The sequence below is a fragment of the Capra hircus genome, unplaced genomic scaffold, assembly GCF_001704415.2.
Source record: "Capra hircus breed San Clemente unplaced genomic scaffold, ASM170441v1, whole genome shotgun sequence".
NCBI lineage: Eukaryota > Metazoa > Chordata > Mammalia > Artiodactyla > Bovidae > Capra > Capra hircus.
This window is the reverse complement of record NW_017189785.1, coordinates 78,977-139,924: the sequence shown is the minus strand read 5'-3', so window position 1 is coordinate 139,924 and position 60,948 is coordinate 78,977. Positions and strand designations below refer to the sequence as shown.

Sequence of the window (60,948 nt, the reverse complement as noted above, 5' to 3'; positions counted from 1 at the left end):
GGCGCTTTTACTGCCATGGCCTGTGTTCAGTCCCTGGTTAGGGATCTAAGCTCCCAGAAGCCATGTGGCACAGCCGAAAGAAAAACAACCCAGCCACAGTAGGATGAAGAAATTTATGTAAAACGAATCTGCCAAATAAAGACTAATGTCATTCTACTTAGAAGCAGAAATGAACTTACTAAGGATGTTGTTCCCAGGTGAATCTAACCAGTTTGTGTTCAGTGTAGGATGGGCTCCCTCATGTTGAAGCTCCTTTAAATACACCAGAAGGACTTAAATTTCATTTATCACCACCCCTCCCACCAAGTTAAGTGAATTTCCAGAGTCATTGTCCTTGTCTCTATAAAATGAACTAGGTTGCTCCTTGGAAGAAAGTTTTGTTTAAACAAGGTTAACACTGAGGATACCTGTATTCCCAAACTTTACTCAAGACTTAAAATACCATTTTATAGTAGTTTGTTTTTTAAGCTAAGGCTTTTTTTTAAGAGGTAGAATGTCAGGATCAATGTTAGACCTTGGTCTCTAAGGATGATGGTAAATCTCCAGGTTAATTCTCCCCACTTAGCAGTTTCATTCCCTTAACTGACTACAATATATGCTGAAATAACTTTGTTTGAATAGTTTCACATTCTGTTAGAATGTTTTAAGAAGCATAAAATACTTAAGACTGAAAAGAATAAAGGTCCTCTCCAGCAATATCTTCTCTTTTCCCTCTCCCAGGATCTATATTCATACTCAGCTAAAACATAATTATACTTTGACTACAAAATTTTAAGGTTATTTTTATTTACAAGTTTTGAAAAATGTACATTTTTTACATGGGTTACTTATGCAAAGTTAGATTTAAAAGAGTGATAAATGCACAAAAGGTGTCAATGGATCATCAGACCAAACATTTACAAGCCTTGTCCCACACTGCTACTTAAAGGTACTGTCTGTCTAAAACTATAAATATTCAAAGAAAAGACTGCAAACATTGATTTTAATGTTCTTATAATACTGAAAGGGGAAGGAGAAACTAAAGCATGCAGCATTAACTGAGGATTTGAGTGGAAAATAGTTTGCCATAGATATGTTCCCTTCCTTGGGTTAATTAAAAGAAAAACAATGTGGGATTATAAATTTGTTTACATAGGGCAGAACAGCTCCTTTAAAAAGATTAAAGTTTCTCCAGCCTTCCTAGTTTAATTAAAAACTAATGATTGTTTCCATTCCTCTGCTCCCACACCTCTTTAGAAAGTGAAAATCCAGAAGACTGCAGTATTCCGAAACTTAGCTTGGGTGTGTCCAGTGAATATCTTGCAAGGAGAGAATGTGTGAGTTACATGACTGTGGCACTCCTTTGGCCAAATCTTTAACATTCTCCTTCCTACAGTAAAAAATAGTTCAGATTGATTAAATCTTAGTATCATAGCCTTTTAAGCTTCCACTGCTCTTTCAAAGTGGGTGTTTACAAGGATTTGTTTCCGTTTTCTACATGCGATATTCCCAAACTTCATTTCTAAATCTAACACAAGTGAAGGACCAGCCAGGGTGAAGCCTTCAGCAATCATTTTGTTAAAAACGACATTCTGGTCATCAAGCTATGCATAAGCACCACTTGTAAAACAATTTTAAAAGCTTAGTGTAAAGTAGAGTAACACAAAACCGCCCTAAAACTGGAAATAAGATACAAGAGAAGGGAAAGTAAGCATTAGTAATTTTTGCACGTAACCCAGGTACAGTACATTTGATCTCATAGAGGGTGTTCTCTGATGTTTAAGGAGAGGGTAGAAGGGATAGGAAAAGCTTGGCAAGAGACGATGGAAACGGCACAACAGCTATTTTGCTTTTAATAAAGTAAATGTAATGACACTGAAGAACAAGAAGATGACAAACACATCAATACATATTTTCCTTATGACTGCTGCTGCTTTTCTTCCACCCAGGTCAACAGTCACGCCAGCTCTGTTCTACTATCGCAGAAACACGTTTTTCATACTCCCGCTTGTTCTCCTGGTACAGCTGAGCAGCCTGGCTATTTGCTGGACTATTGGGATTGGGTTCATCCAGTAGAGACTATAGAGACAATTTGTAACAAGTCAGTTCCTCAGTGCCTAGATATAATCACTTGAATTATCCTAGGTAGCAGCTAAATTTGCTCTCAGCATAATAATCTTCAGTTACATTAGTCTGCTATAGCTAGGCAAATATGTTTTCTGGTGGCTTAGGTCTTAATGACCTACTTTTTACTTAACTATGACTTTCAAAAAACAATTGCTAATATAAATGTATCAAAGGATAGTCACATTAAGGAAAATTCACCTGTATGGATGTTAAAATGGAAGACACATCATAGGTTGGACTCCAACGGTTCTGAAGTATGTCCAGACATATGCTACCATCTGCATAGACTAAGAGCATAGAAGTAGGTTATGTTAAACATAACAAAACCATTAAGGTTTTAACATCATAGTCAAGACAAATAGAGTCAAGAATACTTTGCTTTTGAGGTTTAAAAAGATTCCTAAGCTGCTTCTCAGTTATATTTCTAAAAGAAGTGTCATAATCACTACTAGTGAAACAACTGGGATGATCAGAGAATGTCAAATATAATTTGTGTAAAACTGGAAGATACTTAATGCTTGTTATTCTGAAAAGACTGTCCTGTTATCCAGGAAACCACACATATTTTTTAAACAGGGTTCCTAGTCATCCACAGACTTATGGGAAATTCATTCCATCAAATTTCTAAACACTACCTCTTCTCTGAAATAAAAAAAAGATAACTCAGAGTTCACAAAGTTTTGTTTTGGCATGAAGATAAAAATATCTGATGCCCTGGAATATTAACCTGAATAAAAGGCAAGTTGTTCTAGGCTTGCTACTAGGAAGGGAAAAAAAGTGAAGTACTAAGTTAGAATCACCTGTGGTACTTTTCTGCTGCTGCTGCTGCTAAGTCGCTTCAGTCGTGTCCGACTCTGTGCGACCCCATAGACGGCAGCCCACCAGGCTGCCCCGTCCCTGGGATTCTCCAGGCAAGCACACCGGAGTGGGTTGCCATTTCCTTCTCCAATGTGTGAAAGTGAAAAGTGAAAGTGAAGTCGCTCAGTCGTGTCCAACTCTTAGCGACCCCATAGACTGCAGCCCACCAGGCTCCTCTGTTCATGGGATTTTCCAGGCAAGAGTACTGGAGTGGGGTGCCATTGCCTTCTCCAGGTACTTTTCTAATATACTGTATACCTGAACCTCAACCACAGAATCTGATATTCAGCAGGTCTTGAGTGAGGCCAGGACATCCATAGCTTTTAAATGTTCCATGCTAATTCTGATATGCATCCAAAGCTGAAAACGGTTGTTTTAAATGCTAGTGAATATAATTACAACACAAAACTACCCAAATCTGGCCTTACATTAAAAGGAAACCTCAAGGACACCTTTATTTTTGTTTATTAAGTAAATTATAAAATCATCAAAACCAGAAGGTTCTCAGATTCCAGACAAAGGCAGTGTCCCTTCTAGGACCTAAACCAAGACAGCAATAGGCCACCATGAACAAGACCAGCTTTCAGAAAACAGCAAGATGCCTACACAAATACTCAGGTACTACAGACAAATAAATAGGAAATGGGGAATACTTCCCCAAATAAACAGTACAGCAGTTGAGAATACTCTATTCAAAAGTGATACTTGCCATTTGGATGGAACATCTTAGAGACAAATCTAACCGTCGGTGGCTTATTTGGATATTCCTCAGTGAATTCTATTGTAAGCTTAAAGGTTCCTGTAATTAGAAAAGCAAGGGTTAAGCAAACATTTATCATTTTGATCAGTAGTACTTTGTTTTTAATGCTACATGACTTGTTTTTCAAGTATTATATGAAATAATGCAAAGATATAGAGTAGGAAAGAGACCAGGTAAGAGGTACAGCTCTAGGAACTGCCCTAAAAATGAACAGTGTGAGAACCACCGCTCAAAGGTGATTCATTTTTTGTTTTTCCATTATTCTCCCCCAAACTTAAATACAGCTATCTTAAACTCAAAATTACTGCCTGCGGGATAACTTTAGCCCCTGTATATTTTGAAGACATCCTTAAAATGACAAGCAACTACAGCCAAAATTTGGCCTTTCTCCTTTAGAAGACTGAAAGACCTTAATAAAGTCCAATTTTCATCAGCTGTCATCTTAAAACTCTCCAGTGATTTTTTTTTCTCCAGTGATTTTTAAATGGACTAGAAAGAATGAGCACAAAGGTTCAAAAACCAATGCTAGAAATACAAATCAACAATCAAATTATTTTTAAAACAGCAGGGAATAAGTATAAAAGTGTTCCCTGGCTCCTTTTCATGTAACAGCAACTCTATAATGAAAACATAATTGAATGTAAGCCAGAAAAAACTTCACAGTCTCTCTTAAAAACCCTTAAGTATGACTCACAAGGTACTTAACTATAAAACCAACTCAATAATTCACACTAATGGAGGGAATTAATGGCAGAAATAATTTTAAAATCACATTAGATTGCATTCATGTCTCCAGTAAATTTCTTTCTAATGATGTTTGTTTACGCTACCATTGAAACAAATTATTTTTCTTGAATATGTGTCAACTAAGGTCATGGGAGGCCCTAAAACATACTAGGTTAGAAACTTATAAGAAATGGACAAGCTGGATCTAATTCAAGAATTGTTGGGGGACTTCCCTGGCGGTCCAGTGGTTAAGACTCCATGCTTCCACTGCAGGGGAGCAGGGGATGTGGGTTCATTCCCTGGCTGGGGAACTAAGATCCTACATGCCATGAGGCACAGCTAAAAAAAAAAAAGAATTGTTGGAAGTTGTGATTTGGGGAGATTATTTCCTTCAAGATGTTATTTTTAATTGGTTTTAATAAATTCAAGAAAACAACTGGGCAACTGTTTTTTCCTGACTGAAATTTCTTCAAGTAATCTTAAGGAATCAGTTACTATCTGGTATAAGTTGATGCATGTTCCACTATATTACTCTGGTCCATTTAATACATTACTTATTCTAATACAATAGACCACATTTCAGATAAGATTATAATGTGTTACTGGTTCCTTCAGAGTTAGCAATTTATTTCTTCCTTGCTTCCATTCCACCTTTCCACTTAAGAAAAAAGATCAAGTCATTTTACTCCTAGATGTTACATATAACAATACCAAAATGTGTGTTTTCTACCAGCAAACTGACAGTAAACAATTTGCTAACAAAGATGCCCTTGGTATGAACATGCGTCCCAAAGTTTCAGCATAATGTAAAATGCAACATACAGAGACGTACTCCTCAAACTATTTTTACTCCCTAAAATTTAAAGTCAGATCTAAAGCTACTATGAATTATAACTAAGGACAAACAGTATGCTGCTGCTAAGTCGCTTCAGTCGTGTCCGACTCTGTGCGACCCCATAGACGGCAGCCCACCAGGCTCCCCCGTCCCTGGGATTCTCCAGGCAAGAACACTGGAGTGGGTTGCCATTTCCTTCTCCAATGCATGAAAGTGAAAAGTGAAAGTGAAGTTGCTCTGTTGTGTCCGACCCTCAGCGACCCCACGGACTACAGCCTTCCAGGCTCCTCCGTTCATGGGATTTTCCAGGCAGGAGTACTGGAGTAGGGTGCCATTGCCTTCTCCGAAGGACAAACAGTATAGTATTTGGAAATGGATAAACATGCTATAGTCCATCAGAACACACCTCACCTTTATCACCACCTGGTCATAACCCTTCCTATTTTTGAGGGAGAAAGCATAGTTCTTTCTTTTTCAGTTCTACTAATATTACAATATGCAAGAAAAAGCAGGAATGAGTGTTAGTTTGAAACTTTGAGCTTCCTTATGTATCTCAAGTATAAACACATTTGGCTCAGTGTTGATATACATTTAAATTATAGCTTGGAGATTTATCATCAAGAAATTACTCTAAAATTGGGCAGATTTAATAGTATGCAGAGCTCCCAGGTACTTTAAATTAAAATGATCATTAAATATGGTACTTAAAGGTGGTAAAGCCACACAGAAGGCGAGCATAAGTATAGTGGGGCAAAGCAGAAGCTTTGCACTCAGATCTGGGTTCAAAGCCTTGCTTTGCGACTTGCTCGTTATGAAACCTTGGGGGAAGCTGCTTAACTTGACTATACCTCAAGTTCCTCATCTGTATTATTAACCCAATGGGTTAATAATAATACCCACTACATAACATTGTTGTGAGGTTTAAAAGAGAGAAAGATGAACAGTGATATAAAACAAGTGCTTCATAAATACTTTAGTTACAATAATTCTACAGTTTCACATCTCTAGACCCAGTTGAAGTAGGCAAAACCCCAAAATCCAAACTATTATCAGGAAGAAAAATACAATTAATGAATTCAAATACTAGACAGTACTTTCTTTCTGGCCTACATCAAACACTCACAGTGAAACGCAAGTTGAGAACGTACGCTGGTGGTTTGCAAAACCCTTGACTTGAGCTTTCTGCCTACTGCTTGCTGAGAAGTTCAACAAGGTGGTTACCTAGCTACCCAAGAAGTTAATCAAGTCTTTTAGAACAGCTTACTTGATATCTTGAGAAGTGAAACCATCTGCTTATGTCAATATGAATATAAATTAGTAGGACTTACCCACATCTTACTCAAAGTACACATTTAAAGGGATGTTTCATACTTTTAGGGCTTCCCTGGTGGCTCAGAGATTAAAGTGTCTGCCTGCAACGTGGGAGACCCAGGTTCGATCTCTGGGTCAGGAAGATCCCCTGGAGAAGGAAATGGCAACCCACTCCAGTATTCCTGCCTGGAGAATCCCATGGACGGAGGAGCCTGGTGGGCTACAGTCCACGGGGTTGCAAAGAGTCAGACACGACTGAGCTACTTTTTCTTTCTTTCTTTCTTCATATTTTTAGCTGCATTAAACAATAAGAACCTCTTCAGTACAACTTTCAATGCAATTTCTGAGATCCAAAATGAACATTAAGGATATTTAAAATCCTAGAATTAATGTTATGCAATTGAGCCTAAGCTTATCCTCTGAATATTTGGGAGGCTAGGCTTTAAAATAATTGAAAACTTAAGCCTCACCATTGTTGTACACAATCTGTACTGATTTTTTATCTTCCTGAGGAGGCCACACAACATTGTAAGGAAAGTAGGAATTAATCCATCTATACCTAAGGACCTGGACAATTATATAAATGTGTTAAACCGCTGGTGTAGAGCAATAGGGAGTGATTTGGCTAGTGTATGTTCTGCCTAAAAATAGTCACAAATTCAACTTTTGAAAATATTGTACTGGCCAAAGAAAGCACCTCTGTAGGTGTTTTTTGCCATTTAACCACCAGTTTGTGACCCTTGAGGAAGCAAAGCACATATACTTAAATTTTTTTGATGATTGAAAAAGTCTGACTTATAAGATAATAACCAACCTTCATTACAGGATTTATGTACCTTAAGAACACCCCTTGTGGACTTTTAAGTGATTCATTAAAAAAAAAGACACCAAATTCTTAAGAATACATCCACTGTAAAAATTAAATACTAGTATCTTACTGTTTCTATTAACAATTTTCAGATGACGTGGTGGAAAATATATTGTTTCTTAACCTTCATATTCAGCATACATGCCAAGATATTTTATAAGGATGAATTTACACCCAATGTTTCGTTTGGTAGTGTAAGCCCTTGGGAACATAGCCCTCTTACTTCAAGTGTGTGAAGTTAAATCAAAATACCTTGAAGAGTTCCTATTTTTAAAAGTTCAGCTCTTTTACTAGGACCTAGCTGTTCTGGACGGAGAAGGCAATGGCACCCCACTCCAGTACTCTTACCTGGAAAATCCCATGGACGGAGGAGCCTGGAAGGCTGCAGTCCATGGGGTCGCTGAGGGTAGGACACAACTGAGCAACTTCACTTTCACTTTTCACTTCCATGCATTGGAGAAGGAAATGGCAACCCACTCCAGTGTTCTTGCCTGGAGAATCCCAGGGATGGGGGAGCCTGGTGGGCTGCCATCTATGGGGTTACACAGAGTCGGATACGACTGAAGTGATAGCAGCAGCAACTGTTCTGAAAACGTCTGCTCCAGATAGTTACAAGGAATTAGCAAAAGTAGTTCTGAAGCTGTTGATTTATATCATGCATTGACAACAGCAAAATCAACTATGCCACTTGTTCCTAATCGGGCCTTTCCAGTAAATTTCCTAGCTATAAATAACAGGTATTTTTAAATGGTCAAAAAAATTCTTGTAACCTTGGTTAGTGTTTGAGACACCTGAGGAAGCATTCATGGATAGCAGACTGCTCAAAAGAATGAATCAGAAAAGGGTACTGTCATTCAGCCTGAGTAATTCCTTTCAGTAATGTCAGGGTGGAGAGACATATCATCAAAAATAGAACCAGTAATGTCAAGGGGGAAGGTCCAGGTAGATAATGGATTCCATAAGTACTTCTCCAATTCATACCACTTAAAGCGAGAGAAGCACCCTTGAAATATTTAAGTTGCCAACCCCTAGCAAAGCGATGTACTATTAATAAAGTTGTGCCCAGCATAAAGCAGTCCGAATAAAATCAGGAGGAAAAAAGAAGCCAATGAAAATAATTTGCTTTGCTGGAGCTAAAGCAAATACACAGCTAATCTGCACATAAAGCTTAAGTATGAAGAACCAGCAACCGATCTAATGGAGGAAAACTAAGCCTAGCTAGCTTCTGCTATGGATCAGGATCAGTTAAAATGATTTACCTCACACACCAAAGTAGTATGCCTTCAGGATCACACTCCCTTGCTGTCATTTCTTTTTATCAAAGCACTGAAGAACAGTGATATTTACCCAGGAGGTGAAGGCAGAGAAGAAACAAACCACCTAGATTATTGTTTATAATCTGCTAGGGAAATCTGAGTGTTTGAGACGAATCCTAGAATTGGTTTGTATTCATTTACCTCACAACATGCTGTGGTTGGTAACATCCAAAGGCAATCTGACTTGGCAACTTTGCTTGTACTGAGTAGTTTGTAGAAATGCTTTTGTTGCCACCTTCAAATGGAGGTGTATGCATATGTGTGTGCATATGTGTACAGATTTCTCTCAAAGGCTATATGACCAAAGGAATATAAGGCATTGAGAAGAAAATAAATAACAGAAAGACCCTTTTCTGTTTAAAAATACCTCAAATATTAAAGATGTCAATCAGTAGTTCAAATACTTTTAATCATCTTTTTAAATGCATTAAGCTTTCAAAAGCAATTAACTATACACACACATACACACACACTTGAGTGCACATAAAACTATATCTATGTCAATTTCCTGGTTGTGCATAGTCATTCAAGATGTTACCAAGGGAGAGGGGGGAACAGGTGAAGGGTACACAAGGTCTCTCTGTATTATTATTTATTACAATTCCACACAAATCTATAACTATATCAAAACAAACTTTAAAAAGTCCTTAAAAAGCAACTTAGTGTGTTTTTAAAAGTCAAACCTAAACCTAAAAATCATGTACCTATAAGTACATGTAGTATCTTGCAGTAGGTTGGACACTGGTAAGAGAGTACTTTAAGGCTCCCCTCAATTGTGAAACTGCCTTGAGATCACTGATCATAAAGTCTTGATAAAAGCACACGCTGAAAACTCATTTAAAAATAAGAAACAAGGAACTGGCTATTGAAGGTGCCATTAAAGACCACTTTAAAGCAGCGAGGCTGAAAAGCACTCAGTGTCAGATTACAGAAACCAGACAGTTGTGTGCAAGGGATTCCGGCATCTATTCAACATCCAACACCACACATGAGGCACCTGCTGAACACAGTTCCCACCCTTGTGACAGAATTCTGAACCAGACAGTCCCTGGGGTCTCCGAGTTGATCAGCAAGTGGTTGGGTTGATCCTAACGCAGTATCCTGATGGAGGGGGTGGTGGTCCTGAATTTAGCAAGATCACAACCCAAACCTCACAAACCCTTAACATCAGTGGTATTATGCTCCTTTTAAAAAGTGACTGCCTTACTCAGATTCTTTTAAGCAGTAGTTCTAGTCAAGCGGACAATAGCCAGAACAACCTGCCACAGACTGGACTCCTCTCAAGTCTTTAGCAGGCAGAGGCTAGGGAGAAGCGGGTTATTAAGTAGGAGGCACTTCCAGGCTGACTGGGAAACCCTTTCCCCAGAAGATCAGGGTCCCAAAAGGTGGGTAAAGAAACTCTCTTACCATCCTCAAACGGGGTCCCTTCAGGCCTACAACACAGAGAGAAACAAGTCAGTTCCCACATCAGGGGCTCCTCTCTCCCCGGTTCATCTGTTCGCCCCACCTCTGGTAAACCACCGCTTCCCGGGTTGCAAAGCCACGACCAATAGAGCTTTGGGGCTCAGAAACCCCAGGCAGGCCGAAGCGCCACCGCTCCCCGCCCCGCCCCCCTCCGAACCCCAAACGGTTCCCCTGGCAGCGCGAACCGAGCTAATCGAGGCACAGGCTCCGGGGAGGCGCCTAGGCCCAACGAGCCCCAAACCTTCTCTCTCAGTCCCCGCCTCCGCACCGGGTGGGTCCCAGCGGGCACACGGGTTCCCCGGCCCTCACCACCATCCGGAACGCAGACTCACCCAAAAATGACCGCGTTCCAAACCATGATGTTGTTCTCGGACGGAGCCCCGCTGACTCCGGCAGGAGGATCCTCCTGTAACCTACAGGGAAACACCACAGGAACCTCCCGCTATCCTGAACCCGCCGCCCGCCCGGCCCGCTGCCGGCCCCGCCCTGTACCCCGGCGGCAGCCCCCGGCCCCTAGAGTCCCGGGCGGGTTACCTCTTGAAGTCCCTCATGAGACGCCGCCGAGCCGGGGTGGACATGTCTCTAGCGGGGTCAGGGGTGGGGCATACACCGAGCTCTCGGGTGCCCGCGGGTGGTGAGGAGGCTGAGGAAGCCGGAGGAACCAACGGAGAAGCGCCTAGAGGAACCGCACTGCCTCTCCTAAGTCGAGGGTCGATCTGGCGCCGGCTTAGCACCACCCCAGAGTAGACCGGGGCTGAACCAACCTGGAAGGAAACGACGGGGGTGGAACGCCAAACGCCGGACAGACCGTACCAAGACGGGACAGGGGTGGGGGGGGGGAGGAAAGTTGCTTAGGTCATTAAACCCCTGAGGGACGGGGGGAGCGAGGGTGAGAAGCAAGCTGCGGGCCTCATGTAAGTGCCGGGAACTCAATAGGATCGGATGGTGGAATCGGTCCACCTTCACTTGCCAATTCTAAGACGAACCATGGGAAGCTTTTTTCTACTTTTCCTTTTTCTTCTTCTTCTTCTTCTTTTTTTTTTTTTTTTTTTTTTGAGATCAGATCACTTATTAAAGTGTGCACAGTGGCTGAGGGGGAGAAGGATGAAGTCTCAATCTCAATGAGGACAGAGTGGATGAAGGCGAAACCAGTTCTCCTAAAGCCGGAAATCTAGGGGGTACACCTCCTACGGACACGGGAAACTGGGGAGGAAGCTGTGTGACTGGTCAAAATCACTGAACATCCAAAGAGTAAATCGACCTCGATGGTGAGGTCGAGGGTCCCTTCTCTATGGGATGAATGTGCGGGCCCCAACATTTAGGCCGATGATCACCCCCAAAGCAGAATGAAATGGTGATGTGTGTCCTGGGGGAGGGAATGAGAGCTGGAGGCAAGCAGAATGAGGCTTTAGCTTTGGGCACTCACAATTTGGCTCTGGAACCACATTTCCCCTTGACAGTTCAACAAGCCAAGTGGCTACTATATGTTCAGAAGAGTCCAAGGGTATGAGAATATCCGATTGCAGAGAATTGGAAGAGCAGTGAGTCTGAAGTAAAAGGAACGGTAAGATGCACGTGAAAAAGCTGTAGGTTGCAGGGAAGAGTCACAGTTAGTATGTGGACCTGCAAAAGCAATAACAGTTTTAAAGAATGTTTTTTAAAAAGGTCAACTCCAAATAACATAGAAGGTAGGCAAAATACTCATTTAAGAATTTTTTGGAAATATGAGAAAAGTAGGTTTAGGTTCACTCAGGGAGAGTTTTGAATGCCAAGCTGATGGCTTCCTTGGAAGTTGGTTGAGCAGAAAGGCAACATGATCAGAGCTGTACTCACTGGAGACGGGTCCCAGGACAGCAATTAGAAGACTCTTGAAGTATTCCAGGTGAGAGGTAGTGAACCAGGCAATGACAATAAAAACGGACAGGACTTGCCAACAGAACATGGGGACAAGAGAGAGGAAGGAGTCTATGGAGGCTCAAGTTCTGGGGACTTCCCTGGTGGTTCATGGGCTAGGGCTCTGTGCTTCCAATGCAGGGGACACCAGTCAACCCCTGGTCCCAGAATTAAGACCCCCACAAGCCTCCAAGTGCAGTGTAGCTAAACAATGGCTCAAGTTCTAACCCCCAAGATAATTGGGAGTTTGAAGTACCATTACCTGAATTAGGGAAAAGAGGGGAAGGGCAGTTTGGGGAGAGAAAATTGGGGGACTTGCTGAGTTCATGGGACTAGTGAGACATCTACCTGAAGATGTCCAGAAGATATCAGATGTGCAGGAATTTGTTTCTAAAATGGGAGACAGAAGGCACTTGACAATGGTAATGATTCTAGCTGCTGCTTTATAACAGGTACTCTCATGGCCAAGGATTTATATCTCCCATTAATTCTAATATATCAGTTAAAGCAAATCTCCCTAATATACCATCACATTATGGCTGTGGTGGGAAGGGGATACAAAAATAAATTTAAAAACTTCCTTTTCCTCTCATCTAGGAGCTTGCTGTCTACTAATACACACATATGGAATCAACAAAAGCAAGATTTATGAAAGCAAGTGCATTAGTTTTCTATTGATGTTTAACAAATTGCCACAAGCTGTTAGCCAACTTCAGTTCCTGTGGTTGCAGGACTGAAGGCCCCATTTCCTTATTGGCTGCCAGCCAGGAACCAGTCTCAGTTCCTAGACGTTACCTACACTCCTTGCCATGTGGCCTACTCCATCTTCAGATCCAGCAGCAGAGAATTTCTCTCCCATCAAATCCCTGTCACACTTTTAAAAAATGTATTTCTTTTCCTCTCACAATTTGAATCTCTTTCTTTAGGAAGAGCCCAGCTCACTTTAAGGCCTTATCTGATTAGGTTAAGCCCACCCCAGATAGTCTCCTGATCTTAAAATCATCTCATTTGGCACCTTAATTACATCTGCAAAATTGCCTGATAGCAGAACTCAGATTACTATTTGACTGAATAGCTCGAAGAAGTGACCAGAAATCTTGAGGAAGGGGATGGCATCTTAGAATTCTGCCTCCAGAGCAGCAGCAAATTGCACAGCAGAAACAAGTGACTCCACAGATGCTGAAGAATCTGTACAGCAGGGGAATCATCAATCTGGTGGGGTTAGAGCAAGCTTCCTGAAATGGGTTTATTTCAGTGTTGCTTCAGAAAAGATGAAAGCAGGGCTAGGGAGGGAAGAACACAGGTAGTTCCTAAACAGCACAAAAGTGGACATGGAGCTTAACCAGGATCTGGGGATAGTGGGCAGATTAGAGAGGCTAATGCAGACTGACAAGACCTTGACTTGGAAAAGTGAGGATGACAGAAGTTGATTAAATGCCCTCAAATATGAGGATGAGGAATTCAGGCTTGCGAGGCAGCTTTTATAGGTGTTTGAGCCTGAGAGAGATGTACTGAAAACATCCCACTGAAAAATGGTATATAGTATACTGGAGAGGAGGTGAGGTCTGGGAGGTTTCTGGATATAAGGGACTGGGTATAAATGTCTGAAACTCATTGAAAGCTACAGATGCATGTGAGTGTGTTGTGGGCTTGTCTGTTTTCTGAAACTCCTTTGCTGTATAGCTAAGGAGCAGCTCTCTGGGAGCCCCAGGGCACCAGGGTATGGGGAGAGCATTGCCTGACTGCACAGTGGAATTGCATTGCAGGAATACTGTGCCCCCACATTCCTCATCAGAAGCAGGGTTGTCATAGCAAGCAGCACACAGAAGATCGTTCTCTAGCATAGGCGGTTATAGGACTGGAATGTACTAACTACAGCAGAGCCAGCCAAGCCTTCCTTCCACCCTCCTTACCACCTTGATATCTTGAAGAAATACCTTCTTCACAGGCAAGCATCCCCTCTTCCCTCCCAAGAACAGGAGTCAAGAAACTAGAAGTCCTTTTCAATTTAAAGACAAGTTTGTCAGTGATGTGGGCTTCCCTGATGGCTCAGGGGTAAAGAATCTGCCTGCAATGCAGGAGACGCAGGTTCGATCCCTGAGTTGGGAAGATCCTCTACAGGAGGAAATGGCAGCCCACTCCAGTATTCTTGCCTGAAAAATCCCATGGACACAGGAGCCTGGCGGGCTAAAGTCCATGGGGTCACAAAAAGTCAGACATGACTGAGCGACTGAGCATGCATGCATGTGTTAGCAATGCCTGAAAAATCCCATGGACAGAGGATAGTATTTAATCATATTTCATGACACATAAAGATGATATGAAGTTCAAATGTCAATGTCCATAAATAAAGTTTCACTATGGTTGCTTTTGTGCTACAATGAAAGAGTTGAGGAGCTGTGACAGAAAGTGTGTGTGGTGCCCTCACCACTTCCCACTGTTGGTCAGTCCACTACAAATCACAGTGACATGGCTGTAATCCAACAGTGTTTTGGGAACCACTTCTTTCACCATGTTTCGGCATTAAAAAAAAATTACAACTGCATGCCTAGCATGTCAAAACAAGAAAATAAGAAAGTGGATTTCAAATGTTGTGCTTTCAAGGCATGGTGGAGTGTAGATGACTTGGTCATCAATGTAGATGTCAAAACACTGTGTTTATCACACAGTGATGCTATAGCATGGCTAAAAGAATACAATATACCTCGACATTACCAAACTAAGTACTCATCACCATGTTCCCGGTTCACAGGAAAGCAATGGTTAGGCAAATTAGAAAGTTTAAAATAGAATATCTTATCATAGCAGAATTCTTCACAAAAGTGAAAAATGAAAACGAGGTTGCTGCCAAAGTAGGTTTCTGAGTGGTTCGATTGTTAGCCAAGCAAAGAAAACCATCTACTTACTGGTGGTGAGTTAATTAAATTGTGTTTGATTGCAAAAGCCAAAGAAATGTGTCCAGGGAAAATAAACTTTTTAAAGTTTATTTTAGGCTTTCAGCAAGAACAGTGGCTCAGAGGTTGAGGACATTGGAAGCAACACCAATAGTAAGTTTTAAAAAACAGGGCAAATGGTTTCAAGTGTTTTCCCTTGGTTCTTGATAAGTTGACAGAACTTAATACTCCTCAATTGTTGTTATTTACTCAGAGGGTCAATGCTGAGTTTAAAATGATGGAAGAATTGGCCTGTACGGATAGCCTGTGAAAGTCGCTCGTTGTGTCCGACTCTTTGCAACCTCATGGACTATATAGTCCATGGAATTCTCTAGGCCAGAATACTGGAGTGGGTAGCCTTTCCCTTCTCCAAGGGATCTTCCCAACCTGGGGATTGAACCCAGGACTCCAGTATTGCAGGCAGATTGTTTACCAGCTGAGCCACAAGGTAAGCCCAAGAATACAGATAGCCTTGTAGATGACTGCAGATGGGAATATTTTCAAAAAAGTCAGGAAAGCACTAGTTCAATACAACCTGAAGTAGAATCTGCTAAGATGTATTTCGAATATGTACGAAGGAGAAAAAGGCTTAGTTGGGCAAATGTACAAAACTTGCAAAAATGGAAGTTGTTTAAATCCTATAGTCATTTGTTATCTTACTGAACAATAGGTACTTCACAGGAAAATATTTTAGTCTATCTTGTGTTACTCAACCATTCGTGTCAACAGTGAACTTCATTCACTCTTTTGGACTAAATATTGTCAATTTCATGAATTTTTGTCAGATATAGAGGCTGAATATTCTAACTTGACTCACCAACAGCAGTTCAACAGCTTAGCGATTGTAAGGATTTTTTTGTCGTTGTTTCATCTGTTTGTTTTTGTATTTTTATAGCTCATGGCTGGAATTGAGAAATTTTTCTGAGCCAGAAGAACCACCCTCAACTACTATTATTGAATACTGAATGGAATTAGCTTTTGCTGGACACTTAATAATGTTACTTAATAAATTTAACCTAAAATTACAAAGCAAAAATGCTTCTTACATGTGACATTTATGCTGCAGTGAAATCATTTCAATGACTACTGACACTTTTTGAACCACAAGTAATGTCTAGTTACTTAATCACTTCCTGTGCTGTTAAAAGTTAAAACAGACTAGATTTGCATTCCCACACGAATTTTCTGTGGATATATTTTCTGAGCATAAAATCCATGGTGTTTTATGGACCCTGATGTGAGTGCAAAGGAAATTTCTGTATTTCAAAAGCAGTTTAACTGTGTGATTGAGGAACTCCCACTTAAACATCAATCGGAAGTGATCATTCTGCAATGTAAGAATATGCTAAAACACAAATGTCAAGAGAAGAATCTGATAGAATTCTGTAAGTGCTATCTAAGAGATCAATTGTTGTTTAGTTGCTAAGTTGCATTCGACTCTTTTGCAACCCCAAGGACTGTAGCCCAGCAAGCTCCTCTGTCCGTGGGATTTCCCAGGCAAGAATACTGGAGTGGGCTATTTCCTTCTCCAGGGGATCTTCTCAATCCAGAGATCTCTGCATCTCTTGCATTTCAGGCGTATTTTTTACCGCTGAGCTACCAGAGAAGCCCCAAGAGATGAATATGCTCAATTAAAACTCAGATGCTTGTGGATTGATATTAGTATGTGGCAGTACTTATCTGTGTTAAGATTTTTCTCAAAGATGAAATACATAAAATCTCATTACTACAGATAAGCATTAACAGATAAATATCTGTAGCTGATTTTTATGAAGACCTTTATTAACAGTTGCTTGCAATTTGTCGATTCTTTTGAAAAAATCAAGTTGTTTTTATTACAGATTAAAAATGAGATTCTTAGCAATCTTGACAAATTGAAACAATTTATAAACCTTTAAAAACGTATTAAAAAAATAAAAGGGAATTCCCCAGTGCTCCAGCAGTTAGGACTCTGCACTTGTATTGCAGGGGGCATAAGTTCCATCCCTGGTTGGAAGCTGAGATCCCACATGCTGTGAGATGCGGCCAAAAAAAAAAAGTGTAACTGATTTTGATAATAGGAAACACTCACTTTGAATGATAATTAAGTGAAATATTATCCTCTTCATAAAAGAATGTCATTCCTCTCACTAGTAGATCTGTATTATGACAAATTATACTCAATTATTATATTTTGAATTCCATTGATAAAACATTTGTGAAAATTTGTTTTCTCTAGTGATATAAATACCTACATAATGTTCTTGATTTTGCCTGTTGGCTTTCAAAGCCTAAATTATTTACTCTCTAGCCCTTTGCCCATCCCTGAACTAGACTAAGCCACATGAGGGAGGGAGACTATTTATAACTGATCACTATGCAACCAGTATGTATTATTAAGCACATTGCCTGCACACAGTAGAAGATAAAGAAATACTAAATAACATAGACTTATAGGGATGACATTGCACTAAGACCTAAGGAGAAAATGCTGTGAGTCTTAAAGACTTGATACTTCTTTTATGCTTTAACTCAGGTTCATTTGAAGGCTAGCAGATGGCTTTAAATTCCCATTGGTTTACATCTTGTATATCTAGAACACTACCCTTCTTCCAGCTACTCTGTCAATTTTCTGGTCACCAGCTCCTGCTTTCTTCAATAAGTTCTCTGTTTAAAATCCACTATTTTGGTGTCGTCATTTGAAACGATCCAATGTAAGCTGTCTAAATGTCCTTATTATGGGTGGCCCCAGGTTCTGGTCCTCCACAAAGAGCATTCTGGGAGAGTTTCTGGGTTGAGGAAGGAAGGGTGGGAAGATGTTCCCTAAACCTGTGGCAAACAGGATCATTCAGATGTCTCTATTTGCAAATCACCTGATTAGCATAGAGTATCCAAAAATATATAATGAAGTCTCATGATTCAACAATACAGTAATAAATAGCCCAATTAAAAATGGGCAAGGATTGGAGTAGGCATTTCTCCCAATACGATATTTAAATGTAAAGAAAAAAGTATATGCAAAGGTGCTCAGTATCATTAGCCATCAGAGAAAGGCAAATCAAAATGGCAATAAGATACCACCACACACTCACTAGGATGGCTATAATAAAAAAAAAATTACTGGTGAGGACATGAAGAAATCATAACCCCACATACACTGCTGGTGGTAAATGTAAAATAATAAACCTGCTTTGGGTAACATTCTTAGGAGTTCCTCAAAAAGTTAAACATAAGGTTATCATATAACCCAGCAATTCCACTCCTTAGTAAACATCTGAGAGAACATATGCCCTCACAAATCATAAAAGTATAACATATTACTTTACATTACTTTACAAAAACCTGTTCACCACTGTTCATAGTAGCACTGCTGTACTCATTAGATTACAAAAGTGGAAATAACCCAATTGTCCACCAACTAATGAATGAAGATACACAATGTGGTATATCCATACAACAGAATATTATCCAGTCATAAAAAGGAATGAGGTTCTTTTTTAGTGATTATTTTAACTAATTGATTCATGGTACAACATGGATTACCTTTGGAAACAAAACTGAAAGAAACCTGATACCAACAGCCACATATTGTATGATTTCATTCATTAGAAATTTCCAGAAGAGGCAAATCCAGAAAGACAGAAAGCTAGATTAGTGGTTGCCAGGGGCTGGGAAAGAGGTGGAAAGAGTGCCAGCTAAGGAATTTCTTTTGGGGAATGATGAAAATATTAGGTAGTGGTGATAGTTGCAAAACTTTGTGAATATACTAAAACCCACTGAATTATGCACTTTGAAAGGGTGAAGTATATGTTATGTGAACCAGATTTCAAGTTCTAAGATTCCTCGACTTCGTTAGGTACTCATCCTGAATCAGTCAGTTGAGTTCAGTTGCTCAGTCGTGTCCAACTCTTTGTGACCCCATGAACCGCAGCACGCCAGGCCTCCCTGTCCAGCACCAACTCCTGGAGTCCACCCAAACCCATGTCCATTGAATCGGTGATGCCATCCAGCCATCTCATCCTCTGTCGTCCCCTTCTCCTCCTGCCCTCAATCTTTCCGAGCATCAGGGTCTTTTCAAATGAGTCAGCTCTCCGCATCAGGTGGCCAAAGTATTGGAGTCTCAGCTTCAACATCAGTCCCTCCAATGAACACCCAGAACTGATCTCCTTTAGATGGCCAATCAAATCACATTTAGAGGCACATTTAAAATCTGTATTATGCATACAAAGTGTAAATAGCCCTTTTTTATTTCTAGTTACATATATGTATATACATATGTAATGTGTATAGTAATATAAATGAATAATTTAAATGATTAAGAGTGTCCCAAGTAAAGCACTCCCCCAGAACTTAGGCCAAGGCAAAGGAGGTTCTGGCAGACACCAGGGATCCCCCCGTGCATCTTGGACTAATGGGACGGCCCGGAAGTTCACGTGACTACTGTTGACACGTGACCAACTTTCCGTTGGAGAGAGCCGCGCCGCATGTGTGACGTCACTTTTGCGCGACCCTTAATTTTGGCTTAGCGTTTTCTGGTTGCCGCTCTGAAGTATGCCTAAAGTAGTGTCGCGGTCCGTCGTCTGCTCTGACACCCGGGACCGGGAGGAATATGACGACGGCGAGAAGCCACTTCACGTCTACTACTGTTTGTGCGGCCAGATGGTCCTGGTGCTGGGTGAGTATTCTGCAAGGAGTGCAACTTCGGGTTCTCGAGGGCGGATTTCCCCTGGCTGTGATCTGAGAGCCGCGTCTCTTTGAAGATTTTCCCCTCCATTAAAATCCTCCGTTCCCATCGCCGCCTCACTCCAGGGAGCTTTTCTGTATTGTGCTTCATCTTGTAATTCTGTATGCAGACCGCCTTCAAAAGGAAATTCCTCCTTTAGAAAAAATATACTCCCTGTTCTCCCTCTCTGCCTCTAGAAACTTTGTGACCTTTCTGCCGCGTACAAGGATTTTGTAATAGCTTTTATCAAGTGAAAAGAACCCTTCCCCATTGAGCCTACATTTTCCTCGAGCTATAACCTCATTTCTTTGTTTTTTTTTTTTACAGCAAAATTTTTAAAAAGAATTGCGTCTGTGGGCTGTCTCTGCATTCTCATTTCCCATTCCTTCTTGCCCTCACTTTTTCACCTAATCATATAAACGTTATTTGTCAAAAGTTACTAACGAACGTGTTACCTGTTTCAATGCTCAATTATCAATGCCCATTTAAATCCCCCTGTCAGTAGCATTTTACAGAGATGATCAGTCCGTCTTTCTTGAAACCCTAACCCTAGCCCAGTATCTCAGAATCTTTCTTGACTTCTGCGTTCAGCCCATCAGTACATTCTTCAGGTGCTTCCTTGAAAAGCTGTCCAGAATCTGACTACTACTTACCACCTCCATTTTTACCACTCTAGTTCAAGCCCCTCCTTTCCTAAGCATATGTATCAGGAACAGAAAGACTCATAGAAAACTTGAAAGGCAGTGCTGGGAAGGACTTTTGAGGTAATATAATCAAATAAGGGGAAAGATTCCCAAAGAGGAAGTGGTTTGCCGAAGATCACCAGTAACACAGCTGGAGCTAAATCCAGGTCTCCTAACACCAAGTCATTTTTTGTTGGAAAATTTAATAATAGCCTTCAATAAATGTGATAATTTTAGTAAAAATTGCAGTGCAAAGGCCCCCCCCCCCCGAAAAGTTTTGATTGCCTCAGGGTATTTTTCAGTGACTCTTGTGACCAAATCTTTCTTCATTCCTTTAGACTGTCAGTTAGAGAAGTTGCCCATGAGGCCCCGGGACCGGTCCCGTGTGATTGATGGTGCCAAACACGCTCACAAGTTTTGTAACACCGAAGACGAAGAGACTATATATCTTCGGAGGTAAGACATTGATGTTCTGTCTAGGATTTTCTGCTTGTGTTGGGGTCTAGTTCTGAGAAGTATAAATACCCCATCTAGTATCAAACAGGTCATGTATATGGGGCCCAATACTTTGACATTTGTGGTGGTTCTCAACTTCTGTTAATACAGCCATGTTTTTATTGTGCACATGTTTTTACTGTGCTTTGCTGAAATGGTGAAATGTGATTCTGTTGTCATTTGATAGCTGTAATTTGGGAGTTTTGCAAGTAAAATGAGTTTATTCAACTTGTAATCTCTTGGAGCACACCAGGGCACACTGCGTTAATGACTGGATCTGCAAAGATGAGTAAGGCACCGTCCTTACCATTAAAGAGCTCATGGCTCAACAAGGGAATGGACTACCTATTGTGATATGATAAAATACTGGTGTGAACAGAAGGCTCTGGGAAAACAGACAGGAGCAGGTCATCTTGCCTGACTGGTGGTCAGGAAAGACACCAAAAGGTGGTGGCATTTGTGTTTGGCCTTGAACTAGGATTTCATCAAGTAGATGAGGAACATTCCAGGCGGAAGGACTATAGAAGCATTAAAAGCATCGAATACAGTGTGCTTGGGAAATTTAAGTAGTCCCTTGTGGCTAGAGCCCAGGTTACCTTACCAGAAAGGGTTCATGGAGCCTGGAGTAGGGACAGAATAAAATGCTAAAGTAGACAAGTTTGGATTTTATCTATAGGCAATACACTACATTGAGTAAACAAGCAAAGAACCCTGCCCTTACAGAGCTTATATTTTATTGTTGAACCAGAAAAAACTACCAGCTGACATCTAGCTATGTGTATTTAAGAAACCGAACTGTTATCAGCCCACACTGATGAAAAGAGTTAGAAACTATTGCTAGGCAACATTCAGTGCCAAATCAGGGTAGAATTATGCAGTTGAAGAGGAAAATGGTTATATACAAAATACAAATGGAGGGTGCAGATTAATAAAACATATGAAATTAACAAAAGAAGGCCCCCCAGGTAACACTGGGGAAGATTTATACATAACATGCTCTATCTAAAGCAAATTCGTTCTCTTGTGCTTTTCCTTTCTGTTAACCTTTATTTGGGTTTCTGATTTTGAAAATTATTAACTGACTATCTTTAGGATTATCAAAATATTTATTACATGTATTATATTAGTTAATACAGACAGTAATCTAACAACACAACTAAGCCACAGGCTCCTGTGGCACTATAAGGCAGATGCCCTCACCTCTAGGCCAGAAAACTGGGTGGCCCCAGACTGCAGTGGCAACCCTGGAATCCAATCAGCCTGATCCTGGGAGTGAGCCAGCCTTTAGTGCCCGATATTGCCCAGGCCAGTGGTCTCTGGCCAAGTGCCTCTGTTGGGCCAGAGTTCTCAGAGTTTACCAACAAGGCATGGTAGACTTCCCCCTTGGTTGACGTAGTTCTTGCTCTAATCATGAACAGTCTTTTCAAGGGCCCACTTGAGCATGCTCCCTTCCTAACCAGGGTGAAATTTCAGTCTGATCGTACCCTTCCTTTTTAGCCAGCTGAATGTGGGAGCCCTGGTTACTGAAAATATGGCAGTCTGCCTAATCACGTGCCCTGCAACCTGTCACTTTCACATCCACTACCACCCTGTCTTGATTACGGTGTCTTTGTATTAAGTTTTGAAATTAAGTGTGAGTCTACCAACTTTGTTCTTCTTCAAGATTGTTTTTTGGCTATTCTGGATTCTTTATAATTCCATGTGAATTTTAGGATCAGCTTGTCAATTTCTGCCAAAAAAAAAGCCAACTGGGATTTTGCTAGGGATTATGTTGAAGTTGTAGGTTCATTGGAAAGTATTGCCATTTTGACAACATTAAGTGTTCAGTCCATGAACATGGAACGTCATTCCATTTACTTAGCTCTTTAATTTCTTTCAGTGATGTTTTGTAGTTTTCAGTGCACAGGTTGTGCACTTCTTTTGTTCAGTTTACTCCTAAGTATTGTATTATTTTTGATGCTGTTGTAATTGTAATTGTCAACTGATCTTAGAGGAAAAGTTTGTTGTTTACCAGTGAATATGATGTTCATGTATGTGGCTTAGTAGATGGGAATTTTTCATAGATGCCTTTTATAAGGTAGAGGAGGTTGCCTTCTATTTCTAACATATTGAAGGGGCTTTGAATTTTGTCAAATGCTTTTTTTGCATCTAAGATGACCTATGTGTTTTTTCTCTTTTATTCTGTTATTATAGTGTATCACATTGATTGGTTTTTTGGTATGTTGCACCAATCTTGCATTCCTGGGATAAATTCTGCTTGGCCATGTGGTGTAATCGTTTATATGCTGCTTGATTCAGTTTTTGCCTTTTTTTTTTTTTTTAGGATTTTTGTCTGTATAATTTTAAGCAATGTTGATCTCTAGTTTGTTGTTTTTGTTGTTCTTGTGATAGTTTTGCCTGATGTTCAGGTAATACTGGCCTCACAGGATGAACTGGGAAGTGTTTCTTCCTCTTCCAAAACGTTTGTGAAGCATTGGTATTAATTCTTTGAACTTTTGGAGGAATACCCCAGTGAAGCCACTGGTCCTGGGCTTTTCTTTGTGCAAAGTTTTTTGATCACTAAATCAATCTCCTTATACTTGTCATAGTCTAGTCAGATTTTATTTTTCCAGTGAGTTTTGGTAGTTTGTGTCATTGTATCATTCCTGGAATATGTCCTTTTCATCTAGATTATCTGGTTTGTTGGTGTATAGTTATTCATAGTATAATCTTAAAATCTGTTTTTTTTAATGTCTTATCAGTAGTACCCCCTTGATTTTTTTAGGTCCCAAGAACATTAGACTATTTGTAATTCTCTGAATATGCTCTGCTGTTTTGCCTTTTGCTCAGAGTTGGCCCTCTGTTTAAAATCCCATTTTTCTATCAGGACTGCTGACTGCTCACGAAGCCTTTCATAACTGCCTCAGACAGATTTGGTGCTGCCACCTCTGTGTTCCCGTCACCCTGTTCACTTTCCTCCATCTAAGAACTTACCTCTGTGGTTATAATTTTCCTCGCTAAACTTAAATTCTTCTAAGAATTCATTTAGTCAGTATTTATTGCAGTACTGTGCTCAGCTCTGGGAATAGAGTGTGAGACAGACAGGCATGGTCTCTGCTGATCTCTGATCTCATAGACCTTACAGTCTAGTGGGACGACAAAAAAATAAAGTAATTATGATTATGGAAAGTCATACGAATGAAACAAAGGGCTCTTCCAGGATCACATGAGAACCTCTTCGAAAAGGTGTTCAGGGAAGGCTGTTACAACTAGGTGATATTTGAACTGACACCAAAAAAGATAAGAATGTAACAGGTGAGAAGTGCATTCCAGGCAGAGAGAAGAGTGTGTGTGAAAGATCAGAGATGGGAAAGCACTTGTTTATTCCAAGAACAGAGGAAGGCTGGTGTGGAGAGGTCACAGTGAGCGGGGAGGAAAGTAGGAGATGAGGCTGAGCCAGATTCTCTGCCTAGCCAGTGCCTAGAAGGCCATGGTGAGGAGTTTGTGTTTTCTTCTAGCTGTCCTGGGAAGCCACTCTTGACTCTCTTTGGAGAACGATTAAGAATGAGATAGTAATGGAAGCAGGTTCTAGAATAAGTGCTCAGAATTTTTATTTTAGATATGAACTCAGAGTGGTGAAGTCCTAACTAAGTATCATATATACGATTGATTTGATCACACAAAAATCTAAAATTTCCACGTGGGGGAAAAAGTCAAAGACGAATGTCCAGCTGGAGAAGAAATATTTGCAAGAACCCTTAACATTTACAAGTTTCCTTAATATAAAATAAAGAGATGGACTTCCCTGGTGGTCCAGCGGTTAAGACTCCATGGTTCCATTGTAGGGGTGCAGGTTTGATCCCTGGTGGGGAAATAAAATCCCACATGCTGCACAGCTTGATCAAAACACAACACAAAACAATAAGAATAGAATAAAATGACAACTCAGTAGGCCAAAAATAGACTGACTGTTCATCAAGAAAAGAAAATACAAATGTCTATTAAATATATGAAAAGATGCCTAACTTCACTCTTTAAAAAAAAAAGAAATGCAAGTTTTGAGATCTCATTTTTCCCATGCCAGATTGGCCATCATATATTTTAATAACACACTGTGTTGGTAAGACTGTAGGGAAACGGAAAGTCTCACGTTGGTGGTGGGGTATATACAGTGGTTCAGCTTCTGTGCAGAGTAATTTGGCTGTTATCTATCAGAATCTGAAGTGAATACACTCGGAGGATTTACCCAGCAGGTAAGACATTTTGGTTCATTCATACAAATAGATAGAATGGAACCCTTATAAACAATGAGACAATTCTTTATCAACTGATTGGGAAGGATCACATATTTTTTTTAACCAAGATGTAATTTTAAGTGAACAGAGAGGCTGTTTCACTGTAAGTGAACAGGTGGGCTACATTTGTCTAAAAAGGAAGAGAAAACTTTGCTGTGTCATCAACTCTGGGAGGAAGGGAGGAAACCAGTAACAGTATTTGCCTCTGGGGCTGGGGGAGGGAACTGGGTGCGTGGAAGATGAGAGGATATTTACCTTTCACTTTATACTCTTTTCTATACCATCTGCACATACTGCTTATTTAAAAAGTTGAAACAGGGAGGGGATGGGAGGAGACTGGGGGGTAGCTGGGACAATAATCTGGGGAAGAGATACTAGTGGACTGGGCTGAGATGGTGGCAGGAGGGTGGAGAAGAGTAGGTTCAAGACCTTTTATGGAGCTAAAATCCGCAGGATTTGTGGATGAAGTAGATTGTGGGAGATGAGGGAAAGAGAAGACAAAGATGAGTCCCAGGTTTCTATGAAGCAACAGGATGAGTGGAAGAGTCTTTACTCTTTAGTTGATTATCTAAGGCAATGTTGTGTGGGCTGGTGAGCTTGACCACCTTAGTTCAACCTAGGGCTTGAGTTCAACCTATTCTACTTCCTAGCTCTGTGACCATGGCAGACTGTGTAACTGCTTTGTGCTTCTTCACCCTTGTCTGTAGAATGGGAATGATATCATGACCTACCTCATGGGGTGGTTGTAAGGATTAAAGAGTTTAATACATGTACACTTTAGAACAGCTCCTGGTACATAATAAAAGCTATACAAGTGATTACCACTGTTGTTATTGTTGGTGTTATTGTTACTGTGAACCTGACTGCTTCTGTGACTATAACTACTACCACACTGCCTCCTCTGTCAGGAGGGTGCCTGTGGATGGAAGAAGTGCTTTAAAATAAATACATGTGTAAATCAACAGCTGATCTAGGAAAGGAAAGCTTTTGAAAAGCCATTTTAACATTTGAAGAAATGAGCAAGTGAGGTTGGTAGGTTATGAGATTTGTTCGTATCTTTTTTAACTTCCATTTTCTGTGCAGACCGGAAGGCATTGAACGACAGTACAGGAAGAAATGTGCAAAGTAAGTATTAACAGTGTGGGTTTCCCTGAGCATAAGAAAGTCGAGGTAGTGATGTGTTAGGAAAAGCATCATTTGGAGACAGTTCTCTGTTATATCTTTATCCTTATAATCTTAACCTGCCTTCAGACTTCAGTTATGCAGATAGGCTTCTTGAAGAGCTGCAGTTGGCCAAATTACATCTCTGACCAACTGGCCACAAAAAATGGGTTTTGAAACAGAATTATTTTTTAATTGAGATGTAACTTATATATAATAAAATTTGCCTTCTTAAATGGACAGTTTGATGAGTATTGACAAAAGCATACAGCCATGTAACATCACCCCTCCTGTGACATAGTACATTTCCAGGGCTCCTTTGCGGTCAGTCCCCCTTCCCCTGGCCAGCACTGGCCTACCTTCTGCTGCTGTGGTTTTACCTATTCTAAACTGTGACATAAACTCTGCAGTGTGTGTTCTACTACATACAATGTGTATCTCTTTGATCTGGTTTCTTTCACATAGCATGATGCTTTGGGGGTTCATCCACGTTATGTGTAATGGTAATTTGTTCCTCTTTATCACTGAGTAGCACACACAGTTCATTTAACCATTGACCCATTGAAGGTCATTTGAGTTGTTAATGGCTTTGGCTATTACAAATAAAGCTGCTGTGAACATTCTAGTATAAATCTTGTGGGAACATGTATTTTCTCTTGGAATGGAGTTGCTCAGTCTAACATAGTGTAATTTAATCCAAACGTATTTATAAAGTCTATTACAGGACCACAGCCCCAAGAACTGTAGAGAGTATTATTTAAAGATACATGTGATTTCCAGCTTTAGGTTGTTAGTAGTGAGAATATTAAACTTTAACAAGTTTAATCTTGTTGATGTAATTACAATTCACTCTTGGATCACCGACTCAATGGACATGGGTTTGGGTGAACTCTGGGAGTTGGTGATGGACAGGGAGGCCTGGTATGCTGCGGTTCATGGGGTTGCAGAGTCAGACACGACTGAGCGACTGAACTGAACTGAACTTGGCTCTCAGAAGACTCAGACTAGGAGAATTAAAGCAGGGAACTGGCTAAGAAGATGTTTTAGTTTACAGCCACATTAGATTTGTTAGATGAATTTAATCATATCTTATGGGTGTGAGTCTACTTCATTTAGCTGAAAATGTAGAGTAGAAATGACCAACCACAGAAAATAATGCTGTGAACTTAGTTCTGATTGCTCAGAACTTAATTGGCGGACCAGCCACAGTGGAGCCTTCTGGCTGCTTCTTGACTCTGCTATAATAGAAGAAGACAGAACCCCACACTAGTTCCCCAGACTTCTAGGAAGAATGGCAGCAGTTTTGACTGGAAAGCAGTCACTAGCAGGAGCCAGCATTTGCCATACTTGTCTAATGATCAGAACTGCATGGGATGCTAAAAGAGATTTGTAGGCCTCAGCCCCCAGAGTAGCTCAGTCAGGATCCCCTGGGGGAAGGACCTCGGAATCTGATTGGCAGTTGTAACAAGCGCCCTCTGTGATTCTTATCAAGTAGTTTTTTTGGGAAACATCAGGAAGAGCTGATCATAAGTTGATGCCACAAACACACATAGTTGCAGAGTCTGAGCCCACTTTACGAAGCAGTGTTTTGGGGGTTTGGATCCTGAGGCCTGCCTGAGATTCACTCTGTTATTTGTAGGTGTGGGCTGCCGCTCTTCTACCAGTCCCAGCCCAAGAATGCTCCTGTGACCTTCATTGTGGATGGAGCAGTGGTCAAGTTTGGCCAGGGTTTTGGGAAAACAAACATATACACTCAGAAACAAGAGCCTCCTAAGAAGGTAATTATCACTGAAGGAGACAGATGGGTTAATGGAGCTACAGATGTAGTCCTAAAACTTTAGATTATGGTGCATGGCAGCGTGCCCCTTGTGTATGCTCTGTTTATTAAGAGGATGCCATTTTTGTATAAGCAGATGTTACAAAACTTTAACATCTATCGTGTGTTCTTTTTTCTTTCCTACGGTCTGCTTTATGAGTAAAGTTGAAAATTGTATGGCTTTTATTGACATGTACTTCCTTTGAAATTTCTTCTTTTTCCAGTGTGAGCAATTAGAGATGGAATGCAGAAAGTTAATCTTTAAATATATTTTGAAAACCCTTGATGTCAAATATTAGGAAACGATAGTGCAGATTAAAAGATGGGCACTTTTAGATAGGCCAGCCTGTCCCAAAGAGGTGGATATTTCCCCAACAATCCCTCCCCTGCAACACCCAGGCTTGGGCACTTGCACACTCACACTCATACACACTCAAGCACACACTGCTCAGAGAGATGGACTAGACTGGTTCCTCTTCCTGCACCTCCAGGTGATGATGACCAAGCGGACTAAAGACATGGGAAAGTTCAGCTCTGTGACTGTGTCTACTATTGATGAAGAAGAAGAAGAGATTGAGGCTGTAAGTGCTTTTGCCCTCAGGGGAGTTGGATGGAAGGGGGTGAAGGGGGACTCTCAAACTAGACCATTGAATAGCAGAAAAGCTAGAAACTTCCCTCGTAGACCTCGCTCTAGCTACTAAGGAACACTGTGACAGCGGCTAGTTCCTGTTTCCCTGGATTTCAGGGAAATCTGTTTCAGGGACATCTGTAGGATGAGGCACAGGGAGTTGGACTAAATCAGTCATTTTTTTCATACTGTTTTTTGAGAGGCCTTAGGAGGCGCATCCCTCTTCAGTTGAAAAACTACCAGGCTCAAGGATTTCCGGTCCCTTTCAGTCCAGCTCTGACAGTGTGGGCATCTGTCCTTAGCAGGAGAAGCAATTCCCTTTATGGTAATTCAGTATCATGATGTTTACACAGAGATGTTCTCTGTTATTTAAACATGGTTTCAGCTGAAACCTGACTCCCCCAGATTACTGAAAAGCTGAAGAGTGGAACGGGAGCCGAATTCAGCCATTTCAGTAGTGATTTCATAACTCGAGGAGTATAAACTTCTCCAGAAGTCTCTGTTACTCCTCTTGGGTGAGACTGCTGGCCTGAGGATGCTTCATTCTTCCCTCAGAGAGAAGTTGCTGACTCGTATGCGCAGAATGCCAAGGTGATTGAAAAGCAGCTGGAGCGCAAAGGCATGAGCAAGAGGCGCCTGCAGGAGCTGGTGAGTGGCGTGGGGTCGGAGGGGGCAGGCACTGGCCTGAACTGTTCCAGTTTCTCCATCTGAAAGACCCTCGGGTGGGCGGGGGAACCCTTTAGGAAGTCTTTCGGGGATATGATGTAGCTGGCTGCCAGGTGTCTAACCCTGTGTGTGGCTATCCGTACATACCCTGCTCTGTGATAGTGAGCAGGATCCCAACCCCCAATAATAGTTCTGGTTAGCCAGCCCCAACCAGAATGATCATTTAATCTGCTACTTGTGGTCCAAGGTCAGGAGTCCAAGGTCAGGGTGCATGGGCACGCCCCCAGGATGGGAGGTGTACAGTGAGGCTACACTGGGGGGCCAGGATTGGGGCTTTTCACTGCTGCTTAAAGCACTGCTCCCACCACCACTGTCTGGGCTCTTTGTTGAGCACGCCTGTCCTTGTGTGATGGAGCCTACATTTCTGTTTTCCTGATAATAATTTACGTATGATGTTTCTTTAAAATAAGACATCCTCTGTAGAGGATATTTTTGGTGACACAGGTAGTGGGTCTTGAGAGCTGTTTGACCTTGCCATAGTGATCTAGAGAGAGCCATGCTTATCAGATTTTCTGAAGTGAAGGGCCAGTGCATCTTCTTTTAAAAAAATTTGTCAAGAGCAGGTTGGTAATTTATAAAATGTCATAAAAAGGAATTTGCCTTAGTTCCTTTTATAAAATTATTTTATTATTCTGTCAAATTGCTATGCGGGTGTACATGCTAAGTCACTTCAGTCATGTCTGACTGTGACCTTATGGACTTTAGCCTGCCAGGCTCCTCTGTCCATGGGATTCTCCAGGCAGCAATACTGGAGTCGGTTGCCATGCCCTCCTCCAGGGGATCTTCATGACCCAGGGATCTCCGGCATTGGCAGGCAGATTCTTTACCACTAGCACTACTTGGGAAGTCAAATTGCTATAAAAGCTTCTAAATGCTTACTGTCAATTTTTGTTTGTATCTTTGTGGACTGATAACAAACAGTTCATGGACTGCATAACTTTTAAGTAGCACTGTTCTAGAACAGGGTTCGGAGAAGGCAATGGCACCCGACTCCAGTACTCTTGCCTGGAAAATCCTATGGGTGGAGGAGCCTGGTGGGCTGCAGTCCATGGGGTCGCTAAGAGTCGGACACGACTGAGCGACTTCGCTTTCACTTTTCAGTTTCATGCATTGGAGAAGGAAATGGCAACCCACTCCAGTGTTCTTGCCTGGAGAATCCCAGGGACAGGGGAGCCTAGTGTGCTGCCGTCTATGGGGTCGCACAGAGTCGGACACGACTGAAGCGACTTAGCAGCAGCAGAACAGCATTATTCCTCCTGTTCTGCTAAGAACAGGATACTGGTATGTCATAATATTGATTCCCCCAGCTCTTCAGGGATCCTGGAGCTGTGTAATCCTTATACTGATTGCCTTTGACCACAGCCCTGTGTGTTTACCCCATTTTACCATACAGATGTTATCATCGTCTATGTGTATCATAACATCAGAAAGGTTGGAAAACAGTTGCTATTCATCACAATTTTTTTTTATTTAAAAAAAATTTATTTGGCTGCACTGAGTCTTAGTTGTGGCATGTGGGATCTAGTTTTTTCCCTGATCAGGGACCGAACCCAGGCCCTCTGCATTGGGAGTGTGGAGTTTTAGCCACTGGACCTCCAGAGAAGTCCATCATGATTTTAGATACACGGTTCTAGTTTGTATACTAAATGAGCATGAGGGGATCGTGTTGGGGAAGTTAGAATAAGGCAGGAAAATCAGAATTTAATGTCATGTATCCAGATATAAACTTTTCTTCCTTTCCAGGCTGAACTGGAAGCCAAGAAAGCAAAAATGAAGGGAACCTTGATTGACAACCAGTTCAAATGATCAGGACCTTTCTGTGGACCCAGGCTGGAGGCAAGCATTTAAGATCAGGATGAAAATGAGTGTTTTCTTGACTACATGGACTTATGCTCCTTTATGCTCCAGCAGAAAGCTTTACGTGGCTTTCCAGTGATTATCCTACATTCAGTGAGGTCTTTGAGTCCATCTGACCTGATTTCTAGTGACAGATTTTTCTCAGTCTTTCTGTATTTATGTCTTCTGTACTATTTTTTGTTCATTTGATGTAAACTTCTTCATCTGTGTAGAAGAAGCTCTATGAATAGATCAATGCTTGTGTGTCTCTAGTTTCTGAAGGAGCTGTTCTTATTCCTTCTTCAAAGTTAATAAAATGTTTAAAGATTTTTGAAAAAAGAATATTGTGATGTGTCATAGAAAAAAGCTGCATGAGTTATATTTAAAGTTACAGCAGGCCAGATCCTTTTACGTGGCTCTGTCTCTGTTCTTAGACTGGCAGGTATTGGCTAGGGTTTGAATCTCTCCACTGTCTGAGGAAATCCATAACAAGCCAGAATCTGCTTTAAGTTCCCTTTACCTCAAATATTAAAACTTCAGGCAAGTCAGCCCTCATCAGACATTGTGCTAACAGAGGGAAAAGTCAGATTCCAGTAAGAGGGCAAGATACCTCTGATCTGAATGAAAATGGGATCTGGGTATGCAACCCAAGGGAGCTACCATCCTGTCAAGTAGCTGAGAATGTTGCTTCCTTGTGTGGACATGTGGGAGGGACACGTGATAGAGTAAGACATGATAACTGAGATAAATAAAAGTTATCTGTTGACTCTTTTGTTTCACATTTGCTGTTTGTAAAGGAGCATTGTATACATAAATATTTAATGTCACGCTGCTTCAGTGACACCAGTATGTAGTATTTGTATCATGTTTTCATCTGTTCATCTGTATTGCAAGGTGTTGGGGCAAGAAGAGTACTTTCTGTTCAGTTCAGTTCAGTTCAGTTGCTTGGTCGTGTCCGACTCTTTGCGACCCCATGAATTGCAGCACGCCAGGCCTCCCTGTCCATCACCAACTCCTGGAGTTCACCCAAACTCATGACCTCCTTATATTACTTACATGGCTTGTACTTAGAATAAGGCATGTAGTGAGAGGCCGATGGGAAATAGTAGGGCATTTTTCTTTGCTATTTCCCTCCTGATTTCTGAATTTGGAAGGAGAAGTAGTTTAGAGTGAGGGTAGATGTGAGCTAGCAAGAACTGGGAGAAAATAGGGGTGGGAGGCCTGGGAAAGCCTGAGATTGGGCTGTGTGGCCAGGATCTCACACTGCATTTAGCTTTCATGTCTCTTCAGTCTCCTCTGATCTATGACAGTTTTTCAGTGGTATCTCCTACTTTTAATTTGCATTTCCCTAATGACATGATATTGAACATATTTTTCTTTTTTTTATTATGGTAAAAAACGTAACATAAAATTTACTGTCTTAACCATTTTGAAATGCACAGTGTTGTGCAACAGATCTCTGGAACTTTTTCATCTTATAAATCTGCAAGTGTATACCCATTAAACAATAACTCTCCCTTTCCCCTCTCCCTAGTTCCTCGAACCTCCATCCTACTTTCTATCTCTATGGATTTTACTACTTTAGAAACCTCATATGAGTGGAATCATCCCAGTAGTTGTCTTTTTGTGATTGGCTTATATTTTGCATTGAATAATGTTCTCGAGTTTCATCCATGTTGTACCATATGATAGAATTATGCATAGACCATGTTTTGTTTACACATTCATGCATCAATGGACATTCACGTTGCTTCTACCTCTTGGCTGTTGTGAATAGTGCTGCTGTAAAAATACTGGGTACAAATCTCTTTTCAAGACCCTGGTTTCAACTCGCTTGATTATATATCCAGCAGCGGGATTGCTGGAACATATGGTTGTTGTTATTCAGTTGCTCAGTCATGTCCGACTCTTTGGGACCCCATGGACTGCAGCATGCTAGGCTTCCCTGTCCTTCACCATCTCCTGGAGCTTGCTCAAACTCATGTCCATTGAGTTGGTGATGCCATCCAACCATCTCGTTCTCTGTTGTCCCTTTCTCCTCCTACCTTCAATCTTTTCCAGTATCAGGGTCTTTTCCAATGAGTCAGCTCTTCGTATCAGGTGGCCAAAGTATTGGAGCTTCAGCTTCAACATCAGTCCTTCCAATGAATATTCAGGGTTGATTTCCTTTAAGATGGACTGGTTTGATCTCCTTGCAGTCCAAGGGACTCTCAAGAGTCTTCTCTAATACCGTAGTTTGAAAGCATCAGTTCTTTGGCACTCAGGCTTTTTATCGTCCAACTCACATCTGTACATGACTATTGGAAAAACCATAGCTTTGACTGTACAGACCTTTGTCAGCAAAGTAATGTCTCTGCTTTTTAACATGCTGTTTATGTTGGTCATAGCTTTTCTTCCAAGGAATAAGAGTCTTAATTTCATGACTAGTCACAGTGGAAACAATGATAGACTTTATTTTCTTGGGCTCCAGAATCACTGTGGATGGTGACTGCAGCCGTGAAATTAAAAGATGCTTGCTCCTTGGATCATATGGTAATCCTGTTTAATTTTTTGAGAACCCTCCATACTATTTTCCATAGTGACTGTACCATTTCTCATTCCCATCAGTAATATACAGGGCTCCAATTTCTCCACATCCTCACCATTTCTTTTCTTTTTTTTTGTCTGTTTCTCTCAGCTTGTAGGATCTTAGTTCCCTGCCAGGGATTGAACCTGGGCTCTTGGAGGTGAAAGCACGAAGTTCTAACCACTGGACAGTCAGGAAATTGCCTTTTTTTATAGCAGCCATCCTAACAGCAATGATATATCATGGTTTTGACTTGCATTTCTTCAATGATTAATGATGTTGAGCAATTTTTCATGTGTTTTTTGGCCATTTGTATATTATACTTGGAGAAATGTCTAGTTGAGTCCTTTGCCCAGTTTTAAAATTGGATTATTTGATTTTTTTCATTGTGAGCATATTTTCACTTGCTAATTTTCCATCTGTGTATCTTCTTTGGTGAAGCATATGCTCAGATCTTTTACTTAAGCTGGATTTGTTTTTGTATTGTTGATTTTTAAGAGCTCTTTATATAGTCTGGATAGAAATCTTTGATCAGGTATGTGATTTGCAATATTTCCCAGTCCATGGTTTGTCTTTTCTTTCTCTTAATAGTGTAGTGCCTTTCTGCATGACCCAGGATCATGCAGATTTTTTTCTGTATTCTAAAAGGTTTATATTTACATTTAGATCTATGATCCATTTTGAATTAATTGTTGTATAATGTATGAGGCATGTGTTAAGGCTTTTTTTCTTTCATAAACATGTCCACTTATTCCAGCACCATTTGTTGAAAAGACGTTCCTTTCACCTTTCAGTACCCTTTGTTCCTTTGTCAGAAGTCTGGGAATTCCTTGGTGGTCCAGTGGTTAGAACTCAGAGCTTTCACTGCCTTGGACCTGGGTTTGATTCCTGGTTGGGGAACTAAGATCATGCAAGCCACATGGCATGGCACGGCCAGAAAAAAAAAAATCAGTTGACTATATTTTTGGACTTTGTCTTCTGTCTATTGTCTGTCTATTCTTGCATCAATACCACACTACTTTGATTTGAGTATTACAGCTTTATATATATCTTGAAATTGGGTAGTATGACGCTTCTTTGTTCTTTTTTAGAATTGTTTTACTTACTCTAGTTCCTTCGGCTTTCCATATAAATTTAGTGGAATGGTATGGTATATCCAGAATTCTTGCTGGGGTTTTGATTGGAACTGTGTAATATCTAAAGATCAGGTTGGAGGACTTCCCTGGTGGTCCAGTTGTTAAGAATCTGTCTTGCAATGCAGGGAACGCAGATTTGGTCCCTGGTTAGGGAACTAAGATCACACATGCCACGGAGAAAGTAAGCCTGCGAGCTGCAACTACTGAGCCTGTGCTCCACAACTAGAGAGCCCGTGCGCTGCAATGAAAGGTTGTGCATGATGCGATGAAGATCCCACGAGCTACAGCTAAGACCTTAAGGTAAGGTAAGGTGAACTCGCTCAGTTGTGTCAGACTCTTTGCGACCCCACGGACTGTAGCCTACCAGGCTCTTCCATCCATGGGATTTTCCAGGCAAGAGTACTAGAGTGGGTTGCCATTTCCTTTTCCAGAGGATCTTCCCAACCCAGGGATTGAACCCAGGTCTCCCGCATTGTAAGCAGACGCTTTACAGTCTGAGCCACCGGGGGGGTCTCTAACTAAGACCTTATGCAGCTAAATAAATAAATATGATCAAAAAAAAAAAAGATCCAACTTGGGGAGAATTGACTTCTTAATAATATTGCATCTTCCAACCCATGAACATGGTCTATCTCTCCATTTATTTAGATCTTTGATTTCTTTTGTCAGTGTTTTATAGTTTTTCATATATAGATACTGCCAATATTTGGTTCAAATGTATACCTTCATTTCTTCTGATGCTATTGTAAACCTTGTTGTTGTTGTTCAGTCACTAAGTCGTGTCTGACTCTTTGCAACCCCATGGACTGCAGCACGCCAGGCCTCCCTGTCCCTCACTATCTCCCAGAGTTTGCTCAAGTTCATGTCCATTAAGTTGGTGATACCATCCAACCATCTCATCCTCTGCTGCTCTCTTCTCCTTTTGCCTTCAATTGTAAACCTTACCTCCTTTCAAATAAGGGAAATCATCTCAAGATGTATTTCCAAGCTCGCTAGGCTTATTCTTACATAAACTCAGGCTGTAATTTCCATTTATCTCCTGACCCCACGCCCTGAGTCCTCAGTATGACTTGTCTTATGGTGGTGTTCTGACTCCCCAGAACCAGTGCCTGAGTATTGCTCTTTTCTAGTTGACAGTAACTCTGATCATTGCTTTTGGGGAAGGCCATACAGCAACTTCATATTACATACTTGTGGCAAGGTCAAGGGGAATGCTTCAACTGTTGGTTTAGAGGTCTCTGGGTCAACCAGTCTGGAATGGCAACAGGCCTGGGAAGTGGGCAGTAACATTTCATTATAGCAACAATGAATAGAGTTAGGTGTACACAGCCCAGACCTATAGTTCTTTAAAAAAGAAAAAAAGATTACAAAAATCTGTAGGGTAACAGTCTTCGGCCCAAATATTTTAAGTCACTGCCAATGAGTCCTAATGATCAAACATTTTGGCTAAAGCTTTGAACTTGATTTCTATTATGGCAGCAATGCTTAACTGAAAAAATAGATACATCTTACCTTGTTTGAATATTATAACATCTACCATGCAAGCTCCCAATTTAGAGTCAATCCTACAACCTGCTTTCTCTGATTTTTTGCCCAAATAGATGAATGTCCACATGTTATAAATTAGTATAGTTTGACACTGTGAATTTATGTTTCCCATATCAGATGGGTTCTCACCATAGCTGGTTAATCCTACTATGTGTTTTGGGTCAGGCACTCTCCTGTTCCCCTCAGAAACAATTTAGAGCCTCCACCACTTTTCCCAAACTTCTCTGCCTAAGCAGCTTCTCTCTCTGCAGATGATTTTCCTTCCCAAAGCACCAAGAACATAGGGGCACACTTGGTTGCATATGCTCTCATCCTTTTCTCTCTTTAGTCTCAGAGGAAGAGGTGGCCCTCTTCCTGCTCAAGGCTCATCCACCTTTTATTCAATCAACTAAAATATATATTAAGTATTTATTATTTGATAGATATTGCACTAGAAGCTGGGGATATAGTGGAGAACAAAGCAGTTCACATTCTGGGGGCAGGGGTGACCAACAAGTGAACAAGAAAACTATCAGGGGCTTCCCTGGTGGCTCAGTGGTAAAAAATCTGCCTGCCAATGCAGGAAGACACGGGTTCAGTCCCTAGTCTGGAAGATTCCACGTGCCATGGAGCAACTAAGCCTGTGTGCCACAACTATTGAGCCTGTGCTTTAGAGCCTGGGAGCCACAGCTACTGAGCCCACATCCCAGAACTGCTGAAGCCCAAGTGCCCTAGAGCCCGTGCTCCCCAACAAGAGAAGTCACTGCGATGAGAAGCCCGCTCGCTGCAACTAGAGAAAGCCTGCATGCACAGTGAAAACCCAGCACAGCCAAAACTAATACAAAATAGAGAGAGTTCACAAGCTGGTCAACTCGTGAAACACATATCTTTAAAAATTGCCCTGAGACTGCTTTGTTGTTGTTGTTGTTAGTCGCTCAGTTGTGTCTGACTCTTTGTCACCCCATGGACTGTAGCCCACCAGGCTCCTCCCTCCATGGGATTCTCCAGGCAAGAATACTGGAGTGGGTTGCTGTTTCTTTCCCCAGAGACTCTGCTTGGAATGAAATAAACAATACATATATATTTTAAAAAGAGAAAATTATCAGTTAAAATAGCGTGATGTGATAGTGACAGTGGTCAGGATGGACTCTTAGGAGGGGCTGTTTGAGCCATATAAGACCTGAAAGATGAGAATACAAAGTCAGCCAGGTAAGGGCCAGGGAGAAAGCATTCCAGATGATGGCAATGGCCCTTTGGAGAGAGAAGCTTAGCATGTTGAAGGAACAGAAAGAAGGCCAATGTGACTAGATTGTAATGAGTGAGAGAGAATGAACAAACAAGAGGCAAGGTCAGAGGAGTGCGCAGAAGCCAGGCCATGTGTGGCCTTACAGGCCTAAATAAGGATTTGGGGTCTCAAAAGTACAGGGGGAAGTGACTAGACTCTCAAGCAGAGGAGTAACATGATTTATGTTTTAAAATCATTCTGGCTGCTACATGAATGGTTTGTTGTTGAGAGGCAAGAAGAGAAGCAGGGAGACCAAGGAGAAGACTAGCGTAGTAGCCCAGGTGAGAGATGAGAGTGGTTGGACTGGGGTAGTAGAGAAAGTGAGAAAAAGTGAATGGAGTGGTGTTCTGGAGGTTTTGTTATCAGTACTAGCTGATAGACTGTGAAAACTGAGGTGAAGAGGGAAATCAAGGACAACTTCTTGATTTGTGGTCAAAGAACTTGGATGAATTGAAGTGCAATTTATTGAGATGAGGAGGAACCCCATTCAGGAGATAGCCAAGTGCTCTGTTTTGGACATGTTATGTTTGAAATGCCTATTGGCTATTGAAGTGGAGATGTCAGCTAGGCAGTTGAGTATGTAGTCAGGCGGGGAGGTCCAGCTAGAGATAGAAATTTGGGAGTTTTCAGCACATTGGTGTTATTTAAAGAGATGTTATCCATGAGACAGGCTGAGACTCCCAAAGATGTAAGTATAAATAGCGAAGAAAATAGGTCCAGAGATTGAATCCTGGTGCACTCCATCTTTAAATGGTCAAGAGATGAGGAGAAATCAGCATGGAAGATTGAATAGAAATGGCTAGTCAAGTCAAAGGAAAACAGAAATATCCTTACAGCTAAGAGAAGTAGGTGTTTTATATCAGACAGGGGCCAGTTAGAAAACAGAAGCCACACTCAGAATTGTAAACAGGAAAATTTAACATGAGGAATTGCTTACTTAGGTGAGACCTATTCTTCCTGGGAAGAGCTGAGAAGCCAAGGAGGTGATGGTTAATTAACCCAGAAATTTAGCAACAGCAGAAAGCTGCTTCTCCTCTCAGTTCAGTTCCGTTCAGTCGCTCAGTCGTGCCTGACTCTTTGCAGCCCCAGGGACTGCAGCACGCCAGGCTTCCCTGTCCATCACCAACTCCTGGAGCTTGCTCAGACTCATGTTCATTGAGTCGGTGATGCCATCCGACTTCACCTCTACTGGAGGTAAAAGTGATGTCCCTTAAATCCAAGATCAGGGACCACACAGCAGAAGCAGGAAGGCTAGCCCTGCAGGAGTTTTGTCCATGGGGGGAGGCCTATCTAGGGGGAACCACAGAGGATGTACAGTCACCGCTGGAGATGACACTCCAAACGAGGGAAAGGAAGAGGAATACCCTCACTTGTCCACTTCTCTGCTCTTTCATCTTAAGCCATTGATTCTTATTGACCAAATGTATCAGGAAGTCAGAGGGACAGGGTGGCTGGGAAATGTCTGTTCTACGCCGCAGAGCAGGAGAAGAGGGAATGGCTCTGAGAGCAAACAGCCAAATGACCACCACATGTAAGTAAGATGACGATTTGGAAATGGCTGTGGCATTTAGCGATATGGAGGTCATTGGAGACCTTGACAAGAGCAGTTCAGTGGAGTGGTATGAGCAAAAGCCTGGAGGAGTGAGTTCCAGAGAGAATAAAAGAGGAATTGGAAGCCATGAATACAGGCAACTTTTTTTAGTGTTGCTATAAAAGGAAAAGAAAGAATTGGGAGTAGATGAAGTGGGAAATAAGGTTGACAGTAGGTATTTTCGAGATGGGCTAAATAACAGCATATTTGAATGGTGATGAGGAAAAAGCCAAGACAGAAATAAAAGTTGATAATGTAGGAAAGAGAGGAATTACTGGAGTGATGTACTCGAGTAGGCAGGAGGGGATGAGATCCAGTGTAGAATTGGCATAAAAATAGGATTTGGAGAAAGTCATTCATAAATTTAGAACAGGCCTTAAACATCACATGCTCTAATGTCCCACATGCAGGGATTCAGACACATATTGGTCCAGGCTTTGCTTGAAAGTCTCCAGTGAGGGTAAACTTACAATTTCACAAAGCACCCATTACCATTTTAAGACAAATATAGTTGTTAGAAAAATATTCCCCTTTCAAAACAATCAGATTCAATTATGCCTTGTTCTGAATTGGGTTTTGGTTTGGACAAGCCAGCTATAAGGGTCATTTGGAGGTCAATTGGGAAAATGTAAATATATGGTATTAGATGAGATGAAAATTTATTAAAATGGTGGAGATTGTTGGCTGAAGAAAAGTTTGCAGAACAGTGTGGAGAGTGAACTTATTTGTTCATGTCTACTCACATACATATGCACATAAACAGAGATCTGAAAGTGTACGTATGCATTAAGATATTAACAGTGCTGATCTTGGGTAATGAGTATATGTCATTGAGTTCTAGTAGAACTTAAGTAAATAGATCTTACACTGTTTTAGGGAATAGAAAAAGATAAGTTTTCCCAATTTTTGATATGAAATAGGATAACTGATACCAAACCTGACAGTGATACAGAAGAAAGAAATATATGGACCAATCTCACCTGCAAACAGATATAAAAATCCTGAGTATAGTTCTAAAAGTTCTAAATAAAGTATTAACAGATAGGATCCAGATGAAATTCTAGAGGCAATTTCATTAATGTCAGGAACAAGGCTGGCATGCTTGCCATCACTGCTATTACTCAATATTATTCTGGAAGTTCTACCTCACTGAATAAAATCTAAAAATTGAGAGAGGGGTTTCCTTGGTGGCACAGTGGATAGGAATCTGCCTGCCAATCAGGGGCCATGGCTTCCATCTCTGGCCTGGAAAGATTCCACATGCCACAGAGCAACTAAACCCATGTGCCACAACTACTGAGCCCAGGCACCTAGAGCCTGTGCTCCGAAATAAGAGAGAAGTCACTGCAATGAGAAGCTCTCATACTGCAAGGAAGAGAAGCCTCTGCTTGCTGCAACTAGAGAAAGCCCTTGTACATCAGTGAAGACCCACCACAACCAAAACAGATAAATCTTAAAAATACAAACAAAAAACCCCCCAGAAAATTGAGAGATATAAATATTTAGAAGAAAGTGTCAAAATTATTATTGTTTTAATTAGGCTTTTTAGGATGTTACAATAGATATTCAAGTTATCATAAATGACAAGAATTTATTGTAAGGATATACATGAGAATAAGGAATCATGAATAGAAGATATTTCTTAGTTATGATAAAAGGTATCTGTAAAAAAAAAAATCTTACACCAAGTATCATACTTAAAATCTTGCCTCCTAAAAGGAAATGAGCAAGGGATTCCCCATATTACCATTGTGTTGGAAATCCTAGGCAGTGCAATAAGAGAAGTAAAAAAACAAAAACTTTAAAGACTTGGAAAGGGAGGAACAACACTGTAATTGTTAACAGAAAACAGGATTGTGTACATAGAATATTCAAAAGAATTGAAGGATAAGCATTTGAATTGATAAATGAATTTAGAAAGGTTGCTGAACACGTGGACAACATTGAAAATCAATTGTATTTCTGTATATGATCAACAAACAGTTGGAAACTTCAAAAATATAATGTTAAGTCATTGCAATAGCATAAAAAGTACCCGGGGATAAATCTAGAAAAACACATGCAAGGCCTTGACATAGAAAGCTATAACAGATTATTGAGAAAAATGAAAACCTAAATCAGTGGAGTGATATACTATGTTCACAAACTGGAAGATGCAATATGTTTAAGGTGTCAATTCTCTGCAAACTGACTTATAGATTCAATGGGACCCCATTCAGAAATCCCAGCGTTTGTATATGTGTGTGTCAGTGCGGGAGAACTGACAAGCTAATTTAAATTATATGGAAATAAAAAGGTCCAAGAATAGCCAGAGCACTCTTGAAGAACTAGTGGGAAGACTTATTCTACTAGATATTATCTTACTATATAGTGAAAATAATTAAAAGAGCAAATAGGCAGTGATAGGCAAATAGATCAATGAAATGGAATAGAATGTCCAGAAACACCTGGACATATCCTGTACAGATATAACAGATATACAACAAAGGTGCCACTGGGAAAGGATTAAAAAAAACTTTGCTGGGACAACTGTCTATCCATATGGCAAAAATAAAAGTTGACCACTCCCTTATATCATCCACAGAAATCAATTCTAGGTAAATCATAGATCTAAATGTGTGAAGTAAAATATAAAACTTCTAGAAAATAATACAGCAAAATATTTTCATTGTCTTTGGGAAATGAAGGACCTTCTAAAACACAAAAATACTAATCATAAAAGAAAAGATGGATACATTTGATGACATTAAAATTAAAAGAGTTTGTGTTATTAACAGAGTGAAAAAGCAAGCCACAGAATAGTGTTAGTCTCTCAGTCGTGTCCGACTGTTTGTGATCCCATGGACTGTAGCCCACCAGGCTCCTCTGTCCATGGGATTTTTCAGGCAAGAATAGTGGAGTGGATTGCCATTTCCTTCTCCAGGGGATCTTCCTGACCCAGGGATCGAACCAGATCTCCCGCATTGCGGGAGGATTCTTTACCGTCTGAGCCAGTGGGAAGTAATACAGAAAAGTATATACAGAAGTAATACAGGAAGTGATGCAGAAAAGTATATATAGAAACTGATAGCCAAAATATCTAGAACTACAAATCATCTTTTAGTTAATAGAGGGTTTGACTTTTGAGTCTTTGGGCACCAGTGCAGTCCCCAGATCCCCAAAGGAAGGCAAAGCCACTTATTCTTTTTTTTTTTTTTTTTGGCCTTGAGGCTTGCAGGTTCTTAGTTCCAGACCTGAGGTGGAACCTGTGCTCCCTGCGGTGTAAGCTCAGAGTCCTAGTCACTGGACTACTAAGGAAGTCCCAAGGCCACTTATTCCTTTTGCCTCTGAAGGCAGAGCCAGAGTTCGGGAGGGAGGTGGGAAAGTGGGACTTTGAAAGAGAATTTGCTGTCTAAAGACCCTAATTGAAAAGATTTTTTCTCTCAGAAGGACTAGAGGGAATAGGTGTCCACATCCCATCATGCCCTTCATCATAGCATCTCAAAGGACAAGTGAGGGGAGTACTTTCTGAAGGTAGAAGGGTGGACTGCATAAACTCTAAAGGTCAATTCTTTTTTTAATATTTATTTTTGTTTATGTGTTTTTTTCTTTTTTGTTTGCTTTTTTTTTTTTTTTGGTTGTACTGGGTCTTAGTTGCAGCATGCAGTCTCTCTCTCTTTTTTCTTGAGGAACCTCCATACTGTTTTCCATAGTGGCTGCACCAACTTATATTCCCACCAACAGTGTAGGAGGGTTCCCTTTTCTCCAGATCCTCTCCAGAATTTGTAGACTTTTTTTTTCCACTTTATTTTTTAATTGGAGGATAATTGCTGTACAGAATTTTGTTCTTTTCTGTCAAACATCAACAAGAATCAGTTGATTCTTGTTCAGATTCTTGTTCATGCGATCTCTTAGTTGTGGCAGATGTTATCTAGGTCACTGACCAGGGATCAAATCCGGGCCCCCTGCACTGGGAGTATGGAGTCTTAATCCCTAAAGGTCAATTCTTCTTTGTGGGGGGCTGGTGATTTTATTTTATTTATTTATTTATTTTTAATTTATTTATTTATTTTAATTGGAGGCTAATTCCACCACAATATTGTGGTGGTTTTTGCCATACATTGACATGAATCAGCCACAGGTGTACATGTGTCCCCTGGTCCTAAACCCCCTTCCCACCTCCCTCCCCAACCCAAAGGTCAATTCTTAATTTCAGCTTGCTTCTGCTGGCTCAGCCCTAATTCCAGACTGAGGAGGAGGAGTTTCAAGGAAGCCCCCATCTGTCCTCCCAGGCCTTGAGGTTGGGGGTGGAGTGGGGAATCCAGGCCTGAGAATCCAGTGAGGCCTTTGGAATGAGCTGGAGAGAGGGAGTTATTAATAGGCATTCCTGTGGGACCTCCCCTGCCTCCCCTGTGAGTCCGAGCAGGGTTTGGAGGGCTGCCAGGCCGGCATCTGGTTTGGCTCTCCCACTCCTAGGCACCAGACACAATCTCCACTCCTTGTTCATTCGTTCTGACCTCAGCTCCTGCTATGACCCCCTCAGCTCACTCCCTCCAGCCCTGGTGGTCTTCTCCCTGACCCTCAGATATGTCAGACACATTCTTCCCTGAGACCTTTGAATTTGCTGTTCCCCTGCCTCGAACACTTTTCCTTCAGGTATAGGCATGGCCCATCCCCTGCCCTGTTTCAGGTCTTGACTTAGATGTCATTTTCTAAGAGAGCTCTTTGCTGCCCATTCTATCTAAAATTTCATTACCCGCCCCCCAATACTTCCTATCTTCCTTCCTTGATTTCCTTTTCCCTTCAGAGCCTGTGTATTTTATTTGCTTATTTATTTTTGGCTGTGCTGGGCCTTTGTTACTATGGGGGCTACTCTCCAGTTGCGGCGCACGGGCTTCTCACTGCAGTGGCTTCTCTTGTTGCGGAGCACAGGCTCTAGGGCCTGTGGGCTCAGTCATTGTGGCACATGGGCTTAGTTGCTCCTTGGCAAGTGGGATCTTCCTGGACCAGGGATTGAATCCGTTTCTCCTGCACTGGCAGGCAGATTCTTCACCACTGAGTCACCAGGGAAGCCCTCCTGTGTATTTTTGTTGCTCATTTTGTTTACTGTCCAGCACTCCCACAGTGAGGACGGATGTTTTTTTTGGGGGGTCACTGTTGTATCTCAGAGCCTAGTAGTTCCTGGTAATGTAGGAGATGCTCAATAAATAATGGTTGAATGAATGAATCAGCGCTTATTGAGTGCTGACTAGGTCCCCGCCTGTGCTGGATGCTGAGGGTGATTGAGAAAGATGCAGGCCTTGGCTCCTCAGGGAGTTTGCTGTCTCTTCAAGGAAAGAGGGACAAGGAAGCAGGTCTGTTGGGAGCCCCCATTGTGAGACCCCAGACACGAGGAAGAATCCTTGCTTGGTTCCTGCACTCCTGCAGTTCCTGATGGCAGCCCCACTCACAGTGGTTTGGTTTCCAGGTTTCAGAGTGGGGGCCGAACAGGAGACTGCACCACCAGAAATGGGTCCCTGACTTTTGTTTGGCTTCTTTGAAGCTGGGCCTGAGAAAGGAGTCCCTGTAACCTGTTGGCTGCTGCACTGGAGCCCCGCCACTGGGCCCTCTGCAGCAGTGTCACAGCATGCCCACGCTGACCAAGGGGCTCGTCACCATGCGCTGTAATCACCCATCAACCACCCTGGGGCCATGCTAGAAGGTGAGCATGGGGCAGGGGCCAAGTCTGTGCTGCTCATGGCTCTAACCTCTCTCGCCGTGTACTAGCCCAGGCCCTGGACCACACTCACCAAGGAGCACGGGCACTGCGGGCCAGAGTGCCCGAGTTTGAATCCCAGCTCTGCCACTTACTACCTGTATAATCTGGGGCAAGTCACTTAATATTGCTTGTGCTTCAGACTTTCCATCTGGAAAATGGATTATGAGAATGAAGTGGGTTAATATTGCAAAGAGCTTAGAATAGCACTTGGCACATGGTAAGTGTCTGATAAATAGACACATGCTAAATACTAGCTATTGCTTGAATGAATGAACTGCAGTGATGGGCACCCCTACCTGTGCTAAGCTTGAACGTGAATCCCATGTGTCTCTAGCTCTGGGACAGCTCAGATCGACTGAATTTCTGGTAATGGTATTAGGGAAATTTTTTTTTAAGTAGTCTTGTTTAGGCTTCAGAGGCAAGCGGAGCAGGCTTCTGACCTTGCTTCTAACCTGCCTGGACACTGCCCGGATTGGGAGTGACTGCCTGCTTTGAGTGCAAGACTCACAGCACTATAGATAAGATGGGGGAGACATCTTGAGATTGTTGAGCCCCTGGAGGGGGCCTGGCCAACCAAGCCCCAGGCATAGCTGTATTCCAAGTTTTACAAAACAAAACAAAACAAACATCATTAACAGGAAACCAGGCTTACAGTTTGGTCACAGGTTGATGACGATATCAGTTTTCGTCTGTCCAGGGATTATAAGCAGGAACTCTGAACTGTGATCTTTGAAATCTTACTCATTGAGCAGACACGCTGCCTGGGATCCTTTTCCCAATCTGGACTCCAGATGTGCTGTGACATGGGACTTTAAGTATGGATGTTGGTCAAAACCCAATTTGGTGATGTATTCTCTGCTCTTTCTATTTCTCTTTTCTTTTAATGTTAGTATGTTGAATGTAAGCTAGATAATTCTCTAATAAATATCTATATTATTTATTTGTATATAACGAGTCACTTATTTTGTTAACAAATCCTTTGAACCTGAGACCCAAGTGAAAACTTTCGGCAAAACAAATGGAGACCAAACCACAGCACCCAGGCTGGCCACCCTCAGAGCAGGTTTCTGTCTGTGTCCTCTTGTATCCTTTCCTGACTTGATCTCCATTTCCGCCCTGTAGCAGTGCTTGTGGTACCCTTGGTGTCCCTAGTTTTCGTCTGCTCTGCCAGGGAGCTTCATTTCCCTCCATCTCTGTTTTTACATTTGGGGCATGGTGCCCTGATCCATTTGTGAAAAAGCTTAGCACTTTCTTATTGTCTGCAGGCCAGGGCTGGGTTCAGTTCAGTTCAGTCACTCAGTCATGTCCGACTCTTTGCAACCCCATGAATCACAGCACGCCAGGCCTCCCTGTCCATCACGAACTCCCGGAGTTCACTCAGACTCACGTCCTTCGAGTCAGTGATGCCATCCAGCCATCTCATCCTCTGTCGTCCCCTTCTCCTCCTGCCCCCAATCCCTCCCAGCATCAGAGTCTTTTCCAATGAGTCAACACTTCTCATGAGGTGGCCAAAGTACTGGAGTTTCAGCTTTAGCATCATTCCTTCCAAAGAAATCCCAGGGCTGATCTCCTTCAGAATGGACTGGTTGGATCTTCTTGCAGTCCAAGGGACTCTCAAGAGTCTTCTCCAGCACCACAGTTCAAAAGCATCAATTCTTCGGTGCTCAGCCTTCTTTACAATCCAACTCTCACATCCATACATGACTACTGGAAAAACCATAGCCTTGACTAGACGGACCTTTGTTGGCAAAGTAATGTCTCCGCTTTTAAATATGCTATCTAGGTTGATCATAACTTTTCTTCCAAGGAGTAAGCGTCTTTTAATCTCATGGCTGCAGTCACCATCTGAAGTGATTTTGGAGCCCCCCAAAATAAAGTCTGACACTGTTTCCACTGTTTCCCCATCTATTTCCCATGAAGTGATGGGACCAGATGACATGATCTTCGATTTTGAATGTTGAGTTTTAAGCCAGCTTTTTCACTCTCCTCTTTCACTTTCATCAAGAGGCTCTTTAGTTCCTCTTCACTTTCTGCCATAAGGGGGGGTGTCATCTGCATATCTGAGGTTATTGATATTTCTCCTGGCAATCTTGATTCCAGCTTGTGCTTCTTCCAGCCCAGCATTTCTCATGATGTACTCTGCATATAAGTTAAATAAACAGGATGACAGTATACAGCCTTGACGTACTCCTTTCCCAATTTGGAACCAGTCTGTTGTTCCGTGTCCGGTTCTAACTGTTGCTTCTTGAACTGTATACAGATTTCTTAGGAAGCAGGTCAGGTGGTCTGGTATTCCCATCTCTTGAAGAATTTTCCACAGTTTATTGTGATCCACACAGTCAAAGGCTTTAATATAGTCAATGAAGCAGAAGTTTTTCTGGAATTCTCTTGCTTTTTCTATGCTCCAATGGACATTGGCAATTTGAGTTCTGGTTCCTCTGCCTTTTCTAAATTCAGCTTGAACATCTGGAAGTTCTCAGCTCACATACTATTGAAGCCTGGCTTGGAGAATTTTGAACATTATTTTGCTAACGTGTGAGGTGAGTACAATTGTGTGGTAGTTTGAAGAATCTTTGGCATTGCCTTTCTTTGGGATTGGAATGAAAACTGACCTTTTCCAGTCCTGTGACCACTGCTGAGTTTTCCAAATTTGCTGGCATATTGAATGCAGCACTTTCACAGCATCATCTTTTAGGATTTGAAATAGCTCAGCTGGAACTCCATCACCTCCACTAGCTTTGTCCTTGGTGATGCTTCCTAAGGCCCACTTGACTTCACAATCCAGGATGTCTGGCTCTAGCTGAGTGACCACACGACTGTGGTTATCTGGGTCGTTAAGATCTTTTTCGTATAGTTCTTCTGTGTATTCTTGCCATCTCTTCTTAATATCTTCTGCTTCATTTAGGTCTATACCATTTCTGTCCTTTATCGAGCCCATCTGTGCATGAAATGTTCCCTTGGTATCTCTAATTTTCTTAAAGAGATCTCTAGTCTTTCCCATTCTATTGTTTTCCTCTCTTTCTTTGCATTGATCACTTAGGAAGGCTTTACTTATCTCCCCTTGCTATTCTTTGGAACTCTGCAAAGGATGGATATATCCTTCCTTTCCTCCTTTGCTTTTCACTTCTCTTCTTTTCTCACCTATTTGTAAAGCCTCCTCAGACAACCATTATGCCTTTTTGCATTTCTTTTTCTCGGGATGGTTTTGATCACCACCTCCTATAAAATGTCACAAACTTCAGTCTATAGTTCTTCAGGCCTTCTGTCTATCAAATGTAATCCCTTGAATCTATTTGTCACTTCCACTGTATAATTGTAAGGGATTTGATTTAGGTCATACCTGAATGATCTAGTGGTTTTCCCTACTTTCTTCAATTTAAGTCTGAATTTTGAAATAAAGAGTACATGATCTGAGCCACAGTCAGCTCCCGGTCTTGTTTTTGCTGACTGTATAGAGCTTCTCTACCTTTGGCTGCAAAGAATATAATCAATCTGATTTCGGTATTGACCATCTGGTGATGTCCATGTGTAGAGTCCTCTCTTGTGTTATTGGAAGAGGGTGTCTGTTATGACCAGTGCATTCTCTTGGCAAAACTCTTTTAACCTTTGCTCTGCTTCATTTTGTACTCCAAGGCCAAATAAGGCCCAGTATCTCTTGACTTCCTACTTTTGCATTCCAGTCCCCTATGATGAAAAGGACTTTTTTTTTGGTGTTAGTCCTAGAAAGTCTTGTAGGTTATCAGCTTCTTCAGCATTGGTGGTTGGGGCATAGACTTGGATTACTGTGATATTGAATGGTTTGCCTTGGAAATGAACAGAGATTATCTTGTCATTTTTGAGATTGTGCCCAAGTACTGTATTTTGCACTCTTTTGTTGACTATGAGGGCTACTCCATTTCTCCTAAGGGATTCTTGCCCACAGTAGTAGATATAATGGTCATCTGAATTAAATTTGCCCATTCCAGTCTATTTTAGTTCACTGATTCCTAAAATGTCAGTGTTCACTCTTGCCGTCTCCTGCTTGACCGCTTCCAATTTACCCTGATTCATGGACCTAACATTCCCGGTTCCTATGCAATATTGTTCTTTACAGCATTGGACTTTACTTCCATCACCAGTCACATCCACAACTAGGTGTTGTTTTTGTTTTGGCTCCGTCTCTTCATTCTTTCTGGAGCTATTTCGCCACCCTTCTCCAGTAGCATATTGGGCACCTACCGACCTGGGGAGTTCATCTTTCAGTATCATATCTTTTTGCCTTTTCATACTGTTCATGGGGTTCTCAAGGCAAGATTACTGACGTGGTTTTTCATTCCCTTCTCCAGTGGACCACGTTTTGTCAGAACTCTCCACCATGACCCATCCATCTCGGGTGGCCCTGCATGGCATGGCTCATAGTTTCACTGAGTTAGACAAGGCTATGACCCATGTGATCAGTTTGGTTAGTTTTCTGTGATTGTGGTGTGTGGCCATTTCTTACTCCAGGGGATCTTCCTGACCCAGGGATTGAACTAAGACCCAGTGCAGTCAAATAAGTAGATTAGTTAATTTTAAAAAATCACTGGTGTAGTCCTCAAAATGTGGGAGGTATCATAGCTCTCCTGGGAAACGTACAATCTTGCCATCAGATTGTTTGGGTGCTATCATGTACTGCCTGTGACCTTGACCAAGTCACTTTACCTCTTAATGCGTCAATGTCCTCATCTAGAAAGTGAAGATAATAGTACAGTCACACCTTGGAGATACTGTGGGTTGGGTTCCAGATCACTGCGATAAAGCAAATATTGCAGTGAAGTGAGTCATATGAATTTTTTGGTTTACCAGTACATATAAAAGTTATTTCTACATTATACTATAGTCCCTTAAGTGTACAATAGTGTTATGTCTAAAATAAAAACATGTACATACTTTAATTTAAAAAGACTTTATTTCTAAAAATACTAACCAGCATCTGAGCCTCCATTGAGTCATAATCTTTTTGCAGTAGTAACATCAAGATCACTGATGATGGATCACAGTAACACATATAATAATGAAAAATATGAAATATTTCAAGAAATATCCAGACGTGACACAGAGACATGCAGTGAGCAATTTGCTCTTGGAAAAATGGCACCAGTAGACTTGCTCAATGCATGCTCAGTGGCTCAGTCGTGTCCCACTATCTGAGATCCCATGGACTGTAACCCACCAGTGTCCTCTGTCCATGGAATTTTCCAGGCAAGAATCCTAGAGTGGGCTGCCTTTTCTTACTCCAGGGTATCTTCCTGACCCAGAGATTGAACTTGAGTCTCTTCTGTCTCCTACATTGGCAGGTGGATTCTTTATGACTGAGCCACTTGGGAAGCCCTTGCTCAGTGAAGGGTGGTCACAAACCTTCAATCTGCAAAAAACACACAGTGTCTGCAGGATTTCCCTGGTGGTTCAGTTAAGACTCCACACTTCCATTGCAGGGCCTATGGTTTCGATCCCTGATTAGGGGACTAAGATCCTACATGCAGAGCCGCCAAAAACAACGACGACAACAACAACCTCTCCCCCTAGTATCTTCAAAGTGCACTCAAGTGAAGCACAATAAAACAAGGTCTGGTTTTCCCCAGATATACGCCCCAGTGTTCACTGCAATACTATGGAAGCAACATAGATGTCCACTGACAGAGGAATGGGTGAAGAAGATGTGGTGCATATACACAACGGAATATCATTCGGCCAAGGAAATAGTGCCATTTGCAGCAACATGGATGGACCTAGAGATCGTCATACTGAGTGAAGCAAGTCAGACAAAGACAAATACCATATGATATCACTTATATGTGGGACCTTAAAAATGGCTGCCAATGAAGTTATCTACAAAACATAAATAGAGTTACAAATGTAGAAAATAAACATGGTTACCAGGGGGTAAGGGAGAGGAGGGATAAATTAGAAGATTGGGATTGACACATACACACTACTATATGTAAAATTGGTAACTAATAAGGACCAACTGTATAGCACAGGGAACTTTATTCTGTAACGGCCTATATGGGAAAAGAATCTAAAAAAGAGTGGGTATATATATATATATAACTGATTCATTGGTATACATCTGAAACTAACACAACATTGTAAATCAACTATACCCCAATTTTTAATTGAAAAATTAAAAAAAAAGCAAAGTCTGCCTATACCTGCTGTATAGAGTTCTTCAGAGGGAAAAAAAAATGACATCATGAAGGCACACCCCTGGGGCTTCCCTGGTGGCTCAGTGGTAAAGAATTTGCCTGCCAATGCAGGAGACACGGGTTTGCTCCCTAATCTGGAAAGATCCCAGATACTGAGGGGCAACTAAGCCCATGCACCACAACTACTGAGCCTGTGCTCTAGAGCCTGGGAGTCACAGCTACTGAGACACGTGTCCCAGCTACTGAAGCCTGCAAGCCCTAGAGCCTGTGCTCCACAACAAGAGAAACCACTGCAATGAGAAGCCTGCACAGCGCAACTAGAGAGTAGCCCCTGCTCACTGCAACTAGAGAAAAGCTTACACAGCAATGAAAACCCAGCACAGCCCCAAATAAACAAGTAATAGCTTTTTAAAAAAGCAAAGCCCTTAATAGACTGTGTGGAGCATGATCAAGTAGGCGTTATCATTATACTCTGTGCATGCGTGTTTCTGAGACTAGAGGCTGGGGGATGGTGGACAGTGGCTGGAGATATTGGAACTCTTGCCTGGATCTGACAGGCTGCTGAAGGGGCTGTAGGAGCTATCCAGAAAAAACTTGTGCCCAGTAGCAAGTCTGTGTGGGGAAGCAGGGGGAGGCCCCATCTCAAATGTTGACTTTGTTCTGTATTTTGGCTGTGTCATTTATTTCCTAGGAGTCATATTGCTACTGCCAGTTACACAAGTTGTTGCTACTCACTCACAGTTACTCGTGGATGACAAGCTGGTTTCCTGTGAGAGGCACAGTTGGCAGTGTAGCCCACACTCTCAGCTGAGTGAGTTCTCATTCTAACCACTCCCCATTGTGTGGGGACCCTCTCTTCTCTGAAAAGCAAAGCATCATTTTTTAATAACTCTCCACATACTTCCTGCATGGATTTTCAAAGCCCATTTAATTGAGCCGTGTACTTGTTTTTCGTCACTCTAGTACCTGACAAGCTACCTGTTCTGATTTCATCATCACAGCAATGGCTTTGCTTTTGTGACTTCCTAATTAATTTTCCTTTGAATTTTCCTACATTTTGGATTTGCCTACTAATTAGATTTAATCCAGACTCCTGTAATTTTCACTCATCTGCTCATAGACGTGTTTATTTTCTTTATTGTCAACTCTGAAAGAGTTTTCTGATTGGTTTGCAATGTTTAATATCCACATTGTTTTATTTCCGGTTAGCCAGATTGTTTTCATTAGCATAATTAACTATTATCATAACAAAAATGAGTTAGATACTGGCATTCTTGAATTTAGGTCTTGTTTAGGCGGATTCTTTACCAGCTGAGCCACCAGGGAATCCCAAGAATACTGGAGTTGGTAGCCTATCCCTTCTCCAGCGGATCTCCCCACCCCAGGAATGGAACTGGGGTCTTCTGCATTGCAGATGGATTCTTTACCAGCTGAGCTACTAGGGAAGCCCTTGTTTAGAAAATAGTTGAGGTAAAAAGTTTCTGAATTTAGGAACATGGTGCAACATAATATTGTTCTCTAAATGATATATAGACGTTTCCTAGTACAAACTAATTAAATCCAAGGGAGGACAGAGCCATGTAGCTGAGGATGAGGGACCCTGAAACCTGAATGCTATTTGAGCCTGCCAAAATGATTCTTTCTCTAGTTTCACAGACCCCAATGCCACCTGGCGATCCAGCCCTCTGCCCCTGGGCAGGTCCTCTTCCGGGTCCCGAAGCAGCCATCCCACCACCATTCATTCCATTTGCCTCCAGCCCACAAACCCCGCCAGCACCCCCTTTCAGCAGAACGACCAGTTTTCATTTTCATGGAGCAAAATTCAGGCCAACAGTGTAAAACTTCAGCCTCAACCCGACTGGCCCAAAGATTCAACTCAAGTGCAATGGCACTCCCTTCCTCTCTGTGGCGGGCATTGTATGTACTTCCCTGGACCCTCTTCATGATGGAAGGACTCAGTGCCTAAGCCCACAGCCCTCAGCTGGCAGACCCCTCTGGGGACTGTCTCCACGGAAGAGAGCTGCTTTGCCCAAAGGCCAGCCAACTTCCTGGGGCATCCTGTACCCAGTGAATGACTGATGAGGGGGTGTAAAGGTCCAGCCCCTGGTCTCAGCTCCTAGCTTCAGAGCTTCCCAATGGGGCTGGCTGAGGCCTTTGTCCAACCTGCTTTGCAGCCCAGTCCTGCTTGCATTCCTTCCCATCCTCAGGTGGCGATCCCAGGAGAACTCCCTCATAGCCCTACCCTGAACCCCTCGTCCTGCCCACAGTTGAGAACTACCTCCCCCATGTACTCAGGTCCAGTCCCCTGGCCTCTCCTTGGGCCGTGCTCCTTCACTTATGTCATCTCTCTTCCCTGTAGCTTTAAGCTCTCCCTCTCTCCATCTCTCCCCCTCAATGTGGAGATTTGAATAAATACCTTCAACAAAAACCTCCTTTGACACACAGCTCCCTTGCAGCTTTGGTCACTTCTTGCCCTTCAGTCTCAGCTGCTGGAATCAGCCGTCTGCAGTGTAGCTCCTGCCTCCATCACTGCTGAAATGTCTCTCCTCATGTCCCTGCTCTCTTTTCTGGTACATCTGGCTCTGACAGCCATTCTCTCCTCCCTTCATTGCTAGGACACTTGGCTCTCTCTCATTTCCTTTTCGTGCTTTAAGTGCCTGTGCACTAGCTCCAGAGTTCCATCCTTAGCCCTCTTCTCTTCTTATTCATAATTCTATTCCTCATCTCATTCACGACCATGGCTTCAGCTCCCCTTACATACTTGTGCGTGCATGCTAAGTTGCTTTGGTTGTGTCTGACTCTGTGCGACCCCATGGACTGTAGCCCGCCAGGCTCCTCTGTCCATGGGATTCTCCAGGCAAGAACACTGGAGTGGGTTGCCATGTCCTCCTCCAGGGGATCTTCCCCACCCAGGGATCCAATCCACGTCTCTTATGTCTCCTGCATTGGCGCCACGTGGGAAGCCCTCTTTTGTCATGATCTCTCCCTTATCACCTACTTCTGTACACCCACCACATTCTGTTGATTCTGCTTATTTCAGGGCTCTTGAATCCCTCCTTTATACCCTCCCTGACAACGTCCTCATTCAGGCTTTGAAGCCACAGAAACTAGACAACTGCAGTGGCCTCCTCAGCAGGTCCTTCACAGCCTGCCCGTCTCTCTGCTGCCAGAACTGTGTTGCTTAATAGTGCCTTGGATCACAGTGCTGCCCTATTCAGAATGCTCCAGCGACCCCCCCACCCCTCATTGCCTTCAGAATGAATTAAAAACTCCTTTCAGGGACTTCCAAGGTGGCCCAGTGGTTAAGACTACACAATCCCAACGTAGGGGGCATGGGTTCAATCCCTGGTCAGGAAACTGACATACCACATGCTGCATGGTGTGGCCAAAATATTAAAAAATAAAATAAGAATAATAAAAATAAGTTTTCAAAAACTCCTTTCACTGGCATCTCTCTGATCTGGCTGCTGCCAGCCTGGTTTCATCACCCTACCCCTACTCCCACCTAGCACAACTGGACTTCTTGACGTGCTTTGAACATGCCTCACTCTCCCCATCTCAAAGCTTCCTTTGTACATGTCCTTCTCTCTGGAAAACTGCCTCATTGCTCCCCAGTTACTCTTCCCTCCCCCATCCCCATTTATTCTTTGAGTGTCCTTGCAAACTTTCCCAACTCCCTGAGGCTTAGGCCCTCCTGCGCCTTCCCTCCTCTTTATAGACATTCCTTATTCAGTGCCCCTCTTTCCATGTCTTTCTTTCTACCTGGCTGAGTTGCTGGAAGCCAACAGTCCCAGCCTGTGGTCCCAGTACTTGACATGGTATTTGGCAGTTGGCTGCCCCTCATTAAGGACTTCGGGGATGAACAAGTCAACAAGGCCCGAGTGTAGCAGAAAGAGGAAAGAGAAGCAGCTTGTGGGGCGGCAGACAGCAGATGCCCTGGGCCCATGATTCTGCTCTGAGCAGATATCATGTCTTTGGTCTCTGCTCTGCGCACATTATCCCCAGATGCAATCTGCATTGGCCCAGAGGTCTATGGGGTGGCTGTGATCTTGTTGGCTCTCTGCCTCAGAAAAGGAGCCCAGGTAAAAGCCGAGTCTGCAGAGCTCTGCCTGGGGGCCAAGGCAGGCATAGAAGACCCTTTCCTGCTGCTCAGTGGCCATTCCCACCTGCACCTATGGTCACTGGTAGGGCCACCCACCAAACCCTTGGCTGATTGTCTTCATGTGGAAAGAAGGGAATTTGAATCCCGACAAGGCTCACCACTGCTTTTGCAACAACTTTTGTATACAGCAGACGGCGCTTGCCACCCAGGTGGCAAAAGGATTCCAGCAATGCTGAGATGTTGGTGCTCTCAGCCTTTGGGCGCCAGGGGGGTGGGGGCAGTTCTGGGCGGAGCCTGAGACGGCTCTTCCTTTTCATCCCAGGGTGCTAGACAAAAGTTCTCTGTGTGCTGCAACATGAAAAAAGTTGCTTCACATTGTTATTAATAAATAATATCTAATCCTTCTGGTCAAGTACCAAGAATTTCACAAGTGCCCCCCTGGGGCCTTGGCATCTTGAATTAACCCATCCATCTCCTCCCCCCCCCCCAGTTAAAGCTTTGTCTCAGGTTTTCAGGTATGGTGGAGGGGACTTTGTTTATCCCTGTTTCACAGATGAAGAAACTGAGGCATTAGTGAGGTTGAGACCTACCCACTGCAGTACTGGCATAGATGAATCAACCTGGTAGGAGTAGCTGGCTTCCCCCACACCAGAAGATGTGAGAGCACAGCCTACCTGAGAGCCAAGCCCTCTAAGGCTGCCCAGCCAGCGCAGTACCTTTACACTCTGCCCACCAGAGGTCAGTAGGGTCTATAGGAGCAGAGGGGGTACCTGAAGGTGGCTCCACGGCAGTGGCAGGTGGAGCTCTTCTCTGTGATAACAGCCTTTCCAGAATGTGCCTCCTCCCCAGACAGATCAGGAGTTGTGCCAGGCCAGGGATGTGCCTCTCCTGGGAAGGCTGTGGAAGTTTCCAGGGGCAGCCGCCTTCTTGTATGGCCAATCCTCAGGACACGATGAGCCAGTTGTGGCAGGTAGTTGCTGTAGGTGCGGGCTTCCCAGGTGGCTCAGAGGTAAAGAACCCACCTGCCAATGCAGGAGACGTGGGTCCTATCCCTGGGTCGGGAAGATCCCTGGAGAAGGACATGGCAACCCACTCCAGTATTCTTGCCTGGAGAATCTCATGGACAGAGGAGCCTGGGGGGCTACAGTCCATAGCGTTTCAGAGTCAGACACGACTGAGCCGCTAAACAGCTGCCTGTAGGTGGAGCACCTATCCCACGTGCCCTGTGTCTGGAAGGCTGTGGTCATCTCCACAGGAATAACTGTAACCAAAAATATATATCACAAGGTTTGTCCACTGGGCCAGAACCTTCCTGGGTGAGGGACGCTGCAGGTGGGGGAGACTTGAAGAGCCATCTATATAAACATCCCCAGGATTTAGAATCAGGACCTGGGTTTGAATCCTGACATGTCCTTTTATTAATCATGACCTTGGGCAAGTTACTTCCCTCCCCTAAGCCTCACTCTCATAATTAGTATCATGGGGAATAATAATACCTGCTTTTCAGGGTTGTCCTGACCACTTACTCATCCCCATTTGACAAATAGCAGAGGTCCTAGCAAGTCCTGTCCTAGACTTGCTACCAGAATCAGGGCACATGATGCTTAGATTTAATACCTGGCACACTGTAAGTGCCAAATTAATGGTAACTTCTCTTTGAATGTCAGGCCATGAATTGGGACTCAAGGGAGCAGGCAGTTGGAGGCATTCTGAATAGAAGAGTAGCAGGAGAAAAACACTATTAGGGAAGGTTGCAGTGCAGAGGCAGGATTGAAAAGGGCCAGCCTTATCGTTTCCACAGGGTTATTATGAACATCATAAAGCACAGGCAGAGCAAGAGGCCAAGGGCTGGCTCTTCAGGACTTGAGCCCAGACTGCAACTGGGGACCGGAAGTAGCAAGAGGGAGGAGGGGCTGGGAGGAATCCTCCTCTCTGCACCCTGGAAGCTGCTGGGCTTCATTTTCAGATCACCTTGCCTGTCTTTGGGCAGTGGTTTCAGGATGTGGGAAAAGGTGTGGGTATGTCTATACTGCAGCAAGGACGTGAGCCAGGGTGTTTGAAGGACATGAGAATACAAGGGTATAAAAATGCCACCCTGTGGGTGAGACTCCACTCTTCTAACCCAGATGAGGGCATCATGGGATGCAAAGACCCCGCCATGGTCCTTGAGTCCTTCAGTAAACTGTCAGCCATGAGTTTACCCAAGTCTTTCAGAAACTTGTCTTTTTCAGCCTCTCTCACCAACTGGGATGTTTTCCGCATGTTTGCTTCCTTCTAAAGAAATTCTTTTCTTAAAAACACCTCTCAGGACTTCCCTTGTTGTCCTGTGGTTAAGACTTGATGCTCCCAATGCAGAGGGGTTCCATCCTCAGTTGGGGAATTAGGGTCCCACATGCTGTGTGCCACAGCCATCCTCCCTTCCAAAAAACCAAAGCCAAACAAAAAAAACCACACCTCTCCCAAACTTCACATGATGCCCTTTTCCTAGGGTATCAGCCTTCCCCTCTGCCCACCAGATTGCAGGTGTGTGTGTCAGCAGTACACAGCATGGCTGGAGGAAACCAAGGAGATCTTCTAGAAGAGCCCCTTTAGATAATTTTCTAAAAGCTGGCTTAAAACTCAACATTCAAAAAACTAAGATCATGGCATCCAGTCCCATCACTTCATGGGAAATAGATGGGGAAACAATGGAAACAGTGACAGACTTTATTTTCTTGGATTCCAAAATCACTGCAGATGGTGACTGCAGCCATGAAATTAAAAGACGCTTGCTCCTTGGAAGAAAAGCTATGACCAACCTAGACAGCATATTAAAAAGCAGAGATATTACTTTGCCAACAAAGGTCCATTTAGTCAAAGCTATGGTTTTTCCAGTGGTCATGTATAGATGTGAGAGTTGGACCATAAAGAAAGCTGAGCACTGAAGAATTGGTGCTTTTGAACTGTGGTGTTGGAGAAGACTCTTGAGAGTCCCTTGGACTGCAAGGAGATCCCACCAGTCAATCGTAAAGGAACTTAGTCCTGAATATTCATTGGAAGGACTGATGCTGAAGCTGAAGCTCCAATACTTTGGCCACCTGATGTGAAGAACTGACTCATTGGAAAAGACCCTGATACTGGGAAAGACTGAAGGCAGGAGGAGAAGAGGACAACAGAGGATGAGATGGTTGGATGGTATCACCGACTCGATGGACATGAGTTTGAGCAAGCTCTGGGAGTTGATGATAAACAGGAAAGCCTGGCATGCTGCAGTCCATGGGGTCACAAAGAGTCGGACATGACTGAGCAGCTGAACTGAACTGAGACTGACAATTAGAGACATGAAGTGACTTGTTTAAGGTATCACAGCTACTAGGTGGTAGGTAAAACCGGAAATATCCATAGACATCCAGTCGGAAAACTGACCTGTACTTTTCTTCCCAAGCCAAATGGTTTCCCATTTAGGTTGTATTTTTCTGGATCTCCCTCATTGCCTCTGTTCTCTCCACCCCACCCCTCAATTTCTTTTCATTCTGTCTGCTTGTCAGGTGTAGGTGCCAAACTAGCCTAGGCCAATCAGGAGAGCCAGCAGCAGGAAGTAGAGCAGTGGGCTGTGGAGGAGGGCATAGCAACCCACTCCAGTATTCTTGCCTGGAGAGTCCCATGGACAGAGGAGCCTAGCAGGCTACAGTCCACAGGGTCGGACATGACGGAAGCGACTTAGCATGCAGGCAGGTGTTCTGTAAGTGGGAAGTCCAGACACCAATTGTTACTCTTCCAACCTAGGAGAAAAGTCACCTCTGCCACCATCCCCCGCACCCCTCCCCAGCCCCCACTCCATCCTGTGCCCTCCGAGGCCAACGGAAGTGCTCACTGGGAGCCATCTGCTCTTGGCATCAGCCTGAGACCATCCTAGGCAGCTGAGAGCGCAGTGCTGCCCTCCTGTGGTATAGGGGATGGGAACTGGCAAGGGTGCTGATGCAGACAGGAGGGCTCAATAGGCTCTGAAAGGGGAGGGTTCAAACAGATTTACAAAAGTCCCACTCTCTGCCGGGCACCCATGTCCCACCCAAACTACCCCCCACAACACATCTTCCAGCTGGTACCTTCTGAGCACACCATTCATGGGGGTTTGGAGAAAAGGAGAGGCCGGCTGTGTAGTTTGCAGACAGGCATGACTCTCTGGACTCCCACGTCTCCGGGTCACTAGAACCGTTGCGCTTATGGCTCCACACCACTATTAAGGAGACATTGTAAAACCATGCCTTCTTCTATCAGCAGGCCCTGGGCTGAATGACCTGGGGAGTGTACCAAGTTGGAAGTTCTGGTGTGCGTGTCTGGGTTAAAATATTAAAACTTTCTGTTTCCAGGCCAAACTTTGCCCCTGTGCTCCAGACCACACACTGTGGCTTCAATTCAAGCACCTCCTGGCCAGCCCCGCTTGGCTGTCCCAGAGGCAACTCAAATCTGATAGCCCCAACCACACTAGAATCCTTTCTCTCCCCCTCAAACCCACAGTCTGTCCCTCCCAATGAGCCCTTTCTCAATAAAGTCACTGATGCTCATTTATGTGGCCAAGCAGGAAACCTGGGCGCCTCTCTCATCCCACTTGTCCACATGTCTGGGCACCAAGTCAGGCCTCTTCCATTCTGCACATTTTCACTTCACCAGCCTAGCCCTGCACACCCTGGCTAGACTTGAGGTCAGGCCACCATCACCTGGACGTGCAGTCTCGGCCTCTTGATGTGTTTTCCTGCCTCCAGGCCCCCCATCATCCCTACCCACCCACCTCCATTCTCCACCCTGTCCATAACCAGTCCTGAATGGCACACCTAAGGCAACAGGAAGAAGGCCCTGCCTGACTGAATAGGTCTTTATCTCGGAGTCTCAGGTACCTGAAGTTCCAGTCAATTCTGGGGACAGACGCTGGCTTCACAGCTAGCTCACGCTTGACCACAGCCCAGTTTATATGATTTATCCTACTGACATCAGATTTTCCTGGACAGTAAGGACAGAACATGAAGTGGAAAGGAAGTTTTGACACCAGTGAGGAAGCCGGGAGCATGCCCGGAATAGGGTGATGCACCTGTCCACAGAGCCAGAGGGCATTTCTGGGATTTGGGGAAGTGGCTTCCAGAAAAGGGGTAGCCTGGGTCCTGCAGGGACCGCCGGGAAGGAAGACTACCCTGGCAATGGAGAGGTCTCAGGTGGGCAGCTCCCGCAGTGACAGGAGCTCCAGGTCTTTCTGGGGTGGAGTCACTGAAGATTTCCCAGAGGGAAGGTGCCCAGATCTTCCAGAATGTGGTTTCAGGCTTCCTTTCAGAAGAGAGGGAAGAACTGGGGAGAGGAAATTGAGGGTGAGGCTGGAAAAGCAGTTCCCATTCTCCCCCTGAGACTTCTGACCTCAGGAGGTAAGAGCCCCATGTTTCTGCTCTGCGTAGGTGGGGCCTGATTCTCAGAGTCTGAAGGA

The 60,948-nt window shown here is 42.8% G+C and overlaps 2 protein-coding genes across 2 annotated transcripts; one reads left to right on the top strand and one right to left on the bottom strand.

Moving 5' to 3' along the window:
• Nucleotides 1-769: 769 nt before the first annotated feature.
• On the bottom strand, nucleotides 770-11,026 carry UBE2A (ubiquitin conjugating enzyme E2 A). The gene is made up of 6 exons (XM_005700284.3): nucleotides 10,779-11,026; nucleotides 10,577-10,657; nucleotides 10,188-10,213; nucleotides 3,674-3,763; nucleotides 2,305-2,393; nucleotides 770-2,058 (listed from the first exon to the last, which is right to left on the bottom strand). The coding sequence occupies exons 1-6, from the start codon at nucleotides 10,820-10,822 to the stop codon at nucleotides 1,930-1,932; spliced, it is 459 nt and encodes a 152-aa protein (XP_005700341.1). The 5' UTR covers nucleotides 10,823-11,026; the 3' UTR covers nucleotides 770-1,929.
• An 8,504-nt stretch (nucleotides 11,027-19,530) lies between these two features.
• On the top strand, nucleotides 19,531-31,730 carry CUNHXorf56 (chromosome unknown CXorf56 homolog). Its single transcript, XM_005700281.2, has 7 exons — nucleotides 19,531-19,724; nucleotides 20,794-20,911; nucleotides 26,308-26,349; nucleotides 28,025-28,163; nucleotides 28,693-28,782; nucleotides 29,385-29,477; nucleotides 31,299-31,730. Exons 1-7 carry the CDS (start codon nucleotides 19,601-19,603, stop codon nucleotides 31,359-31,361), a joined length of 669 nt encoding a protein of 222 aa, XP_005700338.1. The 5' UTR covers nucleotides 19,531-19,600; the 3' UTR covers nucleotides 31,362-31,730.
• Nucleotides 31,731-60,948: the final 29,218 nt, after the last annotated feature.

Coding starts and splice junctions, on each gene's coding strand:
- UBE2A (XM_005700284.3), bottom strand. CDS start 10,822: ATGTCCACCCCGGCTCGGCGGCGTCTCATGAGGGACTTCAAGAG. Junction 10,658..10,778: donor CTCATGAGGGACTTCAAGAG/GTAACCCGCCCG, acceptor GTTTCCCTGTAG/GTTACAGGAGGATCCTCCTG. Junction 3,764..10,187: donor AGGGACCCCGTTTGAGGATG/GTAAGAGAGTTT, acceptor TTCTAATTACAG/GAACCTTTAAGCTTACAATA.
- CUNHXorf56 (XM_005700281.2), top strand. CDS start 19,601: ATGCCTAAAGTAGTGTCGCGGTCCGTCGTCTGCTCTGACACCCGGGAC. Junction 28,164..28,692: donor AACAAGAGCCTCCTAAGAAG/GTAATTATCACT, acceptor CTGCACCTCCAG/GTGATGATGACCAAGCGGAC. Junction 28,783..29,384: donor AAGAAGAAGAGATTGAGGCT/GTAAGTGCTTTT, acceptor TTCTTCCCTCAG/AGAGAAGTTGCTGACTCGTA.